The 71,422-nt window shown below is 47.6% G+C and overlaps 1 protein-coding gene across 1 annotated transcript; it reads right to left on the bottom strand.

Moving 5' to 3' along the window:
* Positions 1-33,307: 33,307 nt before the first annotated feature.
* On the bottom strand, positions 33,308-59,463 carry TTLL6 (tubulin tyrosine ligase like 6). Its single transcript, XM_027094586.1, has 12 exons — positions 59,345-59,463; positions 59,077-59,207; positions 57,423-57,579; positions 56,505-56,648; positions 55,819-55,904; positions 50,910-51,135; positions 49,419-49,594; positions 47,932-48,120; positions 47,078-47,254; positions 45,847-46,129; positions 34,053-34,422; positions 33,308-33,576 (listed from the first exon to the last, which is right to left on the bottom strand). The coding sequence occupies exons 1-12, from the start codon at positions 59,363-59,365 to the stop codon at positions 33,308-33,310; spliced, it is 2,229 nt and encodes a 742-aa protein (XP_026950387.1). The 5' UTR covers positions 59,366-59,463.
* Between the last annotated feature and the right edge of the window lie 11,959 nt (positions 59,464-71,422).

Genomic DNA, 71,422 nt, shown 5'->3' with positions numbered 1-71,422 from the left:
CCGGATTCGGAGAGGGGTGGGAGGGAGAGGGAGTGGGACACGTGCTCCAAAGAAGGAGACTTGAGAACTGAAGACGCTAAATTTTCAGACCTAAAGTGGAAATGGAGCTTCTGGACCTGTCTGTAAAAGGGGGTCTGGATTTCCATTTCCCCTATCTGCTTCCTCCAGGCTTTACATTTTCTTAGAAGGAAAAGGAGATGGGAGAGGGAGCCCCAACCACTGGAGGACTTGCCTGAGGCCTCTCTGTTGGGGCCTATTGTGCAGTGCAAGGCAGAAGACCCAAACCGATTTGTTTCACAGATCTGTCTTCAGAGGTTTTCTGTTTCCACCACTACCCCTCCCAAATCAAATCCTTCTGGGTTCACTTTTTCTAGAACTCACAGGTTTTCTGGAGAAGACGGGAACTTTTGCATTCTACACCAGGGTCAAGGCAATTATATAGAACAGACCACCCTGCCCTCTAGGTGGGCTCAGCCGTGCCCCCTCACCTGAGTTCAACCTGAGTCTGAACTTGAGCCATTTTTTTGGGAAAGGGCGCATGCAAACTGGAGTTGCCCCAAGTTGTAGGGCTGTAGTGAAGACGATAGATCACCCTCAATGAACACTGCTAATAAATGAGGACACCAAGCATGAAATCCTCAATGGATTTTGTCGTATTTGAAAACAACATGAGAGAAAAGGGAGGAGATATCTCTTTGATGCTTTCCAGTTTCTTATTACAACCTCTTGTTTGTCTGATTATGAAAGGCAGAAATACCAGGATTTTTACCTAAAGACTAAGAATTTTTTTTACTAGTTTTTGCTTGGTAGATGACAGCACGGGCATGAATAGATCCCTAAATTTAAAAAATAGACCAATCAATTCCATTTCTGGGAATATACCCAACAGAAATGAATGTTTATGTCCATCAATAGGCATGTACTGAAGTGTCCAAAACAGCTTTATTTATTATAGCTCAAAAATAGAAACAACCCAATGTCCATCAATAGTAGAACGGGCAAGTAAATTGTACTATAATTAAAGAATGGAGCACTAAACATCAATTTAAAAAACAAGACTGCTACACACAACATAAATCGCACAGATAGGTGGGTGAAAGAAGCCAGACAGAAAAGAGTAACTTTTGTATGATTCTATTTCTATGCAGTTCAAGGATAGCCAAAATCCATCTATGGTGATAGAGGTCAGAAGAGATCACCCTGGGGAAGGGAGCTCCTGACAGGGAGGTGATGTAAGGAAGCCTTTTTGGGGGCTGGAAATGTTCTCAATCTCAGTCTACATGACACTTACAGGGGTGCGTTCACTGTGAAAAAATTCAAGACGTACACTGGCTATTTCTTCACTTGACATCAGCCTATCTATTTTTTAGAAGGAAAAATAATTGAATACAAAAATTTAAAGATTCATAGCAACACTGCCTGCAACTGTGCTTTTTGGATATTAGTGTTCTTATCTGTGTCCATGGAAATAAGCAGCTAAATGCATGTAACTCAGCATCATCGTGGAATGCAGAGGTGACCAACTCAAGCCTTGCCCTGGAGAAGCTCACCAGCTGTGCTGGAGACCACTATGTAAACAGAGACATTTCAATACAAGTAAATACTATGGGGGTGTTGTTTTTGTTTCACTCTACAATTTATTTATTTTTTTAAATATCTTTGAGGCACTTTTAAAAATAAATTTATTTGTTTATTTTTGGCCGCGTTGGGTCTCCGTTGTTGCTGCGTACGGGCTTTCCTCTAGTTGCAGTGAGCGAGGGGCTACTCTTCATTGCGGTGCGCAGTATTATCGCGGTGGCTTCTCTTGTTGGGGAGCACCGGCTCTAGGCACGCGGGCTCAGTAGTTGTGGCGCGGGCTCTAGAGCGCAGGCTCAGTAGTTGTGGCGCTCAGGCTTAGTTGTTCTTCGGCATGTGGGATCTTCCCAGACCAGGGTTTGAACCTGTGACCCCTGCATTGGCAGGCGGATTCTTAACCACTGTGCCACCGGGGAAGCCCTCCTCCCCAATTTATTTAGCAACTAGTAGATACCAGGGAACAGTTCTGGATATCATATTATTAACATATGAGCATGTGCTCCCATTTTCTGTACATGTTTATGTATTTGCAACAATCTGTGATCTATCATAGACCTCAACTGGAGCCAGATAAGGGAAGATTGCCTCCTTATATGTAAAAATTATCCGTCTCCTCAAAGGTATAATAATTTCTACATCACGGGAAAGCTGTGAAGATTAAATGAGATTTTGCACATGAAAACATTTTCTAAACTGAATAAATGAGCTCTGTTTCTGTTTCTGTATGTGTATCTGTTTCTAATGAACTACAAGGCACCTGTTTTTATTTGAAAAGAAAAGGGCACTTTCTCTAAAGAGTATTGGTCACTTCTCACTTGCCTCTTTCAGCCTCGAGTAAAGCCTGCGGTTCCCACATAGAGAACCTGAGGCTCAGTGCCTCCGTATCCTCCCTGGTCTCTACAAGAGTTCAGGGCTGAAGTTTAGGACAACCCAGGCGTCCTGACCTCCCCGCCGGCCTGGGCTGCGCCAGCCCTTCCCCCAGCCCCACAGACTCCTTTGTGTCCTGCTGGGAGCCTCCAGGCAGACCCTCAGGACCCCTGAGCCTCCCCCGAATCCCAACCCCCTTTACTGACCCAGCCAAACGCGTTGAAAGCCTCAGCTGCTCCTTTACATACCGGCCAGACACCTCCAGGAAGGTCAAGGCCAAGTTGAAAGTTAAGAGTCTGTTTACCTCCGGGAGCCCATTCAGCGCAGCCCCACAGACCGCCTGTGACCTTTACAGCCAGGCCTTTGAGCGCGGCCGCCTCGCCCCCGGGGGTTCCGGCCACGGGGACTTGGCACCTCCTTGTCAGCTCCCGCCCCTCCCGGGCTCGGGACCGCCGACGAGGGGGAGGGGGCGAGAGAAGCCCACCAGCCCCGCTTGGGGCATTTGTTAAATTATGGTTTATTTTTCGTAAAGCAAAGCGAGCGCCCGGTGCCGTCGTCCTCCCACCTGGAAGAACGTACGTGGTCGCGACGACCGCGGCCTTCAGGGAGGTCGTGATGAAAAATGAGAATTTATTTGCAGCGGCAACGCTTCTTTTTCTGGAAAGGTTGGGGCTCCGCTGGCCTGCCAGAGTGCGCAGGCCTGGCCGAACTGCTTGAGGAGGTCGCTTACTTCTCTCGGTTTCAGGAAAATGGCCTGATGCGGTGCTCTCCTTTCTTTGGGCTTTTCTTCCGTTCCTTTTCTTTCTGGCTGTATGTTCTCTCATCTGTCTTTTGTCTTTTGGAATCTTTCTTTTCTTTTTATATTTTTCTTTCTGCCTTTCTTTCCTTTAATTTTGATTATCTTGCCTTTGGGGCCGTCTTGTTTTCTTTCTTTCTTCTCGTCTTTACTGCTTATTTTCTCCCCACCCCCCTCCACCCCCGTTTACCTTTATTTTCCCCTTGGTTCCTTTCTCCCTCTCTGTCACTTACACTGTTTTCCTTTTATTTGCTTCTTCCTCCTCTCACTTTTCTTTCTTTCGTTTTCTCCTTTTTCCTTCCCTCCTCCTTTTCTGTCTTTTCCTCTCGTCTAGTTCTTTTTTTTTTTTCCTGTTTTTTCTCTCTTATTTCCCTTCTTACTTTTCTCTACCCCCTTTCCCGGCCCTCTCAATTTTCCATTGTTCTTCTCTGCACGGGGCCTGCCCACAGCTCCCCGCGGCCGGAGCCTGCCCTTGGCGGGGCGGCCTCGCCGGGCGCTCCTGGAGCGGCGTCGCCAGCCCGAGCCCGCCAGCAGCGAGAACGGCCAGGCCTGACTGGGGATGACAGGCGACCCGGGCCCTTCTCCCTGAAAAGAAGTCAGGCGGGACCTGGACGGGCCTCAGAGGAAAACCTTTTGGACAAAATGACAGCGGAGTCTGGGAGCTACAAGAACCAGAGAGTGGAGGCCTGACTGGTCAGGAGGAGGCCACTCTCACCTCCGCGTCCCTCTTGCCCGGGCAGCCCTGCGACATCCTTGGGCTTAGGACCCTCTCAGGACGAACCTAAGTGCTTCGGAGGCGGAGGCTGAGGGATCCAGCTATTAGTCCATAAATTAGAGCCGATCGTGGCCTCCGCCACCCAGCAAGTGGATCTGAGGGGCGATCGAAGAGGGTCTGCTAAGGGGAGAAGCTAGTGCCAGCCACATGGCCGCCGCCACCGTCCTGATGGCGCCGAGAAACCGGAGAAGCGGTGAGCCGGGGAACGTGAGCGGGGGGGGGGGGGGGCCACACCGAGGGGGGGGGGCGGGGAGTGCGAAGGGATGGGAGTAAAGCTGCTAGGCGCTGAACAGCCGGCTGCTCCTGGCCTGCCACGTGTGCCCATGCCGGGTTGGAAGGCCCGCTGGCCCAGAGACCCCAGCCCCCCTTCGGACTGTGCGCTTTACTGGGAGGGCGACCTCGATCACGCGCCCGCAGCCCCAATCCAGAGAAGCCCAGGCGCATCCGGCCCCAGCCGTTAGGAATGTTGGGCCTAGAGGGCCGCCCTGAGGGGCGCAAGGTTCAGGCAAGGTTTTGTTCTAGCTCGGAGTGGTGGGCAAAAGTCATCTCCCCTCTCTGTGCCTCCGTTTTCCTATCTGCCGTGTGTAAGAAGGGAAGCGTTGGACCAGCTGCTCTTTAAGTCCGCATCAGTGTTCACTTTGGGCACAAGAGTGGCGCAGGGCAGGCGGGAGGAGGGAAGGGAGCGCTCCTGGAGGTTGAAGGCCTCAGTGTGGAGGAAAACCGTGGCGAGAGCCAGCAAGAGGCCTCTAGGCTCGCCGCTGATTATTCCGCGCAGGTCTAGAGGGCGGGGCGCAGGTTTTAGGTCCTTGAGGGAACGCAGCCCCTCGACCTGGCCTCTGAGAGGCAACTGTTATGGGACGATCAGCCCTAGGGTGTAAACTCCGCAGTAGCCCATTAAATGGGACAAAACTGGTGCAGGAGATCACCTCCTCCACCCTCACCCTGTAGGTCCCCGAGCCCTCCAGCCTTCTCACCCCCTACACACACTCGGGAGCGGATCCTCAAATCCCACTCATAAAGGTGGGATCCTCAAGTGAGAGCCCACGGCCAACGTCTTTGGGGTTTGCAGCAGCTTCCAGGGTCCTGGGAGACTCAGCTTCCTTTGTTCCAGCTCCTGGGATCCTGCATGGGGCTCAGGAATGGGGAATATATCAACAAACGTACCTGCAAATTCAAGAAAGCGATCTGAGTCACAACCTGCCCCCCCACCCCCTCCTCCACCTTGTTTTTTCCCTCAGGGAATGTGGATGTAGGTGATAATTATCAGGATAAATTCTGGCTACTCACGTGTAGACTCTGCTAAGTTTTCACTCCTGAAATCAAGAGGAATGTCAGCAACGAGGCCCTGGCCCCTCCAGTCCCAAACCTGCTTATTTGGCCTGAACTGGAGCTGTAGTTTTGAGGTTTAGGGGAAAGTACAGTTTGAGAGATTTGATTTCTTGCTCTGATTCCCTCATTCCCCTTGCTGAGAGATCTGAGACCCTTCCAATGGCCCAGGACTAGACCATCCTGTGGCCCTCTTCCCTCCACCACCACCATAGCAAAAGCTTTTCCCTGTTCCCCTCACTGAGCTATCTGTTTCAAGGAACAAAGTTGGGAGAAGAGAAAGGCAAGCATTTCACACACACGCACACACAATGGAGCAGAGGAAAATGGCCCATAATCCATGCCTTCTAAGACATGTCCTGTCCATGGTGCTCATGAGTTCCTGTCTTTGAAGGAGCATAACCAAGATGGGAGGGAAAGATGCCACAAAACACTACCTTCTGAGAATTCAAGAAAGCCTTGAAAATAACCGTTCTGCCTCCAAGAGTGTCTGGCTGTACACACACACACACACACACACATACACACACATATGCCATCTGCCTTTCTGAATCCCAGCCTCAGCCTGAGATGAACATTGAGTAGCTCCTTGTTACCATCTGAGGACTCTGACCTGGAGGAAAGCCCATCTCATTCATGCCCCCAAGGTTCTGGACTGGCCACTTATCCCAGAACCTGACACCTATGGGGCTGGAGGAATCTGTCCAACTGTCTACACTGTTACCCTAAACGTCCAGAGGTGATATCGGGCCACACATAAGGAACTCCACCAAAGTGAGATTTGGGATTGGTGCAGAGCTCTGGGCTCATAATCTGCTCAGCTCTAGGTCACTTGGGCTTAAACTAGTGCTTCTTCCCCTCTAGCCTCCTTCAGAGGTTTTCTAAGAGTTCTGAGAGGGTAGACGAAGTGTCTTTTACTTTAAATGGGAAAATCACCCACTAAAAAAAAATTTTTTTTAAATATTTGGCCTTGGGCTTCGCTGGTGGCGCAGTGGTTAAGAATCCGCCTGCCCATGCAGGGGACACAGGTTCGAGCCCTGGTATGGGAAGATCCCACATGACGCAGCAACTAAGCCCATCGGCCACAATTACTGAGCCTGCGCTCTAGAGCCCACGAGCCACAAGTACTGAAGCCCGTGCACCTAGAGCCCGAGCTGCACATCAAAGAATAGCCCCTGCTTGACGCAACTAGAGAAAGCCGTGCAGCAACAAAGACCCAATGCAGCCAAAAATAAATAAATTTATTTTAAAAAATATTTGGCCTCCATAGAGTCCACAGCTTTATCCATGATTGGAAGGGATTGTGGCTGTTATTGTCCCCAGATGCCAGAAATTTTTCCCCAGAGACATGAAAATCTTTGCTCTCCCCTCACATTGCTTATATGGCCACAGTAGGGCTTGAGAGGAGATTCCAATCTTAGAAGCTCCAGGTGTAGAAGGTAAATCAGGAGTTAAGGATCTAGAAGTTTAGAATAAGGATCTAGAAGTTTAGGAAGCCTCAAATCCCCTAGTTCCCCAAACTAGTCAGCTGGCATTTGGAATTGGAGGATCCTTAGAGATCATTCAGCTCTAGCCAGCTATGTGCTCAAGTAGTGGCAGAAGCTAAGGAAAAGAAGGAAGGAAAAGAAGCTGTCTTGCCTAAGTCAGAATGACTTGACCTCAGGAAACTGATAGCCAGTTCCGTGGGTCCAGGCAACTCTGCGCTGCCACAGTGGGGGCAGGAGGAGGGATGAGCACTGAAGTTAGACGGCTATGGCAGCTGGATGTGATGTTGGAACGTCCAGTGATGCCCTGAGTACCCCTCTCCTCCAGGCAGACAGGGGACTTTTGGGTACGTAGAAGCTTCGCAAGTTCAGGGTGGTTTTCAAGTCTCAGCTCCCTGTCTAGCAGGTCCTACGGGGCCAAAGCTTGGTCACAAGGGCAACCCGTCCCAGGTTGAGGGACTGCTGGTCTGGCTGTTCCAGCTCCTCTAGGCAAGACCAGGGCTCCAGTTTCTTATTCCTGAGGTCAGTCTGGAAACTTTCCAGAGCAACAGGGCTCAGCCTCAGAGGCCCAGATGGGGGCCTGAGGAAAAGCCATGGGAAGCAGACCATATCTTTCCATCCCCTCCAGTCCCTCCATATCCCCCAGGATCCAGCACAGGCCCAACCCAGATGTGCAGCTGCCTGTGTGTATGGAGGTGATGCAGACGGGGATTGGGGGTGCTCTCCGTCCTTGGATTGGAATCCCCCCCACTAGCCTACCTTTGGTTTCTGCCGCATTTATCCCCTGCTCGCCCGCCCCATCTGCATGGTTTTTCTAGCTCAGGAATCACCTGTCCCAGGGATGCAGGCCAAGCCTTGGACCAGGGTAGGTGCAGATGGACCGTGGACCTCGTCCCCGGGGGGCCCTTCGTGGCCTGAGACCCGTGCGTGTTAGGCGGGCTAGGCGGCTCCCAAGGGAAGCCAACAGCTCTCCACCAAGACGAGGGGCAGCCTAAGGACTTTCCCGCTTTTGTCCAAGAGCCTTAATTCCCTTCCGTGCCGTGTGTAAACACTTGGTCCGGCAGATTTTTCAGTAACGCGGCGGACCCAGCTGAGGTTTGTCTACTCGCCCGCGCCTGGCAAAACGGCCCCGTTGGCGGCTGAGGTCTCTAACCTCAAAGGCACAGCTGGAGAGCATGGGAGCCAGACCTCCCTTCCACCCAGAGACTTAGGTGCACCTTGCCCTCCAGGGATCCCTCACCCTCAGGCAGAGGTTCTACCTCAAGATGGAAGCTCTCGCTTGACCAAAACCCGCTTAGAGCGTCGGGGAGACACGCGCGGCCGCCTGCCCGACCCGGGTTTGCGACGCAGCCTCCCTGGACGCCGCTTTGGCCAGGACCTCGCGCCCCTACCTCCCTGCGCGTTGTCCCTCCTGGGGGCAACGTTGCTTCTTGGGGAGTCTCCTTTAGAATCCTCATCATCGTCGTCACTCATGTGCGGGCGTGCCAGGGAGTGTAAGCACTCTGTATGTCCTTTTCATTTAATCCCCACAGCAATAGAACTGGGTGGAGGGCAATTGTTATTCTCGTTTTTGTAGATAAGAAAACTGAGGTTTAGGAGATTAATTTGTCCAACTTCAAGAGGCTAATAAATAATGAAGCCTGGACTCCAACATGGGTGTTTTGGGCACCAAATCCAGGCTTTGACCATTTCACTTTCTCTTCCCTATTCAAACACCAAGTCGTTTCCAATTTTTAAAATGGAAATAAATCCCATTTAAAAGTACAAACTGATACAAACAGACTTGAGGTATTTGGGAAGTTATAAAAGGAAAAAGGAGGAAATAAAGGGATTGGGGACAAATAAAATACTGACTCCAAAATAAAGGAATCCTTTAACACACACGCATTTTTTTAAATTGAGGCATAGTTGATGTACAATATTATACAAATTTCAGGAACACGCAGTCATTTTTCTATGTATTCCCCGTGACTTCTAAAACTACAAAGTTAGGGACTGAGCTCAGCCTGCTTATGCCTACCCCTCTCCCACCACCCTGTCTCACTTCAGAGCCTAGTCCATAAGACCAAGGAGGGAGCTATGCCTGGAATATTCACCTATAGCTGAATCGCCTGAGACTCAAACTCCTCAGTGTTCGTTGGCCCCATTGCCCACACCCATAGCACTGCAGAGAAAAACGATGGGATCAGTCTGGTGCTAAAACACTTTCCAATCCTGCTCTCTCCCTGGGGAAAAATGGGTGTTTGGTGAGCCTGAAGATTCTGAACTTGATTCCGTGAGGTTCTCAAAGGCTCACCCCTTGACATTGAGGGTGAAAGTTGGTGTGTGTGTTTGTGTGTGTGCGTGTGTGGTTTTTCTGGGATGTGGATCGACAGCCTTATTGATTTGTTTTCTAGTGGCAAATTTCACATATACAGAAGAGTAAACTGTAAAAATAAAAAATAAATTTCACACATACAGAAGAGTATAATAACCCCTTAAACTCATCATTCAGTGTCAACAATTAACAACTCAAAACGAATCTTATTTCAGTTTTTTTCTGGAGTATTTTAAAGCATGTCCCAGACATCATTTCATCCAAAAATTCTTTGGTATGAATCCTTAACAGACAAGGACTTCTTTCTTTCTTTTTATTTTCTTTCTTTTTTCAATAGAACCTTCATGTGATTATCACACATAACAAAATTAACAATAACCTCTTAATACTATCCATGTTTCAGTTTCCTCAGTTGTCTCAAAATTTGTCTTTTTACAATTAGTTTACTCAAATCATAATCTAAATAAAGTCACACATTACATTCGGTTGATATGTCTCAGAATTCTTATGGCAGTCTACTTGTCTCCTTGTCTCCTTTTTTTCATACCATTTGTTTATTTGAAAACCTAGGTCAGGGACTTCCCTGGTCGTGCAGTGGTTAAGAATCCGCCTGCCAATGCAGGGGACACGGGTTCAAGTCCTGGTCCGGGAAGATCCCACGTGCCGCAGAGCAACTAAGACCGTGCGCCACAACTACTGAGCTTGTGCTCTAGAGCCCACGAGCCACAACTACTGAGCCCGAGTACTACAACTACTGAAGCCCAAGTGCCTAGAGCCCGTGCTGTGAAACAAGAGAAGCTACCACAATGAGAAGCCCGCGCACCGCAATGAAGAGTAGCCCCTGCTCGCCGCAACTAGAGAAAACCAGAGCTCAGCAACGAAGATGCAATGCAGGCAAAAATAAATAAATTAAAATAAATAGATTAAAAAAAAAAACCTGGGTCAACCATATTCCCAAAGGTATTGGTCATCTTCAAAAAAGATTACTGTTCTATGTTAGACCAAACAACTTATTCTTACAGGTTTCTGCTCCACTGTCTAGGGCAACTGGCTGTGGACAGGAGAGCTGCACAGTTTCCTGTACCCACTCCCAAAGAAAATGGAGCTGGGCCAGGCAATGCCCCTCTCCCCACAGGCCATATTCTGCCCCCCTTTGGTTCCCTTATTGCCCTTGGAATGGGGTACCTCCCTCCCTCTCCCATTCCCAGGCAGCCAAGAATGGAATCCTCTGATGAGTCTTTGGATTATCCAAGTTTTGAGGAGTGTCAGAGACTGATACACAGCTTCATATCTAGAGGCAAGATTACTGCCACTGTGGCAGGACTGTCCAGTCCCTTCCTTGGGGGTGCCCCCAGAGGCCTCCATGCTTCCCAAGGGAACCAAAGAGCATGGTCTGTTTCCAAGGTGCAGTGGCCAGACTAGCTTTGCCATATGTTACTCTTTCCTGCCTCTAGGGCATTATTGACATGGGGAGCTTGAACGTCTCTCCGTGCTCTGGCACATGTTGCCAGCTGTGTGTCCTTGGGCTGGCCATCTCTCTCCAACCCTCAGTCTCCTCATCTGTAAAGTGGGAGTGATTGTCTCTGCCCAGCCTTCCACACAGGGCTTCTTGGAGACAATAAAGATGAGGGAAGTGGAGATTCTGTATAAGATTACAACATACATATAACCAATAGGTTGTTTCTCTCATAGTTGGTGGTGTCCGAGGAGAATGTGAGGATTTCTACTGGGGGAAGAGGAACCAGCCTACAAGCTTGTTCTGGTCCCACGTCTATGGAGAAGCACCTCCATACACATACAGCAATGCCCCCCCCCCGACCTCCAAACTAAGAAGAGATCTGGGCTTGGTGGTGCCCAACCGGAGAAGCTGTGACCTCCTGGCATGGAGAAGTGTACCATGATGCTGACTTTTCTCTCCCAGGAACTGCCAAGGAGCCTGGAGCTAGGATTTTGTTTCATCCCTGAACCCTTTCCCCACTGCCCACACCACTTCCCTCTTTCCAGGGCTCCCAGCTTTGGTGCCTCAGCCACCCCAAAGCCCCAACTCATCTCCAAGAGGAAGTCCAGGAAACACTGGCCGGGCCCTGGTTACAGGAGCTGAAGAGGGTCCAACTCAGCTGCAATAAATGGGCTCTAGCCTTCCAAGCTGAAGTCCCCCACCCCCCCGACTTTGCTCTCTGGGATCTGGTGAAAGGGAATCTCCATGAGCCAGTGCAGAATGCAGTGCAAACATCATTGAAGAGCCCTCACATTTTTCATTTCCAAACTACACTTAGCTCATAAAAAGCTGGTGAATGTAATAAATTATCCCCTGCAGAACATGGTTTTAATTAATTATTGGGTTATTCAAGGTGACTCATGTGTGAAATGCAATTTGCCCTTGTAAACTGAATCTCACATAATCCATTCAGAGTAACAGGCTGTTTGTGGTCCTCTCCAGAGACTTACACCAAACTCATATTTATCCTTAGAAGGTCTTGGGGTGAAATTAAAGTGTGACTTTAGCTTAAAGAGCTAAAGTCGGACAGCGGTACTAAGAGATTGAGTCTTGTTTTTCCAACTGCTGATTTGACAGAGTTTCTTTCTTAGAAAATCTGGTGTTTTGTGTACACGTGCACACATGCACATTTATGTATATTAGTCACTTGTTTTGCAATGTCTGCAAAGGACACGGGAAGCCATCTCATTGCAGAATAGAAACGTAAGCTGAATTTTGCTTCAGCTAACCTGGCATCTGCTGGTCCTCCTACTGCTGGGGCCTCTGAAATTCAGTGTTTATCATCTGAGACTCATGTTTGCCGCCTATCATGAGGTCTCTGCTGTGCAAGCACAGAATTGCTCTTGTCTAGGATTTACACTCCTTTCTGTTTAACTTAAAAGCCCTTTACCCCAGGCCCCACACCTACAAAACAGGCTCCTTCCCAGAACGAGTGTGGGATCCCCATAGAGCCGTTAGCACTGCAGGGCTGGTCCATAGCATCAGGGAGGCTACATTTTTTAGACTTTTTTGAGTAGGGTTGGGGAGCTGAACGTGTTCATTTAAAGAGAGTCTGGAGGTATAGTGGGTGGGGGGAGCAGTCTGGCTGCTCTGAGCAGTGATACGTGTTTGCTAAGCTCCTTCCCCAGATCAAGGCAGTGCTAGTGGGAGGCAGGGAGGGGAGTAGAGGGACGGGGGTCCAAGGTCGATTTAAAGCCCCCCCACCCAGAATTCAACCAAGAAGAGGTGGGGGATTCTGGCACTGTGTCTGGGTTCCTGCCCTAGGGAAGAGTGGGGGTCTTTAGCGGGGAAGAAAGGAGGGGGAGATTTAAAAAGAAGAGCAGGGTGATGTGTTTTCTCTTAGTCTTAGTCTGGCCCCTGAGTTGAGCTTGGAGGCTCTGCCAGGGGACCTGTACTGAGCCAGATGGGAACCAAGAGAGGCCTCCCCCAGCTTGTTTTCTTTTCCCTTTTGCCTCCTTTAATTTCCTTCCTTGATTTGGGTGCCAGAATTTATTTTTTTTTTTAGGAAAAGGGAGGCTGGATTTCAAACACCCCTCAGCTCCCTCCGGACCCCAGAAATCTGTCCTGGCTGATCCCTGAAGTGGGGTCTTTCCAAATGGAGAGGAAAGTCTGTCTCAGCTGGAATCTCAGCCTGGAATTTTTTTTCCAGACATAGCCAAGACAAGGAGACTCCAAACTGAAACGAAATAAAATTGCCTTCCCTCTCTGGCTCACTCATATTTTCAGTTTCAGGAGGAAAGAAATTTTGATATCATTTCAAAGTATGTGGGAATTTAATAAGCATAGGTAGGTGGGTCACCCTCCCCACGAAGACAACTTGTCCAGTCCATAATACATCCAAAACAGTACCCACAAGCTCCGCCTGTGAACAGACTGACAGAACCAGTCTGACAGAACCACAGACAGCAGTTGCATCATCACACAGATGCTCTGATGGAACATGTGAGCCGATTAACCAGTGACCTGTTAATTTTTTCACCAAGAGTGAACGAATTCAGCGGAAGCCCCCTAGAAAAATGGATGCAGTCTATGACAGAGAGACGGATAGAGAGCCGGATGGGAGCATATATAGAGAAAAGAATAGGGATCGAAATTGGAGCAAAGAAATTAGGAAATTTCAGTGCATGCAGAACAGAGGGGAAGTCCTAGTGAGCTGGACAGGAAAGCAGCGGGGGCTGGGATCTTCCATAACCTGTGTTGACACAGGTAGTTATCCTAGTTCAGCACCCGCTAGGTTGGCCTTCTAAGATGCCAAAATGCCCAGGCAGCTCAGCCAGTTCCAGGAGAAATCAGCCAGAGCCATTGTTTGTCTTTTCTTCAACCAAACAGCTTTCCCTGAGCTGTTAACCCCTGAAAGGAGGTAGTCAGGCCCCTTCTGCTCCAATCTAGGATTGGACTCCCTCCCACAACTCCCATGGGGGAAAATCTCTCACCTTTACTCATTCAATATTGGAGAGGAAGTGCTTTGGTTTGTTGCATATAAACAAAACAACCTTGAATGATCTCGAAGTTTTATCAACTTCAATTTTATTTCCTTGATCAGGTTATAGGCCAGAAGCAGGACCAGAGGCCCAACCATAATTTTCAAGTCCCAAAAAGCCAATGAGTTTTTATTTTATTTTTATTATTAGTCTTATTCTTGGTCATCTCCTCTTGCCTGGTGTGACAGAGCCACAGCCATATTTACATAAAGAAGGCTGGAGCATTTAGGCAAATACTCAGATTCCAAGCCACCACCCCCCCCATTTTAGCCATGCCAGTCAGATGGGGGAGAATGTGACAGAGGAGCAAGATTCCAAGGGCCCTGCTGCGCCGACGCCGATCTTTCCTTCATTTAGAAGTTTCCTTGGAGAGGGCTGAAAATGGGTAGCAGAATCCCCAGGAAGGGAGGAAATGAAGGAAATTCATGGTTTGGGGGTAAATCCAGTCAGTTTATAATTCCCATGACGTTTGGACCATTTCAGCCTCTGAGCAGCTGCTCTTTGAGGAGACACGGGGTGTGGGGGGTTGCCTTGCTGTCTTTTAAATCAAAATCTCCCTCCCCAGGGCTCTTCGTGAGGGGCTCCGGGAGTGTGGGATCTCAATGTCCTCCAGCAACCCCTCTCCTGACCCCCAACTCGGACCTCCCTTACTTGTCTGTTCCGCCTCACACAATTCATCCTCTGGGTTTGCCAGATATCCTGCTGGCCAAGAAACCGTCCCCAAGATCTCCTTCTTGACCCAATTCCAGCAAATGTCTTGAATCTTCCTGTGCCTCAGTTTCCCTATGTTTTTATTGAGGGAGGCTGGGAAGAGAGCTGAGGCACTGGTCTAGACAGGGGAGGATTTGGGCCACAGACTCATGTTTCTCCTGCATGGATTGGAGTCGGTCGCTGGTCGCTCCAGTGACACGGAGAGCAAGTGCCAAAAGCCACCTCAACCGAAGCGGGAGGTGGGAGCAGCGGACCCACAGGCGCCCCAGAAGCCACCTGGCTCTCGCCCCATGTCCCCCAACTCACCCCCGGCCCCCAGCTCAATGCAGGGATCGGGAGAACTTCAGGCCCGCTGGCTTTCTCACCGTATCCTAGGATACCTGGCCTAAAGGGCCGACTTTCTTTAGAACGACGCGCGGTAGCCGGCCCAACCCGCTGAGATTGCCCGAAGCGGTCCGGCCGTCAAGGTGGGTTGGGAAGCCAGGGACTGGGGAGGCCGCGAGGGGCGCAGAGGGAGGCATTTCCCTCCAGGAGCATTTACTCCCATCAGGGGAGGTGCCTCTACCTCTGCTCGGTCTCCATCCCCAGATGCCCCAGGGCAGCCCCAGCTCAAGTCGCCTGCCGACTCCCCGCCAAGTGGCCGCCGAAACAGCATCTCCAAGAGCGCCTCGGCCGGTCCCTGGGCGAAATGGACGGAAGATCTACAGAGCCGAGCCGACAGGGAGAAGGCGGGAAGTCCCGCAACAGTACATATGTTTCAACTTGAAAATGAACGGCTACAGTTTGGCTTAATTTTTGCTCTGAGCGGTGCAAACAATGTCCCCTTTTCACTCTTCGGTTGGAGATCGCAGATGTATAGACCTGGTCTGGGAGCTAAAAGTTAATTCCTACTGCCCCCGCCCCCACCCCGCCAAATAAATCTTTTTACTCGGACTACCAGCTAAGTGCCTGCTGTAGCATCGTTCTCATCGAGTTAAACTCCGAAAACTTGTTTCAAAAAAAAAAAAAAAAAGACAAAAACAACCAAAAAAAAAAAAAACCCTTAGTTTTTATTTTTTAAAACGAATAAGTCAACAGCCTGATTTTTATTCTAATTCTGAGAGAAGTCTACATTTTAGTTGTTACAAAGACTGTGTGGATCAGACCTCATAAGCAGAAATGTAATTCGTTTTTAATTTTTCTGTTTTCAATTTTTCCATAATAAATTTTATTATCTATAAAATTAAAAATGAATACTACTAACATAATAAATACCAGATTTTAATCTATCTTTTTAAAAATTAGGTAATGTATGCTAAAAGTAGAATTCCAAGGTTACAAAAGGACATAGATTGAAAAGTAGTTCTCTGTCTCTTCTGACCTCCGTTCCTCCCAGAAGCAACCACTGCTCTCAGAGTCCTCCGTATCCTTACAAATACCTTTAACACAAAAGGCAGCATACCATACACAGAGCTTTGCATTTTGTCTTTTTTTAAGTGTTAATGATGTTTTTACGTCTTTACTAATGTCTTTTTAATGGTTCCATTTTATTGTATGAATGTGCCACAATTTATTTAACCAGGCTACTACTGATAGATATAGATTGTTCCCAATTTTCTCTTCCTTTTTTCTTTTTTTCTGCTATTGCACCAAAATACACCACTCTGTGTATATATGCAAGTGTATCGGTATGAGATATTCTTAGAAATGGGAGGTATTTGATATCTTTGAGGCTTTGTGAATTTTTAATATTCATAGAGGTTGAACATTGCTTCACAGTGTTAAAGCAATTTGTATGTCCTTTTTCAGAGAACTGTCTTTTCTTGTCCTCCCATTTTTCTATTGTTTTTTGTTAATCTAGTTTCCTACTAATTTGTTTTTTACGATATTTTACTAAAATGTGAGGTTGTGGTTTTTGTCGCTATGATTACACTTGTGACTGAGGATTTGGAGTTTATATGTATTAGAGTTTTCCTGACTTTTTTTTTTTCTGGAGGGAATAGAGTGTAGATTTCAGACTAGTGCCCATTTGGATTTTCTCTTGCAGAATTCCATTTTTATTGGAAAGTGGGGATAGAATTGTTTTTTCTTAATCATTTCCTCATCTCCTCTGACTCTCCTTAAGATTAGAAGACAAAGAAAAGTCCCAGGTTGGACTCTGATGGAAACGGCTTCAGCGCTACAGAACTAAGACCTCAGGCCTGGCTCCCCCTCTGTCTCCTTCCCTCGAAGCCTCAGCCCAGGGCAAACCCCTCAACAGGTCACAGACTCTCACCCAAGAACTTAGAAATCACTAGAAAATTGGGGTGGGGTCTACGATACGGTTCCTCCAGACACCTGGCAGATGGACCTTTGGATATTTGGTCCTTCCACTCTGGACGGCGGGGGTTGGGGGGGGCCGTCTGTCGACTTGGCCTCTGGTTCTCTGGAAACTGAGAAAAAGCTGCTCCGTCTCGGAACTTGGTGATCACCACGCGCTTAGTTTTCCCCAGAGGACATCTGGGACGGCCAGGACTGCCTGGGGTCGGGAGGGTCGGCGGGGATGAAGTTGGGGAACGAGGGAGGCAAGCGAGGAGTCGGAGGGATCGGAGGTGCTGCAAAGGCCGCGTCTCGCTCTCCGCAGAGGCGCCCATCAACCGCGGGATCCCGGCAACGAGCCGACCTCCCCGCATCCTGCCTCCCAAAACTCCAGGCGTGGCTCCGCGATCTCAGGTCGCAAACAGAGCCTCTTTCTACCGCACCGGATGTTCCGCTGGTGGACCAACGAGCCTTTGCCAGCGCTTTGCTGGGCGGGGTGAGGGGACCTTCAGCCGCGCATTCCCACCACTTTCAGGAACTCTTTGGAAGGCAGAATGGTTTGCGTCTTTATCCTACCTGGGCAGTGGAAAGAACCTGGGCAAAAAACGTTAGGCAGCTCTGTAGAGAAAAGGTCAAGAGAGAATTCGGGCCCTGCAGAGTTCCTTCGTCAGGAGCCGGATCTACCCAAGGAGGAGAGGACGCGCGCTGACACTGAGCGCTTTGTGACCCAGACTAACAACCTGGAATTGGGGGGAATTTCAAGGTAGTCAAATGCCTCGGGGCAGTGTTTCAGATTTGAAAACAAGATATGCCTTCCCCAAGATTTTGTTATAAAGTTTTATCCCGTCAGAATTGTCAGAATTGAGGTATGGATTTGGTAAATCGAATTTTAAAGGTTTTTTTTAAAAAAATTAGATAATGACATTATCTATTTATTTTTCAGTCAAAAGACCTCTTTCCCAGGAGAGGCGTGAGGGGGCTTTCTTACCTGATTTCTGATCAAAGGACGTTTAACTTCTTGGTCCCCTTATTGCATTATTTCGGGTGAGGAAATGATCCAATTATCCAAATATTTGCTTGAATTTGTGTAAGCTACATACTTGGGTTTAAGTGCTCAGCTCCAGGAAGAAGAGTTCCCCATCCCCACCCTCGGGACCCTTCTGCCCCTCCCTGTGGGTGCCACTTCCCCACAACCCCACACTTCCTCTTTGGCCAGAGCCTGTCTTCCTGGGGACTTTTTCCAGTAGCCATCTCTTCCTCTGGAGGAGTGAAGAGAAGAGATCTAGGGAAGGATTTGAGGGCAGAACCGGTGTCGCTGGTGGCAGTCGGGGTGCTTGAAGCACGCAGCTGCGGCGAGAAGACCCAGCTTTGTAACGGTGGCTCCCTCCACCCTGGACAGAGGGTCTGCGAACCTGGGGCCATGACCTACATGGGCTTTGTCCACGCTCCTGTGATACCAGGGGGAAACCACCAGCATCTTGATGTTTCCCAGCAACTGGTTGTTTTGATGCAGACGGTCTCCTATTAGCGTAATTCCCTTTTCGTGTGTGTGTGAGCAAAATTTCAAAAAGCAAAGGAAACTGAGAAAGCAAGAACATTATTTGGTGGTTATGTAGTCCCAGTGGACAGTCCAATCCTTTTCACTCTCCCCCCCAAGTTCAAGGTGGAGCTGAGAGGGGTTTTAAGCTTCCGTTTCTGAAATCATTATTGACACTCTGACATCAATTTCTCCTTTCTTTGTCTTAATTTTTACTGTTCCCTGGAGCTCTTCTGAGACAGAATCTAACAGACAAGGGGACTTGTGGCGAGACAGAGGGTGAAGGAACCCTATTTTAGACCAACCGTGTTTCACAGAAAGCTGGCTCCGGGTCCTGAAGCATCAGGATGGGGGAGGGGATGTGGGGGGAAAGGCCAAAAGCGTGGTGCACCGGAGTCCAGCCCCTGGGGGAAGTGCAGACTCACCAGCTGAGCCCTCAGCCGGGCTCGTGGAAAGGACAGGCAGAGAAGTCTAGAAAGGCAAAGAAGTTAACGATGTTTGGGCGTCTGGGGACTTATCAGTGGGTCGGGGTCAGGCGGGGGCCGAGGCGACATGCTCGGGCAGACAGGGCCCGGGGTGGAGCTGCACAGGTGAGGACGCTGACCCCACTCGGGACGTGGCGGCTGGCTGGGCTAGGGGACAGTCCATCCCGGAGCCTCCAGGTGGGAGGAACGGGGTAGCTGGTGAAATATCAACCCCTTCTGGGTTCTGAAGCGGGAAGCCATTCCTCGGAGGTCATGGACTAGAAGAGCTGGGAGGCTGCTACCCCTTCCTCCCCGCATCCTGAGATTCACTTCCAAACCCTTTGAATCCCCAACCCCTGGCCTTTGGGACGGTGCAAGTTCGTGAGTTTACCCCGCCTCCTGGCTCCTTCTCTCCAAGGGCAAAGAAGAGTCGCTTAGCTAGGTTGGGGGGTGGGGGAGGTGGGGGGAGGTGAGCAGAAATCTCTAGCCATTGGACAGGGATGCACCAGACAAGCCAGGAAAGTCTTAAAGTAAACTGGGGGTGAGGTGGGGTGGATTATGAGAACGTCCTCTCTAGAGCCCTCAATTCTGACAGCGACTGGGGCTGGGAGCGCCCCTCGGAGTCCTCCCACGCTTGAGCGAGCATCCGGGCTTAGCAGGCGGGCTTGGGAGGAAGGGCCGGGTCGCTAGAGGGATGCCTGGGAGGCTGGGGAGTCACAGACGCAAGTCATTGGCAGGGCTGTGTGGGGTTTCCAAGGCTGGATTTCCTCACCCTCTGCCGAGCCCGGGGCCGTTGGCTGGGGGCCGGGCTCGTGTGCCTCCCTGCGGTGAATCAGGCTTCTGACCTCAGCGCCATCCCGGCCACACTCCAGAGGGTAAACATCCTCTCCACTTTGAAAACTGGTGGGACAAGAAAGCGAGGGGGTGGCTGGGAGAGGGAGGGAGGAAAGAGAGAGACTGAGACGAGGGAAGTTTCTGAGGTCCTCTCTCTCTTTCTCCTGCCAAGAATTCAGTGGCGGCCTTTCTTGAGGGTAGCCTGGCTGCCTGCTCATGCCTGCTCGAGGCCGAAGAAGGAGCATCCCATGGGGGCATTGTTTCTCTGCAGCTAGATAAAGAATTGGCATGGACATATATACACCAACAAACGTAAGGTAGATAGCTAATGGGAAGCAGCCGCATGGCACAGGGATATCGGCTCGGTGCTTTGTGACTGCCTGGAGGGGTGGGATAGGGAGGGTGGGAGGGAGGGAGATGCAAGAGGGAAGAGATATGGAAACATACGTATATGTATAACTGATCCACTTTGTTATAAAGCAAAAACTAACACACCATTGTAAAGCAATTATACCCCAATAAAGATGTTTAAAAAAAAAGTGAGGGTCCACTAATAAATTAACATGATCAGAAAAAAAAGAATTGGTTCTCTAGGGCCTCAGAAGTGGACTTTGAAAATGGTTCCAGCCTTGGGGGATGGGGGGAGCAGGAAAGAGCTGGCAGGTACCAGCTGGATTCCCATCCCTCAAAGGACATCCTTTCGAAGGGACACTGGGCATCTGTGAAAGGTTAAGGGCACATACCCAACAAGAGGAAATCCTCACTGTTTGGGGAGGGACTTGGTCACTAAACTTTAAGAACATAGTTACTATGACTATCATTTTTAATGTTGAAGATGATGTGGAGGGAGTCTGTTTTGACTCTCAATTCAAAGTCATTCTTGGGCCATGGGCGGAGTAGGGAGAAGCTGTGAGGTCAAACAGAGCCAGCACAGACCCGGATCCCTCTCCCCACCAGCTTCAGCAAGAGTCTTCATCTCCCTGAGCATAACCTTCTCGTCTGTAAAAGAGGGATGATACTAACAGCTACGGTGTTGATGCTGGAATCATATCAACACGGTATAGCCGAGGACTTTGTGTCAGCAAAAATATCCCACCAGCCTCAGCTTCCTCTCAGACCTTGCTAAGGCCCCAATTACATGAGTCCCAGAAAACCCTGAGCCACTCGCCCTCTGTCTAGTCCCAGCCGAGTGACTAGAATGACTGAGAAGTGAATTAAAGGAAAAGTAACATCCAACTCCACTCTTCTCCACAGCCCCCAGAGAGGAAGGAAGGAAGGAAAGGAGGGAGGGAGGGAAAGGGAGAGAGCTCAGTTCCCTTTCTTCTGGAGTCCAGGCTGTAGCCCACCACACCAAGAGAACCAATGGCTCTGGGAAGAGACAGATGCTAGTAAATCACAGCTACCATGGGCAGAGACACCCCTAACAGTCTGTGTTTTACTCCGAGGCTGAAAATAAGTCAGGAGAACAGCCGGGCTGAAAGCTCTTCTTGGGTTTAGGACATCAGAAGACCTTCCTTGAAACTTCTCTAGAGTATAACTTGCATGTAACTAAGCCCAGTTCTGAGGTTGAGGTTGCCCATTCCCACCCTGTGTTCATGGGAGTCCTTATGGGAGCAGCAACGGAACGGAGGTGACCACGCTGGAATGTCCAAGCTCTGTTCCCTGCGTGGGAGCACGAGATCTAAACACTAGAAACTAATTCCAAGCCTGAAGTGTAAGTTCAAGCAGTGGTGGTCCAGGAGTCCAAGGTCTCCTCTGGCTTTGGAGACATGGACTGTTCAATCTTGAATCTGACACGTATTGGTTTACTCTGCTTCTCAGGCTCAGTTTTCTCATCTGTAAATGAGGATAGTAGCCCCCTTATCAGGTGGTTTGGGGAATAATAAAGCTCGTTATGTGCTTTGCCCCAGGGTCCGGAACATCATATTTGTTAAATAAACAGCAGCGATGCGTACTGATTCGGATTCTCAAGTCCGTACCGGAGGAAGCCAATTTCACGCCTCTGGGGAGTCGACTTTACTTCTCCGGCTTTGTGGGGCGAAGCCGGGAGAGGAGCGAAAGGGAAGCGCCTGGTAACCGGCTTTCCGGCCCTGCCATGAGCGTTTTCAGCGGGAGCTCAGGCACAGTTCCCCCAACCTCTGTCCTGCTTCCGGCCCCGACAGATCCTCCTCCGACCCCGCTGGGGCGAAGGCCTGGCTTCTCTGCGGGGAGCCCTTTTGCCCGCCCGGTCCGGCGCCGGAGCCCTGATGCGCTCGGCCGGACAGCGCGCGTGAGGCTCGGTGTCGGGGAAGCAGGCTGGGAGTAATGGTCCACCCGCGATTTTTCCCCGCTGGGGAGTGCGGGGCTCAGCGCCCCAAATCAGTCGTACTGCTTGGGTTGCTTGCAACCGCGCTTCAGGTCTGGGTGGTGGGGAGCGAGGTTTTTACCCCGCGTGTCCTAATCTCCAGTTACCGGCAAATTCGCCCTGATGCGCCTTTCCGGGGCCGCACCTTCTCCAACAGAAGCTCCAAACCAGCTCCGCACAGACCTCGCTCTCTCCTGGGTACCCCCAGCCCCACTCTGCCTTCTAAGTCTTCTCTCCAGAGAAGGGGATGGAGGACTTGCTCCAATCACGCCCTCCACCTCCACTTTCCCGGACCCCTTCTGACAGTGGCTTTTCCCTGCAGGGTTCCCAGAAGAAGAGCAAATGAAAATGTTAGGGGGAAAAGGACTGGTTACAGGGTCCGAGTCCAATGAACGATTTCTCTTTCTTCCTCCTGTCCCTCCTTCCCCTCAAACAGTCATGTTGGAAAAATAATCAGGAAATTTCAAATAACCAGGGAATCTGCTGAGGAATGGGGACCCAGAAGGAAACAGCCATCCCAACAGCTGGCTTTTCTTTTCTCAATAGGAGCCCAGTGCCTCCATTAGATATGAATATAGCTACTGTGCAACTCTCCGTGAAATGTAAATTTCCCAACCAGGTGGCAAGGGATATGAATTTTCACTGGGCCCTAGAGACACCAAGAGGCTGCAAGTCAGAAGAGGGTCTATTCAGACGATGTCCAAACACAACCAAATTTTAACATGAAAACCAGAGATCTTGATTCAGATCTTTCCTGTTTAAATAAGGGGTGGGGGTCAGAAACACTATTGAAATATCCAAATAACTGAAAATATCTGTAAACAAATTCATCTCACTGGGCCTCCGTTTGTGTTGGTGGGTGTGGCAGACAGAATCTTTCCTGGTATAAAAACAAAAAGAACCCCCTCTCCCTCCTTTGAGCGGCTGCTCACTTTCTCAGAAATGGAAAGAAAGAACTCAAGTCCTGCTTAGAGTGTGGGAGCTCTGCCAGTGATGGGACTGGGAACTGACATGGGAGAGTTTGGGGTGGAAAGGCAGAGGGGATGAGAAGTGCAGCAGACACTGAGTCAGAGGCCCTGAGACAAAGTCCAGGCTCTTTGTCTTTGATGTCGCCTAGCCTCAGTTTTCTCATCTGCAAGATGGGGATAATACTGATCTACAAGACTGCTGTGAAGAACAAAGTAATACATGTGAACATGCTTGATCATTATCAGACTTTCCTTGGCCTGTGCCAAATTCAAAGGGGATCATGGCAAGGAGAGCAAGGGTCCAGCTTGTGCCCCATCCTGGGGATGGATATGAGTGTCCCCATGGCTACTTGATGCCCTGACACCTGGGTTTGGCTGCCTCAGTCTCACCCTCTACCAGATCCAAGGGGAAGTGAGAGTCTATCGCAGCGGGCTGCCTCAGCTCCTGTTTGCCTTGGCCACGCTGTGATGACCCTGCTTGGTTTGCTACAGGATTTGGGTGTTTGCTCTCCCGCCTGGCATGACTGAGGAGGCAGCAGGCATTCTGCTCCCAGTTATCATGCTGACCAATGTTGCTCATAGCAAGGGAACCTCAGTGCCTGCTTGGACTTCCTGCTGCTTCCGCCCCTTTCTCAGATGGGCAGGGTCCCTTTTTATTATCATTACTAAGACTCCTAGGCTTGGGGAAGCAGGGTGTTAGAGAGACACCATAGTCTTTCCCTTTAAAATGGCTGATGAATGGATAAAGGAGATGTGGTACATGTATACAATGGAATATTACTCAGCCATAAAAAGGAATGAAATTGGGTCATTTGTAGAGACGTGGATGGATCTAGAGACTGTCATACAGAGTGAAGTAAGTCAGAAAGAGAAAAACAAATATTGTATATTAACGCATATATGTGGAACCTAGAAAAATGGTACAGATGAACCGGTTTGCAGGGCAGAAATATAAACACAGATGTAGAGAACAAACGTATGGATACCAAGGGAGGAAAGTGGCGGGGGGTGGCGGTGGTGGGATGAACTGGGAGGTTAGGATTGACATGTATCCACTAATATGTATAAAATGGATAACTAATAAGAACCTACTGTATAAAAGAATAAAATAAAATTCAAAAAATAAAATAAAATGGCTGCCCAAGTAGTACATACTCAAGAATTAAGAGGAGCCTGGAAATAAGTCAGCAAAAGAAGTCAGACAGAGAGCTGAAGACACCAAGCACCAAATCTAGATTTTTAAAATTAAATCCTAGATTTTGCTTTCTTTCCTCATGCTTTTTGGGGACAGTAGATATTCAGGAATAAAGAGGAAGAGGGGGCTTGATGAAGACCACCCCAGACCAGTCAGGGCCCATGGTTCGGGAGAGTCATGGCGGAAGCAGGATTAGTAGGTGCCTGGTGGGAGAAACACATGCTCAGAACAATCCCCTCCCACCTCAAGGCAGCTCCCGGAGCTTCTCACCACCTCTCCAGCACACAGCGTGTTCTCAGGAGACGTGAAATACCCTCCACAGGACACATGGCCTGATCCGCCTTCCCAGGCTGCTGGTTAATAACAAGAGTCATGGCTGGAGAATGCAAAATAATTGAAAGCAATGCTTAGTAAATTGCAGTTTCAAGGTCTTCATTGCCTTCCTAACAATTTGCAAAACCCGTTTTATTGCCTTTTTAGATTCCTCGAGTTGAAATGCCACTGTGTGCTGTAATTAAGCTAAGTGATATGCCAGCTGTGAAGACAAGGGTTGTGAATGATTACATTGGGCTCATGTAATCAGTCAGTATGGGTGGGGGAGGACGCTGGAACAGCTGCCAGTCTGCCTGCCTCACACTCCCTGCCAGGGTGGAGGGAAAACTGGAATCTGAAATGGCTCTTTTAAGGCTAGGGAGAGCTACCCAGGCTGTTTGAGGTGGGCTGGGGCCGTCCAGTGGGATGAGCCAGGTAAGCGGTTCCCAAACTTGCCTGTGCCTCTGGACCCTCTGAGGGAGCTTTCTAAATCCAGGTCAACAGCCTCCCTCACCCCAGCCAGACTGACCACTTTCGTGTGATGGGTGGGGGCACAAAGATCTTTTAAGCTGCCGGGAGAACCTACCCAGTCCAACATGGCTACATTTAACAATTTTGTCTTTATGAAATCACTTTTGTATTTGGAAACGTTTCCTTCAGTGCTGCTCTTTTAAATCCATCTGGAGACAGAAACTCATCCACCTGCTTTATGAAACAATGACCCTGATCTCCCTCCCCCAAAGCTCCTTCTCCCAAAATTCCTATTTTCTTTCGAGGGACTCGGTTCGTTTGAAGCCATCTTTCTTGTTCTCTTTTCCTTTTCCCCTCCATTCATTCAGCTGCCATGTCCAAGCTCGACAATGTTTTTCTCACCTGTCTCCCTTTCTTTCCCACAGTCAGCCATCCTGATAGGGGCTGCAAGGGCTCGAAATCTGGGTCATTGTAATGAGCCTCCTAATCTCTCTCCCACCTTCGTTCTCTTCCCTTGCCAATCCTCCATTCTACCACCTACTATGAGATTCACCTTTCTAACACTTAATAAAGTCTCTCTTCCATTCAAAAACCTTCAGTGATTTCCCACTGCCCACTGAATTAGGTCAACACCTCCCAGGATAACATTTTAGACTCTTCACGATATCAATTCATTCAGCAAGTATTTACCGAATCCAATTATGTCCTAAGCACCAGGCTGAAAGCAGGGGATACAAAGAAGTAAAGACATGGTACCGTGCAGTGGAGAGACAGCCACACAAACAGGTCCACCATCACGAAGGGTACAATAACGACAACATAAACAAAGAGCACCTGGGTCTCCAATGTCTTCTTTTAAACTATCTTTCTATCGTCATCTCCCAATTTTTCCTTTCTGATCCAGCCAAATTGGACTAGACCTTACTTCTTAATCATTTTCAGGGTTGTTTTTATTTTCTTCCAGGACTTTATACCTCAGTCCCACACCTCATATACCCTTTAAAAAAATCCTATTTATACGGAGAAGATATGTGTAGATGATATATCCGGTAAGGGGTTAATATCCAAAATATATAAAGAAATAGCACACAACTCAATAGGAATTTTTTTAAAAGCCAAACAATCCAATTTAAAACAATGAGCAGAGGACCTGAGTAGCCATTTTTCCAAAAAAGACATACAGATGGCCGACAAATGAAAAGATGCTCAGCATCACTAATCATCGGGGAAATGCAAAGAAAAACCACAATGAGAGATCACCTCACACCTGTCGGGATCCCTACTATCAAAAAGATGACAAACAGCAAGTGTTGGTGAGGATGTGGAGAAAAGGGAATCCTCGTGCACTGTTGATGGGAACATAAATTGGTGCAGCCACCATGGAGAACAGTGCAGAGGTCACTGAAAAAATTAAAAGTAGGGCTTCCCTGATGGCGCAGTGGTTGAGAGTCCGCCTGCCGATGCAGGGGACGCGGGTTCGTTCCCCGGTCCGGGAGGATCCCACATGCCGCGGAGCGGCTGGGCCCGTGAGCCATGGCCGCTGAGCCTGCGCATCCGGAGCCTGTGCTCCGCAACGGGAGAGGCCACAACAGTGAGAGGCCCGCGTACCGCAAAAAAAAAAAAAGAAATTAAAAGTAAAACTACCATATGATCCAGAAATTCCACTTCTGGGTATTTATACAAAGAAAATGAAAGCACTAATTAGAAAAGATATATGCACCCCTATGTTCATTGCAGCATTATTTACAATAGGACAGTTATGGAAGCAACCTACGTGTCCATCGATAGATAAATGGATGAAGAAGATGTGGTATACATACACAATGGAATATTACCTAGCCATAAAAAGGAACGAAATCTCGCCGTTTGTGACAGCATGGATAGTTCTAGAGAGTATTATTATTATTTTTACATCTTTATTGGAGTATAATTGCTTTACAACCGTGTGTTAGTTTCTGGTTTATAACAAAGTGAATCAGTTATACATATGTTCCCGTATCTCTTCCCTCTTGTGTCTCCCTCCCTCCCACCCTCCCTATTCTAGAGAGTATTATGCTAAGTGAAATAAGTCAAAGACAAATACCAATTTTTTTCGCTTATATGTAGACTAAAACACAAAACAAATGAACAAACAAAATAAAACAGAAACAGACTCATGCTGGTGTTCACCAGAGGGGAGGAAGTTGGGCTAAATAGGTGAAGGGTATTAAGAGAAACAAACTTCCAGCTATAAAATAAATAAATCACAGGGATGTAATGCACAGCATAGGGTGTGTAGTTAATAATATTGTAATAACTTTGTTTGGTGACAGATGGTTACTACATTTATGGTGGTGGTCAATTCATAATGTGTGTAAACACTGAACCACTATGTTGTACACCTGAAACTGATATAATATTGTATGTCAACTATATACATCAATTTTTTAAAAATGTTCTGCTTTGTTTTTTGCCACACATGCGCGGCATGCAGAACTCCCCCAACCAGGGGTTGAACCCACGCCCCCTAAGTCCTAAAAAAAAAATTTGTAGGAGAAAGGGATTTGAACCTAAATTTTTTTGAACTTAAATTTTTATACAAAACTTCATGCAAAGGCAAATAAATCATCGCTGAAATGGAAAACTTTCTTACACTAAAAATCTTTTTAATAAAAAACAGTCCATTTATCTTTTTCTGTCACCTCAAGTATCACCTCTTCTATTGAAGCAGACTTGACCCTCGCAGCTGGGTGTGAGAGCGTTTCCTTCTCATCCACCGATGCTCTTTTTCAGCGGCACTTAACTCAGGCTAGTTCTCCGTGGACCTGTCTTACCCGACTGTGCACTCCATGGAGGCAAGGACCACCACAAGCGTCTTTTGTCCCCCATGAGCATTCAGCAGACAGCTGCTCTGCATAGCCCCAGGCAGGAGGCGGGTGGGGCTAGACAGGCAGACTACTGTTTTGCCTTCTCATTGGACAACTCAGAGCCGTTACAGTCTCTATAGGCAGGACCAGCTACCTAATTTGGTGGACCCAGTGCCAAATGAAAATACAGGACTCCTCACTGAAAACTTATTCAGCATTTCAAGATGGTAACAGCAGAGCATTAAACCAAACGCAAGGCCCTTCCTAGTGTGGAGCCCTGGGTGACTGCACAGACTGCATGCCCAGGAAGCCGACCCTGTCTCTAGGATCAAAATTGTCCCTTAGAAAGACAAATAATTCTGACTTCACCTTATTAAGAGATTTCCTTTTTATCAGCTCAGGAACCTTGAGTGGCTGGGGCTGGTGACTAGGGAGAAAAGGGGAAAGATACAGAGCTTCCAGGAAGCCCCATTTCAGCAAGTCTTACATCTTTTGTCTGGGCCAGACTATGACCTATGGCAATCTGATAGTGACAGTGGCATCAGGAAAGGGCTGGTGAAAGGGGGTGAGGTGACAGTTAAGCTTTTACTAGCCTGCCCAGTGGTAACCAGGGCTTCCTTCTTCTGGTATTCAGGTGGGCCTTGAATTACTACTAAAAAGAACCCTCTACCAGGAGTCCTTGATAATCAGGCCTAGGTCGGGATAAAGGTGGTGTGTCTTTGTATGTGTTTCACAGCTGGACACAAATGGCTAGAGCCTAACTTCTCCATTCAATATCTTGGATAATTAAAGTCTTTTGCCTGAAGGGTAATCGCAGAATCCCCTGACATCCTTGAGGCCAGAAATTCATCCCATTGGGAATCCATCAAGCAAAGCGAGTCAACATTGCAAAGCAGATGCTTGACTTCAGACCTCACCCTTCTCCCTCCTCTTCTGCTCCATACTCCTCCTCTAAAGCTCATCCCAGAGATCTAACTCAGGAAGAGCAAGTGAGGCGAAACTCCTGGCTCACATTCCTGGAGAGGGTAGAGAATGAACTGGCGGACAAACTGAGATGTTACGCCTCGAGTCTAGCCAGGCCCTATGCTAGCCAGAGACATGGCAGCCATGGTGCCCCCAAAAGGGCCACCTCAGGCTGCGGGCTCCCAGCAAGGAGGACATGGCTTATTGAAGACCACTCATCCAAAAGAATTCTTCAGAGCCTCCTGACACATTTGGGGCTCTCTTAATGAGAGGCGCTCAGAACTCTCTCCCACCCGCCCCTTCCCATTCTCGCTCTGGTTCAGGCGGCTCATCCTGGCATGGAGCATGGCAGTTTATTTGATTAACACACACTCGAGGGGAAGATGTATCATTTCTGCAGGTCAGGGGGAGAAACACCTGCAGACAGGGTACTCTCACCTCACCTCTGTCTTCATCAGCAATTTGAGTTAGGCTGGTAAGGGAGATAGGCAGAAGATGTTTGCACACTGAGGTGCTGGCATAGGAGGAGGTCTGGGCTTTACCTGATGAAGTTACAACCGCCTCAACTCCCTTACTCAGGGCTCAGAGTTCTCCATCAAGCTTAGCCTTCTGTCTTTTCTCTCTGGAGTTGAAGACAAACTGACACTGGCCTGTTGGTGCCCTGAGGGCTTTGGGCTCCTGGAAATTGTGAGTCCTTCTCTGCAGCTCTCCTCCCTTCGTGTTGCTCTGTCCTTGGGAGTGTTCTGGATGACAGTGCTCTATGCGGGACCCACAGGAATGTCACTAGTGGGGCAACTGGGGTGTGTCCTGGGCAGCACCAGTAACTCCCAGAAGTCATGGTCCTCCAGCACTGTAAGCTAACGGGGGGGTGGGGGGGTGGGGGGGCACAAAAGTCAAGGCTATTAGCCTCAGGGTGCTAATGGGTGGTAGTCATAAGACCAGGATGTCTAGATGAGGAAATAAAACTCAGTTGCTTCTATGGGCATTGTAGACACTGTAGGAAGAAACAAATCATTTCCTGGGAGTAAGAGGAGGAAAGGGACACAGTGGCAGAGATCCAGTCTGATTCTGGAAAGAGAAAAGAAAAAAAGATTTTTCTTATATTTTCCTTTAAAATGGCTTCTAGAATATTCCAGCCAATTAACTCATCGTCATCATTCCTATCTAATGGGTCAGGAGGCACTCAGGTGATTCACATCCACAGTAACCAGAAACTTTATTTTTTTTTAACATCTTTGTTGGAGTATAATCGCTTTACAATGTTGTGTTAGTTTCCGATGTATAACAAAGTGTATCAGCTATACGTATACGTATATCCCCATATCGCCTCCCTCTTGCGTCTCCCTCCCACCCTCCCTATCCCACCCCTCTAGGTGGTCACAAAGCACCGAGCTGATCTCCTATACAACATTCATCTTCCTGTGTCCTTACAGCCCCAAACATTTGATATGGATCATTTAAAAGCTGGCCACAGACAACAAGTGGTAGCAGTTCAGAGTACAAACTTAGCTCTTGGTATCTATGTGCCCTTGGGCACGTTACTTAACTTCTCTAAACCTTGGTCTCCTCATTTGAAAAAAGAGAATAACAACAGTACTTACCACAAAGGGCTGCTTTGAGGATTGAGATACTGTATGCAAAGCTTTTAGTACACCAAAAGCAAGTGTCCAGAGTGCTGGGCTCAACACCATGAGCACAGTATCATCATCACCATCAACATCATCATCATCATCATTGCAGCTACTTATTCAGTAGGGTGCCCGGCACCCTGCTTTAGCAAGCTTTAAATCATCCTTAAAATCCTACAAAATGGCCTATTTATCCCCTAAATAAGTGGCCCACTCACTATGAAAGTGGATCCCAAGAAAGGATGATGAGATCATAGAGATTTAAGCAGAAAAATGGAGGAAATTGTCAGGGGTCCATTCCTCAGGATGGGTCAGGATGCAATCTAAGTTCATGGCAGAGTGGTAAAGGGGAAGAAATATCAGGCTATGTTGTCCAGAGCCCACCACTCATGTGAGTTTGGGCAAATCATTTAATGTCCCTGAACCTTGATTCTCTTCATCTGCAATTTAAGGATAAAGGAATAATGTCTGCCTTGCCAAACTCACAGCACTGACCTGAGGATTATAGGAGATACGGTACATAAACTTGATGTGGGAGATTTTATTATTACACCTACCAAGAAAGCCCATGATCCATAATTTGGACTTCTGTTCTGCTCTTTCCCTCTTTCATTCAACCATTATTTATTATGCAGAAGCCCTATTCTCACACCACATCCTGCTCCATTTGTAAATCAGTGTGTTGACAGGCATTCTGCTGTACATAATCAGACTTGTATGTGTCAGTCCTTTGCAATCCGGCTAGTTGGGAATTTTTAGAAGCCATTATTTGATCCAAAAGCAGAGGACCAGCTCTGAGATCTGGTGACACCACATGGTATTCTAGGAAGCCCTGCTTGGCCTTGGCCATCACTACTTCCTACAGAAATGCCTTCACGAAAGAGCCATTTATTATTCCCTCAGCTCTAACTGAAGCCTAATATTAAAAATGCCATTTGAAAGAACAATAGTGTAGCTTTAAGAGCTCGAGGGCTGGGAATCGGCAACGTCTGACTCAAATCCTTCCTCCACCACCGTGGAATCTCCTGAATGTTAAGCCTTATGCTCTTTGAGCCCCAGTTTTTTCTTTTCTAAAGTGTACAGTTATGATTAGAATTAAATTAGATAATATATATATATTTAGAGGAGTGCTGGAGCCTAGAGAGTACGCTACCAAAAAAAGGGTAAATTTTACCATCATTAATATTTATTAGAAAACATGTCAATACCTTCAGCCATTATCCACCATGGATGGTAGTAAGTCTATAATAGCAAACGACCACATGACAAACTGCTCTTAGAAATTAGAGGCAGGGAAGGAAGTCTCCCCTAAAGAATCACCTATTTACTAGATGAGTAAACTTATCTTTACTCATATTTTCGATATGAAAATATCGAAACCTTCTCTGCCTACAAAATCCCAGAGCTTCTCAAGGAGTCTGAACCCAAGCTGACTTTGCTAAAGAACGGCATGAAGAAGCAGCATCCTGTGTCAGAGCTGTTCGCCAAGGTTCCACTGAGGGGGAAGCTGTCCTTGTTCCCAGCTCACTACAACCCAAAGCTGGTGCTGAGTGACCGGTCATGTGAGTGCCAGTGTGTACAGGGATGTCCAAGAGCTCAGTGTGGGGTGGGGGTGGGAGGATGAAGCCCCTGCCTTCAGAGAGACCCCAGTGCGATGGTGGAGGCATAGTCCATGTCCTTAAGGAGTCTCTATTCTGACTGGGGAGACCACAAAGTCCAAAACAGAATGCTATGTTTGGCTTTTTCTGTCTAGAGCCAAATTCAATGGTCATTACGGGAAGCACTTTATCACATCCTTTCAATATAATTATCTCTTCCCTGTCCCTGTGTGGCTTCTGATCATTGTAACTTCATTTTAACAGTCATATTAAATACAAGTTTTTATTGTAATCTGCTACATGATCCCCCTTTTTAAAAGTAGGAGCATAAATAACTTAAAATTCTGGAAAATTACGAACCGAAGACAGTGGGGGTAGGTTTGAGCCCCATCAGGACTGGGGAGTTTTGTTCCTATCACAGGCCCACAGGTCAGGCCTGGCCGTCACAGGTTCCTCTGCCCAGACCTGGGTCTAAACACAGGACAGTGTTCACTACCACACCTGAGATACTTCCTTGACAGGCAGATTCTCAGTGGCCTGTTCCAAATCTCTTGTGTCAGGATTTCCGGAGGTGTGGCCTTGGAAACGACAGGCTTAACAAGGAGCCCCATATGATTCATGTCATCTGGGAAGTTTGGGAAACACCAGGCCCAGTTTTTCTCTGATGGTGGTAAGAGGACCAACAGAATCACCTAGAGGAGCTTCTTAAAATGCAGGTTCCTGGGCCCCCAGTAGGACCTGCTGAGTAAGAATTTCCAGGAGCAGGCCTTGGAATATGCATTTTTATGAGCACCCAAAGTGATCCCTATGGGCTGATGTTCACTCGCCAGCCCTTCTGCAGTGTGAGCTCCAGGTCACGAGGGGGTCAGGGCAGACTGTCTGGTCACAGTCTGCTGTAGGTGGCTGGCAGGAGTGAGGGAGGTGATTAAAATGTATCTCCTTCCATAATCCGCCGAGCAGCACAGATCCCTCCACCACAGGCAATACTACGTTGTAGAGTTCTCCTAAGTTTTTACATATCCCCTTCCTTTAGAAGCACTAACTTTCTGACAGAGGGCTCCCTTGCTATCTCTTTGGTCCTTTTACACAGTGGAATCAAAGCTTAAGGGTCTTTGTTTCCAGATCTTCTCAGACGCCACCATCCTGGTGTTCCGTGCCCTCAGTACACTCCATCACAGGGCCAGCTCTCAGGGCAAGTGACCTGGACCTAGGCCAGGCTGGCAGAGCACGAAAGGTGTGGAAATCAACCCCTCACGGTTGGCCTGGTTCTACTTACGGGACCGACATCAGCGACTGTCTCAATTTCACCCATGAGTGGAAGACAAGGCTAAGTGTACCTAAAGCAGCGGGGCCGGATCAGTCATAGCAGAAATATACATTGCAAGGGGGTCACATTTTGACTGAGGTTAAGTCTTAATTGTCTACTTACCTGTATGTATTTATGGATCTATCAGTCCACCTACCTACCCAACGTTCTAGAAGTATATGTACAGTGCCTGCCAGTGCACCAGACACATGAAGGGAATATGGGTGGGCCTACCTAGTTCCTCTCACATCCTCTTCGGCCAGAGGTCAGGCAGTGGCTGTACGCTTCCTGATCCTGTGTACACCGGTCTCGCACAGCACCTGTATGGCTTCTGCCAGGCCTCGGATCCAGTCGGGCTGCAGTGGCAACCACCAGCAGGTCCTTCAGGGAAACAGCATGGCTGTGAGAATGCTGCAAGAGGAGGAGGGAGGGCACATCCAGCTGCTGCTTCTCGCCAGAGCTTCGGCCGCAGAAGCAGCACTCCCGGGGCAGGGAGGGGTTTTCTGGAAAGGCAAAGGCATTGGCATCATCCGTCTGTGCTGCTGGACTCAGCACAAATTCCTGGCGAAGGCCACCTCCCACTAGGGTCTCCCACTGAAAATTGGCGGAAGCTGCTGCATCAGAATCAGCCACTGTGCCTTTCCTCCAAACAGTTTCTCTTCCCTGTTGTTGTTTTTTTTTTTCAAACTTAACACGCCCAACTTGTACAGGCTCAGTTGAGTGGGCCTCATCTGAATGAGAACAGGAAAGATTGAAGAGGGTACTTAGACATAGCTCTACTTTTATCATTTTTTTGCTTTCCCAATAAGACTAGAGACTCCCTAAGAACAAAAACTATGTCTCCACCATCAGACTGGGGTCTCCCTGAAGGCAGGGAATACAGCCCCCCTCAGATGGGGCACTCCCCAAGATTAGGACAGGTTCTGTTGGTTTCTCCATCCCCTAAGCTCTTCGCACATCCCTGTACACTGGCACTCACGTGACTTGTCACTCAGCACCAGCTTTGGGCTGTAGTGACCTGGGAACAAGGACAGCTTCTTCCTCAGTGGAACCCTGGCGAACAGCTCTGACACGGGATGCTGCTTCTTCATGCCATTCTTTAGCAAAGTCCAGCTTGGGTTCAGACTCCTTGAGAAGCTCTGGGATTTCGTAGGCAGAGAATTGTTTGATAATTTTTCCTGGATGAGGTGCCAAGGCATCTGCTGCTGCTTGCATTTGAAGGAGGCCCCCCTGTCCATCTCTGAGCTACTGCACTCAGAGCTGGTTTCCATGGTCACCCCTAGCAGAGACTGGGGGGTGTCTGAGACCTGGGTGGTGAATTCTGGGAAGGTTTCTACTGAGGTTAGAGGCTGAAAAAGAAAATGGTCCAAAATGAGATTGTGGAAAGCAAAGGGCTCCCTCCTATGCCATTTTTAATTAAAACAAACAGACGAAGAGCTGAGTTCATGAGCAGCAAGAAAGATTTTGGTTAGAACAGTTTCTTAACCATGAACTGGTTAAACACTAGGGCAGAAGATGGTGGGGAGTATCCACAGAGCTTCCTCTGAAGGTCTTTAAACATGAGATCAATTTTATTTATTATTATTATTTTTAACATCTTTATTGGAGCATAATTGCTTTACAATGGTGTGTTAGTTTCTGCTTTATAACAAAGTGAATCAGTTACACATATACATATGTTCCCATATCTCTTCCCTCTTGCGTCTCCCTCCCTCCCACCCTCCCTATCTCACCCCTCTAGGTGGTCACAAACCACCGAGCTGATCTCCCTGTGCTATGCGGCTGCTTCCCACTAGCTATCTATTTTACGTTTGGTAGTGTATATATGTCCATGCCACTCTCTCACTTTGTCCCAGCTTACCCTTCCCCCTCCCCATATCCTCAAGTCCATTCTCTAGTAGGTCTGTGTCTTTATTCCCATCTTACCCCTAGGTTCTTCATGACCTTTTTTTTTTTTTTCTTAGATTCCATATACATGTGTTAGCATACAGTATTTTTTTCTCTTTCTGACTTACTTCACTCTGTATGACAGACTCTAGGTCCATCCACCTCACTACAAATAACTCAATTTCGTTTCTCTTTATGGCTGAGTAATATTCCATTGTAAATATGTGCCACATCTTCTTTATCCATTCATCTGTTGATGGACACTTAGGTTTCTTCCATGTCCTGGCTATTGTAAATAGTGCTGCAATGAACATTTTGGCACATGACTCTTTTTGAATTATGGTTTTCTAAACATGAGATAGATTTTAAACCCTGGAGACTGGTAATCAGAGAAATAGGTATTACTTCACAGCTATTAGACTGGCAAAAATTAGAAAGCTGGATATCAGTGTTGGTGGGAAGGGCGGGGGTGTCTCATGAACTGCTGTTGAGAATGTAGGCTGGTCCAGCCATTCTGGTGAACCATCTAGAAATACTTGGTTAGATAAGATTGCAAATATCCTGTGACCCAGCAATTCTGCTCCTAGCTATATATGCTAAATAAGTTATTAGATTGCTCCTTTTAAACAAGTACACCAAGGTTCCCAGCAACATTATTCACAATAGCCAAAAGTGGACACAACCCAAATGTCCACCAACAAATGAATGGATAAAAAAAATGTGGTGTATGGGCTTCCCTGGTGGCGCAGTGGTTGAGAGTCCGCCTGCCGATGCAGGGGACATGGGTTCGTGCCCCCATCCGGGAAGATCCCACATGATGCGGAGCGGCTGGGCCCGTGAGCCATGGCCGCTGAGCCTGCACGTCCGGAGCCTGTGCTCCGCGACGGGAGAGGCCACAGTGGTGAGAGGCCCGCATACCGCAAAAAAAAAAAAAAATGTGGTGTATACACACAATGGAATATTATTTAGCCTCAAAAAGGAAGGAAATTCTGATACACGCTACAACATAAATGAACTTTGAACACATTATTCTAAGTGAAATAAACCAGACACAGAAGTACAAATATTGTATGATTCTATTTATATGAGCTACCTAGAGTCCTGATAGAGACAGAAAATACAACAGAGAGGAACAAAATAAGGCAGGAAAGATATATGAAGACATAATGGAGAGAAACTTCTCAAATTTGGTGGAAGACATCAATATACAAAACCAACAAGCTCAAGAATCCTAAATAGGATAAATACAAATAAAACTACATCATATTGCATTTCAAATTGCTGAAATTCAGAGGTAAAGAGAGCAGCCAGAGAAAAATGACACATTACATACATGGGACAATGATATGAATACAGTTAATTTCTCATTAAAAAAGAAAAAGAAGAAGATCAGAAGAACTGGAACAGCATTTTGAAAGTGCTTCAAGAATAATGTTAACCCAGAATTCTAGGTCCAACAAAAATCTCCTTCAAAATGAAGGCTTTTAAATAAAGACATTTTCAGATAAACAAAAACAGAAAATTCATCACCAGTATACAGATGTGCACTACAGTAAATACTAGTAGTGTATGTTAGTACAAAAGAGAGAATAATTTTGCCATATTTAAAATTAAGTACAACGTTACCTCTAAGTAGATTCTGACAAGCTGAAGATGAATATTGCAATCCATAGAATAACACCCCCCACAAAAAGGCAAAAACTTATAACTAAAAAGATGACGGAGAAATTAAAACTAACAAATACTCACTTTTTGATTGATCCAAAAGAAAGCAGAAAAGGAGGAACATGGGGAAAAAGCAGAAACAGAAAATATGTATAGAAAACAAACAGAATTTCAGCCCTAAATTGTATTAATAACTACATTAAATGAAAATGGAGTACTCCAATTATAAGGCAGATGTTGTCACACTGGATAAGAAAGTAAGACCCACTTATGTCTGTATATAAGAGAAATCCTTTAAATATAATGAGAAAAGTGAGTTGAAATTAAAAGAATTTTTTAAAAAAAGATATACCATGCAAACACTAACCATAACCAGCTGGAGTGGTTATATTAATATCAAACAAAATAAATTCTAGGACAGGGAGTATTACCTGGGATAAAGAAGATTTTATCATTTCATGATGATAAAAGGGTCACTACATCAAAAAGACAAAATAATTATAAATGTGTACCTAATAAAAGAGCTTCAAAACACATGAAACAAAAACTGACAGAACAAAAGGTAGAAATACACAAATCCACAATTGGGGTTGAGATTTTAACATCCATCTCTCAGCAACTGATATAAAAAGTAGAAACTAAATCAGTCTAGATATGGAAAATCTGAGTGACGCTGTCAACCAGAGTGATCTAATTGATTCACAGAATACTATACTCAACAACTGTAGAACACACATCCTTTCCAAGTGCACATGAAACATTCATCAAGATAAATCATTTGCTGGGCCGTAAAATAAGTCTTGATAAATTTTAACAAAGCATTTCTACTAATCGCAAAGGAATTAAATCAGAAATTAATAACCATAAGATATCTAGAAAATCCCTAAATATTAAAAAATTAAACAATATACTTCTAGATCACCCATGGAACAAAAATGAAATCACAAGGAAATTAGGAAATATTTCAAACAATGATAATAAAAATGCAACATATGCAGATAAACTAGTGTTTACAGGGAAATTTATAGTGCTAAACACATATTAGAAAGGAAGAAAGGCTTACAATAAATAATCTAACTTTCTACTTTAAAAGGCTGGAAAATGGTGACCGAATTAAACTAAAAACTAGTAGAATAAAAAGGAAATAATAAAGATAATACTGGAAAGCAATGAAATAGAAAATAAACCATAGAGAAAATTAACAAAGCTTAAAGCTGGTTCTTTACTTAATAAAATGGATAAGCCCATAGTAAGATCAAGATTAAAAAAAGAGGAAACAGAAATTGCTTTTATCATCCATGAAAGAGGGGATATCACTACGGATCATGCAGACATCAAAGGGATAAGGAAATTTAAAACAATGAGAAGGGACAGTAGTCTTGGTTCTAGCTGAGATGGATTAAGCATACTGCATCTGTCTCTCCCACTGACTGTTCCTATAAAACCTGCACAGAATGCATGCATAGAGTAGCTATCCGACAATTCTGAAAAGTAAACAGTAGCAGGCAGATTGAGGAAGATGAGAATTTAAAGTACCAGCAAGAGAGCAGTGAGTCTACGGTTTTTCCTCCAGTATCCTCTGACCGGAACTCAAGGCAACTCAAAACTCAAAAGTGGCTACTGGGGAGTAGACAGAGAAAGCTCTACAAGAAGCCCTATAGCTGTGGCTCAAAGACCTTTTTTTCGTCTTTTCTTTTCTCCGCTCTCTGTACCCCCATGTCCATGATGAAATCCTGAGGTGGGTTTCGGTAATTAATAGAACTCAGTGATTAACAGAACTAAGTGTACAGAAAATTAATAAGAATATAGAAGGACTGAACGACATCAGCAACCAAACAGATCTAATCGACTCACTACGCAACAGCAGCAAAATAGACATTCTTCTGAAGTGCACGTGAAACATTCTCCAAAAGAGACCATATTCTGAGTCATAACATAAACTCTAACAAATTTAAAAGAACTGAAATCATATAAAGTATGTTCTCTGACGATATGGAATTAAAGTAGAAAGCAGTAACAGAAAAACACCAGGAAAATCTCCCAACAACTGAAAATTAAACAACACATTTCTCAATTGCCAAGATATGGAAGCAACATAAGTATCCATCAACAGACGAATGGATAAAGAAGATGTGGTCTATATTTACAATGGAATATTACTTAGCTATAAAAAAAGAAATTTTGCCATTTGCATTAACATGGATGGACTTAGAGGACATTCGGCTAAGTGAAATAAGTCAGACAGAGAAAGACAAATACTGTACGATATCACTCATATGTAGACTCTAAAAAATACAACCCACTAGTGGATATAAAAAAAAAAGAAGCAGATTCACAGATATAGTGAATAAACTAGTGGCTACCAGTGGGGAGAGGGAAGGGGTGAGGGGCAATATAGGGGTAGGGGATTAAGAAGTACAAACTATTAGGTACAAAATAAGCTACAAGGATATATTGCACAACATGGAGAATAAAGCCAATATTTTACATAAAATAAATGGAGTATAACCTTTAAAAACTGTGAATCACTATATTGTATACCTGTAATTTATATAATATTGTACAGCAACTATACTTCAATAAAAATAAAATTTTTTAAATTAAAAAAACCCTACATTTCTAAATAACCCATGGGTCATAAAGAAAATCTCAAGTGAAATTATAAAATATTTTGGACTAAATGAAAATGAAAACATATCAAAATTTGTGGTATCTAGCTAAAGTTGTTCTTAGGAATTTATAGCATTAAATGTTTATATTAGGGAAGAAGGTCTTAATCAACATTCTAAGCTTCCCCCATAAGAAATCAGAAAAAAGAAAAGAAAAATAATCCAAAGCAAGCAGAACATAAGTATTAATAAGGGCAGAAATCAGTGAAATAAAAAATTGGAAAATAATAGAAAAAAAAAAAGAAACAAAAACCCAGTTTTTCGAAAAGAATTAACTGATAAACTCCTAGCAACACTTACCAAGAAAAAAAAGAGAGTGAAAGAACAAACAAATTACCCATATCAGGAATGAAAGAGAGGGTATCACTACAAACTCTGCAGACATTACAAGGATAATAGGGACGTACTATAAACAACTCTTCACATATAAATCCAACAACTTAGATAAATTGGACCGATACCTCAAAAACCACAAACCACCAAAACTCACTCAAAATAAAATACATAACATTAAAGAAACTGAATTGTAGTTTAAAATATTCCAGAAAAGAAATCTCCAGGCCAAGATAATTTTACTGGAGAACTCTAACTGAATATTTAAATAAGAAATAATGACAATTCTACACTATCTCTTCCAGAAAACAGAAGAGGAGGGAACACTTCCCAATTTATTTTATGGAGCTAACAGACCAAAAAAAAAAAAAAAAGAAAAGAAAAGAAAAAAAAGTAAAAGAAGAAAAAAAACCTTATAAACTAACATCTCTTATGAACACAGACATAAAAATCCTCAACAGGGCTTCCCTGGTGGCACAGTGGTTGAGAGTCCACCTGCCGATGCAGGGGACATGGGTTCGTGCCCCGGTCCGGGAAGATCCCACATGCCGTGGAGCGGCAAGGCCCGTGAGACATGGCCGCTGAGCCTGCGCGTCCAGAGCCTGTGCTCCGCAACGGGAGAGGCCACAACAGTGAGAGGCCCGCATACCGCAAAAAAAAAAAAGAAATCCTCAACAAAACATTATTAAGTTGAATCCAGCAATGCATAAAAAGAACAATACATCATGGTTAAGTGGGGTTTATTCCAGGAATGTAAGACTGGCTAAAGATAAAAAATTAATCAATGATGGGACTTCCCTGGCAGTCCTCTGTGCTTTCACTGCAGGGTGCATCGGTTTGATCCCCGATCCACGAACTAAGATCCTGCACGTCACGAGGTGTGGCCAAAAAAAAAAATAATAATAATCAATGTAATCCACCATATTAACAGTCTAAAGTAGAAAAACTATATGATACTATCAACTGATACCGAAAAAGCACTTGACAAAATTCATCATCCATTCATGATTAAAAACAACTCTCCGCAAACTAGGAATAGAAGCGAACATCTTCAACCTAGTAAAGAATATCTACAAAAACCCTACAGCTAACACCATACTTAATGATAAAAGACTGGAATGTTTCCCCTTTAAGACTGGAAACAGGGCAAGGATATCTGTTCTCTCCACTCCTGTTCAACACTGTACTAGAAATCTCAGCCAGGCAATAAGGTAAGAAAAAGAAATAAAAGGCATAAAGATTGGAAAGAAGGAAGTAAAACCCATCTTTATTTGAAGATGACATACTTGTTTGTTGAAAATCCTACAGAATCAACAACAAAAATCCTTACTAGAATTTATAAGGCACCCAAGCAATTCAATGAGAAAGGAAAGTCTTTCAATAAATAGTGTAGTAACTAGATGTGCATATGGGGAAAAAATCCTAGTGCCCATCACCTAGCACACTCAAAAGTTAATTTGAAACAGATCATGGAACTATACACAAAGCTAAAGCTATAAAGCTTTTAGAAAAAACCTAGGAGAATATCTTTGTGACCTGAGAGTGCATGAAAATTTCTTATATAGGACACAGAAAGCAAAAACCATAAAAGAAAAATTGATAAGCTTCGTCAAAATTAAGTTTTTTCACTAATCAAAAAACACTATCAAGAAAAAGAATAGGTAAGTTTCCAGACTATATAAAGCATTCCTACAACACAACAGTAAAAACATAAATAATCCCATTTCTTAAAAGGGAGGAAGGCAAAAACTTGAAGACTCTCCATAAAGAAACATACAAGAATGACCAATAAGCATTTGACAAAGTGCTTGACATGCTTAATCATCAGAGAAATGCAAATTAAAACCGCAATAAGAAATCACAGCATAGTCATTAGAGTGGCTAAAATTTAAAAGACAGATAGCACCAAATGTTGACAAATGTGGAGCAATTGGTACTTTCATTCATTGTTGGCTGAAATGTACAAAAGATACAATCACTTTAAATAAAGACTTTGGAGTTTCTTATAAAGTTATACATAGATCTACCCTTTGACCTAGTAATCCTTCTTCTAGGTAATTATCCAAGAGAAATGAAAACTATGTCCACAAAAAGACTTGTACAGGAACGTTCATAAGAGCTTTAATTACAATGGCAATAAAAGAATAAAAACCGGGAAAACCCAAATGTCCATCAACAGGAGAATGATAAAAAAAAAACCTGCAGTGTATTTGTACAATGGAACACAATTCAGCAATAAAGAAGAACAAACAACTGATACACCCAACAACATGAATGGATCTCACAGATATAATACTGAACTAAAGAAGTCAGACTCAAAAGAATATATACTATATTATTCCATTTGCACAAAATTCTAGAATAGGCAAAACTACTCTAAGATGGAAAAAGTCAGAGTCAGGATAGTGGATGCCTTGAGGAGGGATGCAGGGAGCAGGAGGGCAATTGCCTAGGAATGGGCAGGAGGGAACTTTGGGGAAATATCAGAAAGTTCTATATTGTGATAGGGATATGGATTACACAGGTGTATTTATTTGTCAGAATTGTACAGTTAAGATTTTAGAAAAAAAAGTGGGGCTCAATAAGAAAAAAAATAGGACATAGAATGAGATAAATAACCCAATCACATTTAAACAGATTTTAAATGCATGTATTTAAAAAAATCCCTTCTTGGGACTTCCCTGGTGGTCCAGTGGTTAAGACTCCGTGCTTCCACTGCAGGGGGCGCGGGTTAGATTCCCTGCTCGGGAAACTAAGATCCTGCATGCCACACAGCGTGACCCAAAATTTTTTTTAAATAAAAATTACAAAATAAAGATTATAAAAAAAGTTAGAAATCCCTTCTTTACAAGGAAACAAACTAACAAAAGATGGTGGATAGATGAATGGGAGGTGAGCATAGGGATAAAGGGACAAGTAAATAAACAAACCAGTCAAAGGCTTTGAATGAACCAAGTATGATACAACATCCTGAACCAATGATTTTGATTAAATCAACGTGAAATCCAAAAAAGAAAAAAAAGAATGAATTGTTGTTAGCTGCCTTATTTTTTTAATCTCTTTAGTGTTCAATAGTACTGCTTTAAGCCTTAAGTTAATGCAAAAAGAACAAGGGCAGTCTTAAGAAGTAGTTATATTAAAATAATAGCTAATGAGTACTGACTCCTGTGTGATAAACACCACTCGTGGATCCACTTTCTTGGCTCCTTTCGTTTACTCCTCATGATGATCCGCTGGTAGGTACTATTATGAAAACACCATTTTTCAGATGGGGAAACTGAGGCTTAAGCAGATTAGAGTGACTAGATGGGAGTCATATATATAATAAAAGGAGACCCCAGGATCTAAACAGTGGCAGCCAGATTCCCCAAAGTATACTCTTTACTCATTATTATTATTTTAAAATTTTATTTATTTTTGGCTGCGTTGGGTCTTCGTTGCCGCACGCGGGCTTTCCCTAGTTGTGGTGTGTGGGCTTCTCCTGGCGGTGGCTTCTCTTGTTGCAGAGCACAGGCTCTAGGCACGCAGGCTTCAGTAGCTGTGGCTCACATAAACCCACATAATGTAAAACTTACCATCATAACCATTTTTAAGTGTACAGTATAGTAGTGTTAACTCTATGCACACTGTTGTGCAACACATCTCTAGAACCTTTTTAACTTGCAAAACTGAAACTTATACCCATTAAACATCCTTTTGTTTCTGCCTCTCCACAGCCCCTGGCAACCACCCTTCTACCTTTTGTTTCTAAGAGTTTGACTACTCTAGATGCTTCATATAGGTGGAATCATGCAGTATCTGTCTTTTTGTGACCGGCTGATTTCACTTTGGAGAAATGTCTATTTAAGCCTCTACCCATTTTTTTTTTTTTCCAGTACGCGGGCCTCTCACTGTTGTGGCCTCTCCCGTTGCGAAGCACAGGCTCTGGACGCGCAGGCTCAGCGGCCATGGCTCACGGGCCCAGCCGCTCCGCGGCATGTGGGATCTTCCCGGACGGGGGCACGAACCCGTGTCCCCTGCATCGGCAGGCAGACTCTCAACCACTGCGCCACCAGGGAAGCCCGCCTCTACCCATTTTTTAATCGGGTTGTTTTGTTGTTGTCATTGTGAGTTGTAAGAGTTCTTTATATATTCTGGATATTAACCCCTTATCAGATATACGGTTTGCAAATGTTTTCTCCCATTCCACAGGTTGCCTTTTCATTTTGTTGACTGTTTAAGTCTGATGTAGTCCCACTTATCTACTTTTGCTTCTGTTGCCTGTGGGGTTGGTGTCATATCCAAGAAATCATTGCCAAATCCAATGTGATGAAGCTCCAAAGCATACTCTTGTAACGGTGTTTATCAAACCACGGTTGCAAACCTACCAGTAGGTCAGGAAATTAACTTAGTGGACTGTAATGGGTATTTTTTTTTAAATAATTCTACAGCATTTCTATTGATTGATTGATTGGCTGTGTTGGGTCTTTGTTTCTGTGCGAGGGCTTTCTCTAGTTGCGGCGAGCGGGGGCCACTCTTCATCGCGGTGCGCGGGCCTCTCACTGTCGCGGCCTCTCTTGTTGCGGAGCACAGGCTCCAGACGCGCAGGCTCAGCAGTTGTGGCTCACGGGCCCAGTTGCTCCGCGGCATGTGGGATCTTTTCAGACCAGGGCTAGAACCCGTGTCCCCTGGACCGACAGGCAGACTCTCAACCACTGTGCCACCAGGGAAGCCCATGTAACGGGTATTTTTAAAAGAATAGAATGAGGGTTTCCCTGGTGGCGCAGTGGTTGAGAGTCTGCCTGCCGATGCAGCGGACACGGGTTCGTGCCCCGGTCCGGGAAGATCCCACATGCCGCGGAGCGGCTGGGCCCGTGGGCCATGGCCGCTGAGCCTGCGCGTCCGGAGCCTGTGCTCTGCAACGGGAGAGGCCGCAGCAGTGAGAGGCCCGCGTACGGCAAAAAAAAAAAAAAAAAAAAAAAGAATGAGTCACTATATGCAGTGTGGATAAGCACTGTTTTAGAAAATTTTCTCCAGTTGTATGTGTGTGTATGTGATGGACTATGAAATAAAATGAATTTCTACTATGAGCTATGGTTAGAAATTTGAAAACCATTGCACTACTCTGCACTGCATTTGGACCAAGCAAAGACCCAACAACGCGGAAGATTTTCCAGTAGTTATAGTAGAGTCATCACATAGCTCTTGGTGGGCCTAGGTATGATGAACACAAAAGAACCTGTGTTAGCATTGTTGGTACTACATTCAGGTGGCAACTTAGTTTCCAGAAAAATAGAAAATCAACTGTCATATTAAATTAATATCTTATGCAAATTTTATTGGTGCCACTTGTTTTGTTTTGCAGTTGCATAAGAGCTATATACGTGTAAAGACTTTATATCTGGTTTTATGTTTGCATATATTTATACAAATAATTTAAGTTTACAATTGGAATCTAAAAGAGCTTTCTTTCCTTCAAAAGGTGTCCGTACAACAATGGAGTTTGAAAAACACTGTTTAGGTCGTGGACTGGGTTCAACAATATCCCCCCGAAAATTCATGGACACCCACAGCCTCAGAAGGTGACCTTATTTGGAAATAGGATCTTTGCAGATCTCAAGTTAAAATAAGCTCATATTGGATTAGGGTGAGCCCTACATCCAATGACTGGTGTCCTTATAAAGCCACGTGAAGAAACACAGAGGAGAAGCACAGGAAGAAGTCTGTGTGATGACAGGGGCAGAGATTGGAATTATGCTGCCACAAGCCAAGGAATGCCAGGGATTGCCAGCAACCACCAGAATCTAGCAAGAAGCAAGGAAGGATCCTCCCTAGAGAGCCCTCACATGGAGCGTGGCCCTGCCAGCACCTTGTTTTCAGATCTCTAGCCTCCAGAACGGTGAGAGAATAGATTCGTGCTTCAAGCCACCAACTTTATGGTAATTTGTTACAGCGGCCCTACAGAAACTAACACAACAGGCGGTACCCTGCCCAAAAGAGGGGATGCATAAGACGGCCTTTCTAAAAGCCCTAAAGGTATAGGTCTAGACTCCTAACAGTATGCCATTCCACAACTTGGGCTTCACAAGTGGGGAAATTGAGGCCCAGAGAGGGTAAGTGGCTTACTCAAAGGGCCATAGTACGTGCAGAGAAGGGACCAGAAAGCCAGACTCCTACCTCACCCCCCACCCCACACCACCACCAGTTCAGCCCTCAGGGAAGGCAGACTGCTCTACTTACCACAGTGCTGGTGACTGTGTTCACTGCAGAGGTGGACTTGGCTTCCTTGATTCCGGAGACGGGTTTACTGAGCTCTGGCCTGGAGCAGCTGAGGAGGCTTGAATTCCTCAAGTCAGTAGTAGAGCTGTAAGGCCTCGCAGATGTAGGCTTATGGGGAGCAGGGCCAGCCTCCTCCCTGGGGGCCTCCTGCTCGAGGCTGCTGTCTGTCTCATTTTTCTTTGTGTCTCTGATGCTCGACAGCAAGTCGGGTGTGCAGGACTCTAATGTCAATGGCTGGAGGTACCGGGAAGGAGGAAACCAAACGTATAGCCCATGGGAACCCAGCTCTGTCCACTTCCAGATCATCTGCACCCGAGGGTAGGTGCAAAGGAGATGAGGAGGAGAGGAAAGCAATCAGAATCAAAGTCTCTCTAATCGGGAGCTCTTAACCTGGGGTTCAAGGACCCCTAAAGGGCTCACGGATGGTTTCACGGGGCCTTTGAGCCACTTGAAACTGCAGTTTTAAAATTGTATCTTTGTATACGTTATGGCAAGAGATTCCATAGCTTTTATCAGATTCTCGAAGGGTCTATGACCCTAACAAACTTATTTTTTTAAAAAATAAAAACCTGCTCTAATCCTGTCCCTTCAGGTAAGTCTTTGAGAAGGAGATAGACTGAAAAGTCAATGAATCTTTCCAGGGAGCCAGAAGAGAGAGCTAGGCAGAGAAGCGGGGGATCCAGAGATTCAGATGATAGGACAACTGGATAGCTGGCCCCAGCCTAGAGGCTGGTCCACACTTTGAGCAGAGAGCAGGCTGGAAGCACCAGCTGTGTTCAGTCACCCCATGTAGTGTTCTGAGGTCCTGCCTCCCAGAAGCTTTCCCCTGTGGCCTCCTCTCTCAGCTGTGCCCCTGGCCTGCTGGAGGGGAGCATTCCAACCCAAACTAGAGTTGGGGACCATGACCACAGGTAGTCTTAGAGCCTACTCCCTACATGGGGATGGTGCTCAGCCTCCCAGCTGCTTTTACTCCAGCTGAAGGAAGGGCAGACCAGTGAGAGTCCTCTCTGCCTGGATGGAGAGATCCTCTGAAGGCCTCCGGGCTCCCCTCCCGGGGCCCAGCTCTCCATGCGGCCCCATTCCTTCAGTGTGCCTGAGATCTCAGTAGCGGTCTCCTCATATCCCCCCCTGGACTGGCCCCAGCCAGGGAAGGGCGCTGGGCATGCGCGCTCCCCTCCCATCCAGGTTTACTTGTTTGGAGGCCGGGCTGGTGGCGGTCTTGGACTCCTGCCTTTGTTTCTGTCGCCAGTGCTGCGTGCTCTTGCCTCTCGCTCGCTCGCCTGCTGATTCCCCCTGCATTTCCACCCTCTTATCTTTCGTTTGGAAGGATATTTTCTCCTGTTTCAGTCTCAGCTCCTGGATCAGCTGCCTGCCCAGTGAGGAACAGTCATGTAGGTTAGGGATGGGCTGGGAATGTGGACACTCTCCTTGAGGGCAATGAGACACCCTGCCCTGCCCACCTCATAGAGTGGAGTGGCGGGCTGCACCCCACTCACCACACCCCACCTCTCTCCTCACTTCCCAGTAGGCCAGATCCCACAGCTGGCAGGTGCTGGGAAGAAGGTCTCGGTAGGACGCTAAAGTTAGGGGCTCCCACGTTGGACCCCTTCATACGCTGGGCCTCTCTGGCCAATGATGTGACGGAAATAACTCAGTCACATGACTCAGGAGACAGGGGTTCTAGAGCCTCTTCTGTTGTTATCTGCTGTACGATCCTTTTTCTGCTCCATGAAATGAGGTGGAGGGCGGGGAATGGACCGAATGGGATGAGTCCCTTCCGGTCCTTAGATTTGACACCTGCATGAATCCAGGAGGCAGCCCTGAGGGGCTGGGCATGCTGGAGTGGGGTGGGGGTGCCTGTCTCATGGGTGAGTTTCTAGAAACAGCCCCATATCCACTTAACAACATCCCACACCAAAGAATCTTACGATTCCTGGTCCTTGCGAGACCAAAGCAACTTCAAGGCTGCCCCAAGGTTACCCCTCAGGTCAGGCAAACCCCTCTTCCCCCAACACCCTGCTCCCCTAGCCCCAGGAGCCTTCCTACCGGGCATACATCTCCCGAGCCCTGGAGGCAACTGTATTCTGGAAGAGGGAGTTGTTGTCCTGGAAAAACTTCTCATACTTCTCCGAATTCACACTGGGATAAATCAGGCGGAAGCCTCCGCAGTTTTCCTTTTCATACTTCTCAGTTTTCTCTAGAAGCACGGCCTGAAAGCCCTTGACTTCCTCCTTCCTGTTGGGAAGCAGAACACAGGGCTGCAGTTAGGGTTTCCTGGGACCGAGCTTGGAGAGGACATGGCCTTTCCAAGGACACGGATGTCATCTAGGGCCAGACGGAGGCCTCGCACGCAACAGTGGTCAGTCAGTATTTCCTAAATAAATGAACGCATGAAAAGTTTCCCTGAAAGGAGATTCTAGCCCTTCCGGGACAGCAAGTGTCACAGTGTACTGAGAGCTGGTTGGAAGGGTCTTCCTGACAGCTCACCAAATTCTCTCCCGTTACAAGTAGAGCCTATTTCCCCCTTGGCTTTGTTCTGATGAGGCAGACTGTCGCCATCTTCCCAATCACAGCCCCTGCTACCCTTCTCTGGCGAACTGACAGCTTGTGTTTTGCTAAATTTGAGGGCTTCGTGGATAAGGCTGATGAGCTTTTATGAGCTGTGATGATCTCATTCTTCCTCACAGCCCCCCGGGGAGGTGGAGGTCAGGGAGCGAGGAACGATAAGCCCCTTTTACAGCAGGGAAACCAGGAGCCCCTGAGCCACCCAGGGGCAAGTCATGACGAGGAGACTGATCCAGAGAAGGGCCCTGGCCGCCCCTTAGCTGACGCTGCCTCCTTCTCCAGGAGTTTAATGGAAGGCAGCCCACCCAGCGGGCTCGGTGTCCAGACCTGCCACTTACCAGCGAGGTGACCTGTACAAGGCAGTTCCCCTTCCAGAGTCTTGGTCTTCTTAGCTCCAAAATTAGGACCATACAACACCCCATGCTACCACCTACCCATCCCCCTTCCAGGGAAGACAGTGCACGTGAACACGCTCTGAGAAACACAGTGCCATCCAAACCGAGATGCCATGCCCCGGTTCCAGAAGCTCAGTCCCGAAGGATCAGGCTGGCTCTGCTCATGCGGGGGGCAGCGGGCCACTGTGGGATCTGAAAAGCAACAAAGCCACTCCTTGGCCAGGCTCCTGTCTTTCTCACTCTACAGAGGAAGGCCTCTGTTAAAAGGTTAATGCTACCCAGCAGGGAGCAGGGCGACAGAGGCTCCTGCCAACACAGTGGCAAGGGGAGGATGGACAAATCTTCCTTTTTGTATAGATAAATGGTTTTACTTTTCAACTGGTAATCCCTGGATCTTCATATGATATTAATAAACTCATATCCATCACAGGTATTTATGTCTATAACTTAATCTCCTATTTTTAGGAACAAAGGAATAGCCACAGTAAAACTGTTCAAACTGCCACATCCTGCCAATATATATTAATTTTCCAAACAGGATTATCATTTGTTAGAATTGACCCATTACTGTACCTGGTCTCCCGAGAACGACACTGCTGCAGGAACTGCGCCCGTTGTCTCTCCTCCTCCAAGACTTTCTTTTTGTCACAGCTTCTCAGGTTGATCAGGACCAAAGTGTCATACAGCAGACTGTCCTTTACCTCTTTATCCAACCAGGAGTCAGTGGAGAAGCTCGGAGAGTGGTTGACCTGTGAGGGCAGGACGGCAGCTGGGGAGGCTGGGCAGGGTGCAGGCAGGGCGTGAGGCGGGACGGCCCCTCCAGGGAACCACCCGAGCCCACCTCGGTCGGGGCCCTGGCTACGAAGATAAGTGGAAAGGAGAGGGAGAGAGGGTCTAGACTGGAGCCACAGTGAAGAAAGGAGGAAGCAGAACCCCCTCCAGTTTAACTAGCTTTCATTTTAGTCCTGTCTTCCTGAGAAGCACGGCAGGGGGCGGGGGGGGCTGTCTTTGGCTTCCCCTCCACCTGGTGTGCGTGTGCCCCGTCCCGTGCACTGTGCATCCCAGAGAGTAGATGGAAGGGGCCAGGCTGGGAGGTGGGGAGGGAGTGATGCATTCGGGATCCTGACCGGGGTTGACAGGGAGACTGGTGGGAGGACAGAGAGGACTCATTTCTGCCCACAGAAGAGTCTACGTTGTTCAGAGGCACTGTGTGACATTTGAAGGTTTCCAGCAGTTTCTGAAGGCCTGCTCCTGGTGGCTTATTCTGCTCTTCGGGTGAGAGCTCCAAACGGCCATATTCTCCTTCCCAGCCACACTTGGGAATAAGGGCTGGGAATGGAGGAAAGGCAAGGCCCCAGGAATCTGATCTGTAAATCTGGGTCTTGCGCTCTGAGGGCTGACGCTGTGTCACTGGCAGCTGTCACCAGCACCTCTGATTTGTACCGCAGCCCCACTCCCACCCCCACTCCCGGCGTGCACCCTGAATGGCCACGGGAGAGGGCTGCTTGCACAGGTCCAATCGAGAAGAGAGGAGGCCACCCAGGAGCTTCTCTTCCTCCTCTTCCCACCACCCCATGGGTCTGGGGGAGGCAAGAAACTCACTGAGTGGCTCCCCACCCATTCCCGTGCCCACAGACACCGGGCCGCTCTCCGTTGGTGCTTGGGACTGAGTGGTCCAGGCCCCTGAGAACCAAGCCTGGTGGCTCCTGTCTGATCTTGAACATCCTCCACCCAGCTTTGGTGAAGAACCACCCCTTTCTGGGAGATGACTCTGTTATGAAAGGTAGAGCTGTCTTCAGAATCACTCCGGGCCTGAGATCAGAGCTTCTAAGTCTGGGTGGACCTCGAGAAGGCACAAGGAATTCTCTAATTCCCGGCCGTCTACCTCCCTCTGGTGGCCACTTTTCAGCAAAGGGAGAAGCCCCAGGCAGCAAGTGCCTCTGGGGGGCAGTGGCTTGGGAAGTGGATTACAACATCCTGGCTGAGCGGGAGGGCGGAAGGATGGGCCCGGCCGGCTTACCCTGGTAACAGGCGTCAGTTTCACCCCTCGCCCCAAGCCCGCACCTCCAGCAGCCAGGGCTTGAGTTTGTGATCCAGCAAAATGTCGAAGCCCAGGATTTCAAAGCAGGCGCTGTTGAGTGTGTGATTGCGGAAGCAGGCGTGGTAGTTATGCTTGATCATGGGGTGAGCCGAGATGAGCGTCTTGATGATGATGTCCTCGATCTCTCTCCAGATCTGCCCCACGTTGTAGCCGTGGCTCTCCATGTACACGTTGAAGGTGGAGAGCTTCCTGGAAGGGACCCACAGGCCATGAGGCAGGGCAGCCCACCTCTGGTCATCTAAGGCCATGGCATGCTGGAAACCAGAAACTTCTGGAGAAGATAAGGCCCCAAAGCCAGTGGGGAGGGACACCCAGGAGCCAGGGTCATACCAGGGCTGTGTCGGCTCAGGAGGACCTTGCAGGAGCCGCAGGGCCGTACTCCTCAAGCCTCCACCGTCCTGGAGTGGGCAGAGATATACTGACATGTAAGCCCTGGCCTGGGCACTTTCACTGTAACATAGAAAGCACCTGTGGGCTGGGGCAGGCATTCGGTATCCCAGGTGAAAGCTGAATGGATGAATAAAAAATTTTTTAAAAACACACCCTACGGGCTTCCGTGGTGGCACAGTGGTTGAGAGTCCGCCTGCTGATGCAGGGGACACGGGTTCGTGCCCCAGTCTGGGAAGATCCCACGTGCCGCGGAGCAGCTAGGACCGTGAGCCGTGGCCGCTGAGCCTGCGCGTCCAGAGCCTGTGCTCTGCAACGGGAGAGGCCACAGCAGTGAGAGGCCCGCGTACCGCAAAAAAAAACACCCTACATCATGGTTTTGCTTTGGAGGCAATGGTTTCTCAGCCTGTGGTGTTCATTAGAAGCACTTAGGGAGGCTTTGAAGGCCACCGATACCTGGGTTCCACCTCAGCTATCTGAGGGGATTCTGGGGACGCTAAAGACACAGAAATTTTGTTCATTGTTTACCCCCTAAAGGGCTGACCAGAGGGGAAAGGAAACCCCAGGGCATCTCAACAGATAGGGTTACCAACTGTCCCAGGGCAAACCAGACAGTCTGATTTTAGAGCTGAAAGTCCCACATCCCAGGAAACCCCTCAGTCACAGGCAAACCTAGATGGCTGGTCACCCTATCACAGAAATCAGAGGATATCTACCCCATGAGGAGAGGTTTGTGAGGAAACATCTGAGGAAATGCTCCGGTCAGCTCTGAGCTGGGCAGTACAGAGACAGGGCGAATCTGACAGGTCCCAATGGCGGGGACAGACACCCCCTCACACACACACAGGTGTGCACAGAGAGTCAAAGTGGGAAGTGGAAATATTGGAGGAGGAAATACGGGCGATGCGGGGGAATGAAGAACAAAGAGAAGGATGAGAAGACAGGAAACACAGCTCACCCGGGCCATCCAAAGAGCTAGATGGACTCCCGTCAATGGAGCCAATGCACATTTGCTAAGGACCTGCTGTGTGTGCAAAACCCATGCAATGAGGGGATCCCAAGAAACCAGCACTTCTCTTCTGGGAAGCCTAAGGACCATCTGAGGAGTCAGCACACACATGAGACAACCAAAGAGGCATTTATATCACGACAGATGAACAGAGGCCACTCAATATAGAGGCACACCTTTCCTACCTGCCATTGTCAAGGATGGAGTGTTGCACGTACATGAATTTTCCAGATCGCTTGAAAGCAACCCTTTCAAGTGCAAAAAAAAAAAAAAAGTGTTTAATTTGCCTAACTGGAAAATAAATATTCCCAGAGTAGATTATACACACCTCTACCTTCTTATAACAGATGTTATGAATCATAACATAACCTCTTCTTGATGACTCAGGCACATCACAATGAATACACATAATTGTGCAATTTCATAACGGCCAGTGGCTAGTCCATTCAATTGAACACACCAGCTATGTGCCAGGCACCCTGAAAGACGAAGAGGACCCGGTCTCTGCCCCAGAGGCCTGCCAGGTTTCCAGTTTCTCTTCTTCTTCATTGCTCCTACTGAGTTTGCAGCCTGGCAGGGGTTTACTGCTGGTACAGCTGGCCTCAGGCTAGGGAGGGGGGAATTTGAGGTAGGGGATGGACTAGTAGGAGAAGCAGATTGTCTCAAAAGATGGGGAAGAGGAAGATGAGGAAAGGTGAAAGCAAACAGGAGGGAGAAAAGGAAAGGACTCTGCCCTGCAACATGGGAGGCACCTAGAAGGCCAGGGCACCATTCTAACCATCAAGGAACTTAAGTACCATTGGGGACACAAGGAAAACATGTGCCCCAAGCACAGAGAAGTTACGGGCTACAGCTGATGCTGACCGTGAGGGTGGTGGGAGTCCAGAGACAGAGAGGTTACTGGGGGTGGTTAGACTCGGATTCCATAGGCTTGTCCTTAGAGATGGAAGCCAGTCCTCTCATCTGACAGGTGAGGTATCAGAGGCCCACAGAGAAGATGGGTTTCACCCACACTGCAGTGGTTATATGGCTGAACCAGCACCTAGAACCAGGTCAGAGAAGGCAACACGGAAGCTTAGTTTGACAAAAGGGCCTTCAAGGATGTTCTCCCATGTTTTCAGTTGGAGCTGAGCAAAGGCAGAGAGGTGGGAATGAGCAAGGCCTGTGTATCAAAAATGAGCAAAAGAGTGTCCTGGGAGAACACCACGGAGCGGGTGGCACCGGCAGTACCGCTAGTGGTTAAGGGCACAGACTCCAGGGTTAATTCCAGCTCTGCCACTTCCTAGCTGTGCGAACTTGGGCAAGTTTCTTAACCTTTTTACACCTGTTCCCCAATATGCAAAATCGGGGTGATCATATCACGCCAACTTTATAGTGTTGTTATGAGGATTAAATAGGTTGAGGAATGTAAATTTCTTAGAGCAGTGCCTGGCAGACAGGAAGCGCTCAACAAATAAAATGGCAACTATTAATGTAGTAATAATAATAGTGGGAAATGGGGTCTGGTCAAAGCATACAGCAAGCAGAGGAGTTTGAATTGGATGCTCTAGGCACCTGGGAGCCACACTGGTTACCTGAGAGCAGAAGTAATGAGTATACGGAATGTGTGATAATAACAGCACCCACTTGCATAGGGGGTATTGCTTTTGAGGCCTATTCGTACACATCATCTCAATAGGTCCTTACGGCATATTTGTGAGGCTGGCCAGCCGGGATTCATGTTTATTGTGTCATTTTATTTATTTATTTATTTTTGGGCCACGCCCTGCAGCTTGCGGGATCTCAGCTCCCCAACCAGGGATCAAACCCGGGCCCCCTGCAGTGGAATTGCAGAGTCCTAACCACTGGACTGCCTGGGAATTCCTTATTGCGTCATTTTAGAGAGGAGAAACTGGAGGTACAGAAAGGTTAAGCAGAGGTGGCTGGGGCTAAGAAGAGTGAGGAGGCCGTGCGGCTGTCGAGGATGAGGCTGAGGCTACGTCTGGTGGAAAGGAAGGGATGGAGGGACATTTGAAGGAGGAAACTTCAGAATTCAACGACATGCTGGAAAAGGAAACATCTAAGATGACACCAAACTCTCCAGTCCTGCGGGTTAGAAGTTAGAGAGGGGGAAGCTTGGACTGCTGAGGTAGAAGTGATGTGAGAGAACACGTGACATTGGGAAATGCTGAGCTGGAAGCAACGGGGAGACATCCAGGTGCAGCTGAGGAGAGATGGGCCTGGAGCACCGCAGGGGGACAGGTGGGGGGTAATGCAGGGGCAGGGGAAGGGGGGGCAGCCAACAGCTCCAGCAGGAGGGAGGATGGAGAAGAGGGATGAGGCCAGGCCCCGTGAGTGAGGCGAGGAGAAGGAAGGGGAAGGGGGGAGGGGGAATTAGGGTAGCAGAACAATACTCCACACCCTCACCTTAGCCCTGGCGCCACATAACACGCCCCCCCATCACAGCCTGAGGGCCCAAGGCCTGTTAGTGGGGTGTCCATTCTCGTAAGAGGAGGGAGATGAGGGCCCTTTGATGACATGCCTTTAGACGAAGGAGAAATCACAGTAACTACAAGCAATATCTGTGCTCTGTCACAGGTCACTTGAGTCTCAGAGTGACCCTACGAGGTGGGCAAGGCAGGGCGTCTCACTGCCCTATTCTACAGACCAAGAAATGGAAGCTCAGAGAGGTGAAGGGACTTGCTCCAGCTGACTCAGCTGGCGTGGGTCAGAGCGGGGACTGGAAGCCAGGCCTCACCGAGCCCCGATGTTCAACATGCAACCGCGCAGGCGGCCAGAGGGTGCCCACAGACCAGGTGGGCAAAGAGGAAGTGTGGGAGCTGTGGGCAAAGTCGGGTGGCCAGCGCCCTCCGACAAGGGGGAGATCGCCTCCTGCCAGCCCAACACGTCCCCTTCCAGCAGGCTTAACCTAGTGATTTTCCATTTGCTTTTTGGAACTCTGCTACCAAGGGAGTCATGAAATTTCCTGTGCTTCTCTGATGCTCTGAAGCCAAACAGACTGCCTGTTTATCAGTTCTTTAAGTCTGATGCAAGAGAAAGAGCAGGGGCATCGTGACACATCACTTGAGAATCTCTGTTGGAGCAACACCCCAGGGAACCACAGGCCTGGCAGGTCCTTCTCTGGTGTCAGACCAGCAATCAATAAATATCTGTTGGTCTAGAAATGTCAGAAGGGCCAACTGTAATAAGAGTATGTTTCGGTGTATGTGTGTGTATCCTGCTGAGGAAACAGTTCGTGTTTATCTCTCCTCCTCCCAACCTCCTAGGGTTTATGATGTGGCCTTCTTTTAATGATTAACAGCCAGAGGACAGAGACTAAGGAGTCTGTTCTGGGTTTAGAGGCAAAGAAATATTTTCTGACACCACGTGACCCAAGATGGAAACACTGATGGGGACTGACAGGGTTTGGATAGAATCTCAGAGAGCAGCTCGGAGCCCAGCAGGGAAAGAAAAGAGAAGGGAAGCCGCTTCCTTACCTCTTGCTGCCAGAGTGAGCATCTCGAAGGAAATTGGAACTGTGCTTATTAATGGAATAATTAGTCAGGTGCATGCAGATATCGTCCTGGGGAAAGAGACACAAGTCTGTGGTGTCAGGAGGAAGGGCAGCCTTCCACTTCCTCTCTGTGCCCTTCCATGGCCCCTGGGGCTTAAGGAGATGGAAAAGAAAGGGGGCGTCTTAGGGCTTACTTACACTGGCAAAACAGGGGAAGTAAGAAGGCGTATCCTACAGCCTGGAGCATAAGAAACTCCCACTCCTGAGGTTGGGTGGCGCTCTGCTGAGGGGGGACTTCAGGAGCCCTGAGGGCCTGGGGATGTTGTGGGAGGGCTGGGGCCTTGCCCACATCCTTCTTTCCTTGAGCACCACAGAATTGTGGGCTTGCAGTCAGGCCACGAGTCCCCACCTCATCTCTTCCTAGCTCTGTGACCTCGGACAAGTCCCTTATAACTGGATTTTAATTTCCTTATCTGTAAACTGGAGATGATAATCCCTATCTCTGAGGGCTTTGGGGAGGGCTAAACGAAAGAACAGATACACCCTGGCACATAGTAAACCACAGTTCAGCAAGTGACAACCACATCCACCATGCCTTGAGAATGTAGGGGCAACTAGGAATTTTTACCAGCTAAGAGAGGAGGGGAGGCGGCGTGTCCCCGAGCTCACCAGGTTGTCTGGGCAGGGGCGGGAGTAGGAGGTGGTGGCGAAGCGCGCCAGTCCTTCATTGTACACAAAAATCCTGAGAGGGTCACAGGATGTCATGAGCACGTAAATCCGCAGGTCAAACTTGAACCCGTCGATGATAAAGGGCTGGGAGGAGAGAACAGAAGACACACGGCGTCAGAGGAGAAACCCCGACTTGAAGCCCATTAGCGCCCTGTCTTGTTTTCATGGCTTCAGCTCCAGTGTTACCTGCGTTACAGAGGCCAGGCTGGGCTGGGGTTGGGGAGGGGGACAAGGGGATTTAGGCTATGTGACCTTGTGCAAGCCACTAACCACACCAGGCCTCAGTTTCCTCATCTGTCAAATGGCATGAGTAACCGCCTCCAAGAGCTTTCCTGGCAACAAGACAAAATAACATGAAAAAGGCCTGTGATGAAGGCCACGTTGTCACCACACAGGGCTTGCTACCGTCGCACTTCTGCCAGAGGTCTCCCTGCAGTTGCAGTATTGATTGCAGTGCCAGCCACGTCTCCTATGCAGCTTCTAGAAGGCTCCCTCCCTGTAAAGGGCTATACCTCCAGTCATGGACAGCTGGTTACCATGCTCTCTCCAGGGCTACTTCCCTCTCCCAAAGGAGGTGGGGCCTCCACAGACCCAAGGGGCTCTCCCAGCTGCCGTCTGTTAGAGGCAAGGGGCCAGCATGGCAGCGCCAGACCAATTGACAAGAGTGCAAGGGCAAGGGCGCTCTGGCCCAGGCACATGTCACGTCTCTGGTCAGAAGGCTTGGTCCGACCAAGTCCAAGGCAGGACTTGGCTCCACCCCCACCCCACCCTCCCTTCCCTCTTTTCACAACCAGTCCAGCGGAGCTACAGCCTGAGGTTGCCGTGGATGATAAATAAATAATCACGAGGAGGAAGTACCTTTGAGATATAGAGTTGACAGATCATATCCTCCCCTGGTTTGATTTCTTTCACTGTCCGGGTGATGAATATACCTCTGCCCTGGCAGCCCGAATCCGGCTTACAGATGTACACCTTATTTTTTCTTGACCTGCTGTAGTTCTGCAAATCTCCCCAGCTACCAGAGCAGGAAGAGAATGAGAGACACCTTTAGCTGGGGGATCAATGAAAATGAAGGCTAGCTCTTTATTTAAAAAAAAAAAGAAAAAAGTGACAAAAGCCCTGGAGTTGACAGACAGACGCCCAGAGATCTGGTTATAGGAGAGGCCGTCGAGCACACACAGCGGAGAGAAGATGGGCTCCGGAGGGAATTCCGACCTGGATTTCAGCCCCGGCAACAGCACTCACCAGCGGTGTAGCCCTTTACCAGGACTTGACCTCTCTAAGCCTCAATTCCATCATCTACACCATGAAGACAATGACAGCTATCTCACACATGACACGATGCGGGCACGGTGCCGGTCCACGCCGCACACCCCACAAAGGTAACTGTGATCCGAGCGCTTCGGCTCTCTGAGTTTGCAGACAAGAGGTGTGAAGTTCTGAATCTGACTCAGGCCCTGACAAATGATGTGACTTTGGATCCATCCGTCTCTTCCCCTGCTCTGGGCTTCAGCCTTTCCTCTGTAACACCTCCACTCCAGCTAGAGCGTGACAGGGCAAGTACTATGTTTGAATGTCATTTGAAGAAAGTATATTCAGAAGAAAGAAACCAACTTAAAGGATTATAAATCTCAGGCTTGCTATACTTCTTGTTTTGCATTTTAACTCAAAGGAGCATTGTCACCCCTGGAGAAGTCACATGACTGCAATGTCCCTCAGTGGCCATGAAATCTGGAGGCGCCTGTCAACCCGATGGCAAACACATTTTCTCTGAAGTTGCTGCTAAGCTCTGCAAATTGTTCCAGACAAGTTAGGAAAGGCTGAGAACCCTGGGGCGCTTGGTTTGGGAAAGCACTGGGGGGAGACGGGAGAGTGGGATTCCTGGGGGGCCTTTGTGAGTAAGTATAATTCTGATGGCAATGCTTCTCTACTCCCCCACCTCGTCCCAAACACCAGACTGTACCCAGGTCATGCTCACGTCATCTCACATTCCTCCTGCTTCTCGTGATGCGGTCCAGAGTATCTTAGGTACCAGGAATGGATGTCCATTTTCCAGATGGATATAGTGAGACCAGAGATGGGAAAAGGCTGAATGCCATCCACGGCACTGCCATGGGTCAGAGGTTAGGTGTCCCTCCCTGCTCCTAACCTGGGTGCTAACGATTACCTCACTCCCTCCAGAAATGCTCGAGGGCCTTAAAAATTCCGAAAGTGCACAGTGAAAAGGCTGGAACAAGTTCAAAATCAACAGCTTTCAAGGTCAGAACAAATTCTCATCCCAACTGCAGGCACAGGCTCCAAGGCACCCAGCCCCTAAATGTCATCTAATTGTATAGGCAGAGCCTTGTGTTTTCTCAACCTTGGACACACCCTTTATTCCTTCTCTTCCTGAAGAGGAGAGAGAGATGGGAGACCCTATGGGAAGGGAAAGTAGCAACCAGGGACTCGGGGGCAAGTGGAAAATGTAAACTGGCGGTGGGGAGTGGAGAAAGGGGCGCAGGTGGGCACTCACTCAGCAGGAAGACACCAGGTCCTAGGGAAAAAGTGGAAATCTTTTGGGAATATCTTTAACATGCGGCTCATATTCCTGGCCAGCAAGTCCTTGCGGCAGATTTCAGTCATCCCTGGGAAGTGATTGATTTTCTGCAAAGGAAGCCGGAAGTCGTGAACAAGGGGGCCCATGGGAGTACCCATGAGCTCCCCCTGGGGACAGTCATAAGACTGGGGCTCCACGGGGTAGATGCCACGCTTACACAGAGGACCGGCTCTGACCCAGATACCTGGTAACTTTTGATTTCCATCACCCGCCCCAGCGACACCGAGTAGTCAGTCCAGTAGAGAGTCCAGTCGTCGTTTTCCCCTCCCTCTCGAAGGCCATACTGTTGGGCAGCCCTACGCACTGCCGTGGCAGGTGGAGAAAGAAAGGCCCATCAGCCGGGAAGTGGGGGAGGAGCACGTGGTGGGGAGGTTATGTTTCTAGGTGCTCCCAGACCGTACACTGAAGCCAGACAACTGGGCTCCTTGGGACTGGAAGCCATCTTGCCCCATCTGGACACACCGTTGCCGAGAAAGGAACAGGGAGAGTGGAAAGCTCCTGGAGAACACAGCCTGTGCCCAGTGACCTCCACAGAAGGTTTTCTGGGGTGAATGTTTCACCCACCCTTGCCAGGAAGTAGGCCTTTGGGTTTCCTCCAAGCACTAGCACTGAATGTTCAGGGGATATAAACTAATCCTTAACGTCGACCAGAGCCAAGCTTAATTAGCAAGGTAAATTGACAGAAAAAACTATGCAGTGTATTTCAAAACCATATACATGCTATCACGTCCTTCTTCCCCGGTCCCCATTAATCTTAATAACTAGGAGCTGACTCCAACACAAACTCAAATGCCTTCAAGAGCCTGGAAAAAAAGAAGGGCCTGCAGTGACCAGGAGAGTCAGGACCAAACTAAAGCACCCAAATTCGAAATGAAAATAGCGGACTTCCCTGGTGGTGCAGTGGTTAAGAATCCGTCTACCAATGCAGGGGACACGGGTTCAAGCCCTCGTCCGGGAAGATCCCACATGCCGCGGGGCAACGAAGCCCATGTGGCACAACTACTGAGCCTGCGCTCTAGAACCCATGAGTGTAGAGCCCGTGCTCCACAACAAGAGAAGTCACCACAGTGAGAAGCCCGCGCACCGCAACAAAGAGTAGCCCCCGCTCTCGGCAACTAGAGAAAGCCTGGGCAGCAACAAAGACCCAACGCAGTCAGAAAATAAAAATAAAATAAATAATTTTTTTTAAAAAATCACCCTTCAAAAAAAAAAAGAAAGAAGAATATATGAGTGAGCCTTCCCAAATCTTTGGGGGAATCCAGTGGGTCCCCATGGTGGGTGCCTTGAATGCAGGTGCTCACCACTCTCATATCGGCAGCTGGATAGATTGATCACCAATCATCTGGAAAAGAGAAAGGGGAAAACACCAAGACAGAGACAGACACACATGCCAGAACAAGGGGCTGCACGTAGAAACATCGTGTCCCACGTGGGGCTGCCTGATACCTAAGTGGTCCCGCTAAGCCCGGTTTGACCATCCCTGTTACTGAGGACACAAATCCCCAGGGTTGCAGAGTGACAGAAAACATGGGTTCAGAGTACTGTTACTCTGCCCACGAGCTAGAAATTCTGTATTGTGATTATAGCTGATTTTGCTTGAAGCTTCATATTAACATCATCGCCTCCTCAATCCTTTTACTCCAGTGGCCCATCGGGAACAGGAAGTGAATATCTTTTTGGCCAAAATACTTCATGGTCTCCCTCCTCTTGCCCCCCCACTAAGGGAAGCTGTGAGTTAGAAAGCAGACAAGCTTTCAGACATCAATCAGTCTGAGGAGGAATTCACTCCCCCTCCAGAATGGAGCAAAAGGCATGGCAAAATATTAAAGAAGAACTAGAATGTGGAAGCTGCGGTCAGATCCTAAGAAGTCGGCGTGATTCTGTTACAAGTACTTTAAGTACTTTCTTAAAACAAGGAAATCCATCGTCTCTCCCCACACAATTTTTTAAAGGGATTCTAAACACAAATAGAATGAAGATTAGGACGGGCACGGTTTTATATTACACATCATTATTTGATTCTATAAAACAGATGATCAAAAGTGGGTTCTTTTTATATGAACCAAAAGTGGTGTGATTTTTACTCCGCACAGTTTCTCCTTTACCCACTCCTTAGCAGCCGAGGCCCGCCCCGCTCCAGGTCCCTCCTGCTCTTACCAACATGGATCCCCACTCCTCATCTTTCAGTCCTAACCTCTTTTTCTTCCTCTTCTTCTTGCCTTGCTGCTGGGCATGCTGAAGCCCATTTTGAGCCCCAGTGTTCTCTCTCACAAAAGCCAGGGTGACGATTTCTTTTGAATCTTCTATGGAACTGTCCTCTCTCTCTTCCGAGTCTGTCCCTTCCTCTCCTTCCAAAAGCAGGCACTGGAGCATCTCCCCTGCCTGGGGGAAGCTCTGGGGAAACACGGGTCCTCCCCTGGAGAGAGGGTAAATGGAGTGGCAGTTACTCGGATCCACCTGCAGGGGGACCCCCCTCCCTTGCTCTTGTGGGCGGTGGACCAGCGCTCAGAGACCAGACAACAGGTTGCAGTTTATAAAATGCCACGCCACCTCCACAGTTGGTGCAGGCTCCAGCAAGGAGCTGATTCCACCTTTTGCCATGACTATGACCTTGGGGACTCATTCAGCCAACACTGGCCTTGGTTTTTCCCTCCTGGGGTTTTCAGAAGCAAGCTGAGATGCTATGCATGGCACCATGCCATAAACAATCTTATTATTAAAGTGAGTGAGCGTCTGGAGACAGCCTCAGAACCAAGCCCTAAGCCTCCCTAGCTGAGGGAGTTAGTCCCCGTGGGTGCAGACGAGGTGCTTTGAGGAGGTCTGTTAACTATTTGGGCTCTGCACCAAACCTCCCACAATCTGCTGGCCTGAGAGTGAACACAACTGGCGCTCATGAGTGCAGGACTGATTCGTAGCTGGTTGAACAAGATTCAAGCCCGGGGCCAGATGCAGCCCTTCGGAGACCTCAACCACAGAAGAGGCTACAGTGTCTCCCTCACCATCCAATTCAAAATAAAAGCAAGACCAAATTGTAAAATACCTACAAGGAAGTCCAGCAAAGTTCCCATTCCACCCCCACCCCCGCCACCCCCATGATGACTTCTGTGATGTTTGCTTGAAATTTCAAATATCAAATTTTTTGACATGGTTTTTAATGCCCCTGCTTCACTAATCCTTAGGAATGTGCTTAGTCTGCCTTTGGGTACCCAGAACTGCCCAGGCCCAATAAACTGATTCATATCCTCTTCACATCTGAGGCTTCTATGACCATAAAGCCAAATTTCTGGTGCTTTCCCCTCCTCTCCTCACCTCCCCAAAGCCCGCCAACCTCCTCACTATTTCAGGCCCTCTCTCTTCTTGCTACTTACCCTGTTCTTTCCTCACAAACTTTTTGGCTTTGAAAAAAGATATTAATAATATCTTTATTATAATTTATTCTAATGTATTATTATCATTGAAATACTATAACATTAAAGGAAGCTCAGAAAAGGGCAGTGTGGGAAATCACCCGTAGCTAACATAGCAACTTTGGCCCTGCTGTGTATTCTAAATTTCTAAGCATAATTATTCTTATATGATTGTAACCATAATGGATAAACAATTCCGTATCTGCTTTTTGCCCACTTACTATCATAACATAACCATCCTTTTGGCTGTGGCAAAGTTTACATAGTTCTAATTTTTAATGGTTGTGTAATAATATCCCATTGAAGGAACGTGTCTGAATTTAACCAACCATTGCCCTATTACTGGCAATGTAAGTTGCTTTCAATATTGCTATTACATAAATAGCTCTAAAATGCACACTTTCATGTACAGAAGAGCTTGTATTTCTTCAGGATTATATTCTTAAGATATTTATCCAGAACTAGAATTAGTAAGTTAATGAATATGAAAATTATGTAGCCTCTGATATTTTATTTATTTATTTATATCACCATGTTATTTCCCAGAGGGATTCCAACAATTTCGACTACCACCAGCAACGTGCAATGATAGCAGGCTCACCAGGGTCACACAATCTCTTGGGAATCATCTCCCCTCTGTACCCAACCGTGCTAATTCTAGACAACTTTTATACCTTACGGCCAGGTTTTTTTTTTTAACATTAATACACCCTGCCACCTCTCTCTGCTTCTTTCTCAAACCAGAATGGGGAAGGGGGCTCTAACTCAGAGGCTACCTATGAATAATTTCATAATAAACCCTTACATGGGCATCATTCTTTAGGCTTTCCAAAGAATTGTCACATATACGATCTCACTGAATGCTCGTAGCCACTTCTCAGAGGGAGAGCAGAGTTTTTTAATGGCCAGGGATTGCCACTTGTTTCTCTCTCTTGCTGAAGAGGGCTGTCCCTTAACACCCAAGGCCTCTGTGGTGACACCGGAACAGGGGCAGAAAGGGTTGTGCTCAGCACAATTAACGATGAAACCTGGGTCTTGTGAGTCAGTTTCTCTTAGTGAACGGGCACATTCCTGGCAAAAGCTCAAGAGGACTATAGTACATGAGATCTTGACCTTGGGCTGCTCCCTTCCTGCCAGGTAAACGGCCATCTCCCCTCCCATGGCCTCCACAACAGCTCCTGTTTACCAAGCCCTCCAGGAGCACTGGCTCCGTTTACCTAAATGTTAATGTTAACTTGAGGAGAGAAAACTGACCCTGAATTTGGCCTCTGGAGTTGTGAGTTGTCTTTGCCCTTTTTCAAATCCTTGCCCAAGTGGTATAAACAAGCCGTGGCTGCTTATATGTGTCTGCCTCAAAGAGAAGAACAAAAAAGTCAAATTCTGTTTACTTTCGCACAAGAGGGCCTCAGGCACGTAAGCAAGGAAGGGATGGAGCCCATGTATTGATACTTCTGCAGGAGCTAGTTCATCACGGCAGCCTTGCCCACCTTCCCCTGTAAACTAGGCTACCTATGACACGAGAACCTCTTGGAAGGCACCCGAGACAGGTGCAAGACGGCAGACAACAGTCAGTGCCACGTGTAACTATATTTGCTTTCTCTTTGGGGGCTTTCTCTTCTCCCAGCCCTCTCCTTCCTGTTTCATCCCCAAGGCTAAATCTTCTGGCTTCTCTCCAACCCTCAAAAGAGAACGGCTCACTCAAAAGTTGCCTACCGGGCTTCCCTGGTGGCACAGTGGTTGGGAGTCCGCCTGCCGATGCAGGGGACATGGGTTCGTGCCCCGGTCCGGGAAGATCCCACGTGCCGCGGAGCGGCTGGGCCCGTGAGCCATGGCCACTGAGCCTGCGCGTCCGGAGCCTGTGCGCCACAGCGGGAGAGGCCACAACAGTGAAAGGCCCGCGTACCGCCAAAAAAGAAAAAGTTGCCTACCAGGGCTTGCGTCCTGAATCTAGCCTACAGAAATGTTTACTGGGCCACGGTGGTGGTGGTAGTTGTTATAGCTGTAAACTAGAACTAGCTGCCAATAACTAGGAAACGTAGATTTCTCATAAAAATCTAGATTTCCATTCCTCTTTGGAAAAGCAGGTCCCCATTGCTTCACGCCAGCAATCAACTAGGGCCGAGCAATGGCTCCCTCTTTAGCCATTTTCCAGCCTGTCCCAGTCCCTGTCTTTCCCTATTGTCTCCGTGATTCAGGAGCCAAGTGACAGCTGCCCCTGTGCTATTATCTTCCATATAGTAGCATTAAGAGAGAGGGAACATTTTCATATGCCTCAGATCACTTCTCTCTCATTTAGGCTACACGCCTGACCCCAGACATCTGAATTTACCCATCCTCCACCTGCGCATCTCTACTTCTCTTTCCCAGTCTCAACAACTGCTCCCTGCTAACCTGGGGGTTCCTCTCCTGCCTTAAAATTTGTTCAAAAGCAGTCTTGCAGCCTCGGGGAATCAAAAGAGGTGGGGCCACAGATTCAAAGGAGAAGGCTAAGGAGAATACAAAAGAGAGAAGGGGGCTGCTGCTGGCATCCTGAAATACTATATCTATTTCCCAGTTTAAGGGCCTCTGCAGTCAGGGATGTGGCTTTAAATCACTTGCTAAGAGGCAGCTGTAGTGACGTGGCTAAGAACTCAAGATTCTGGAGTCTATTTGCCTGGATTTAAATCCCTGCTCTGCCACTTCCTAGTTGTGTGACCTCAGGCAATTTACTTATCATAACAGCCCTCTGCCTTAGTTTCCCCATCTGTAAAATGGTCTGCCCCAGCCATGGGAATTAGATGAGGTAATTCATTTGAGTTAATACAATGTGCTTAGAACAGTGCCTGGCACATAGTAGGTGCTCACTAATTGCTACCTATCATTCTCAGCTGTGTGTTCCTGGACCATGAACTGCCTGATGGAAGAGGCTATGTCTAAATTCTCAGCTCCTACCACAGTGTCTGGCGCATGGCAGAGGTTCCTATGCTTCTTGAATGAATGGACTGGAAGGATGAATAAATGCATGAACTAGTTTCACCTAACTGAGGTTCTTTTTCCCCATTTATATAATAGAAATGTTGCTGTGAGCATTAAAAAATAAAAAACACTTTTTAAAGCATCGACCTTGCATCCTTTCATATAGCAGGCACTTAAAACACTTAGTTTCATTCACTTATAATAGTAAATACAATTTACAACCTACTTACCAAGTAACAGGTATTAACTATACTAAAGCACTTTATATACATACTGTCTCATCTCATCCTCATAATATCATATCACAGATACTCTCTTCCCTCTATTATAGATGAGAAGGCTGAAACATGGAGAGGTTAAGAGGCAGAGCTGGGATTAGAAGCCATGTCTGTCTGACCCCTCCAGCTGTCTCTCCTCTATACTCCATGCACTGCCTTTTCCTCTCTGTTGATCACCTATAAATGACTGTGACCATAAAGAGAAGCAACTGACTTCTTAGCTCCCAGAAACAGTCTCGGTGACTTTAGTCCCTCAAGAATCAGCTGGTCCCACATTGTTTTCCTTAAAGCCAAGTGCTTCTAAATTCCCACTTCCAACAAGGGGCCTAGGTCTCCTCAGGTTTGACATCATCTGGGACCAGCCCTATTGTTTCTACTTCGCATTTATTTTCACTCTGTTTCTTTCCCTTCTTTTCACCAGTATCCGTGCTGTACCAGGGCTCTTATTTGGAGTGTAATTAGAACATTTTCTAGTGGAAGTCCTGAATATTACAACTGGGAGGGACCTTGGAGAGTGTCTAGTTCAATCTGTTTGCTTTTTAAAGGTTTTGAAATCCCCCCTCCCAGCTACTGGAGGGGACACGCACAAAGCCGGAGAGAAGTCTGCAGAGCCAGGATCAAAGCCCCAGTTTCCTGCCCTTCTACATAGCTTTCCATTATGCCAGGTAGGTGGGCAGGCAATGAGGACCAAGGGATTTGGGGAGTTCAAAAAAGAACACTATGTTGTACAGATATATGTAGCAAACATAGAAAATACCATCTTCAGTTTTTCTTGATGACACAAGACACATTCAATTCACCTTCCCAAGTAGGAGAGTTAAGACAGTGAAAAAACCCTGATGTTTCCTTCCATTTTGGTATGGGATTTGATCTTGGGATCTTCCAAGTCAGAGGCTGCCAACTAAAGCCGGGTTACGCAGCATGAAAATGACCTTCATTGGCCACCAGGGGGAGGGGATGAGCACTGGGATGGCTCCACCGCAAACAAACACTTTGCAGGTTACTTGGAGGGACTCGTTTCCACTTCTGAAGGACTATTCATGTTGACTACTCTTCTTGGCTCTAAGGGTATTGCAGAAGGGTGGGAAATGTTTAGTGCTTTCCTTTGCAAGGCTGAATTAATATGGGTGTTCTGTAAATGGGAGGGAAAGAATCATTTGGTAGTTAAGTGTTTCAAGTTTTCGCCAAGTTTTTTCACCCTGACCTTCACAGCCTAGACTTTTCTTTCAGTCTGTAGGAATTCATACGGCACTGAAGAGTTTTTCCTACTGTGTCTGCCTGTGACTTTCCTTCTCTTCTCCCAAATAATAGGCTTTCCTGCACTCCCCTCCTCTTCTCATCTTTTGGTCCTCATTCCCCTTCTAGATGCATCCTCTGAAGGCTTTCAGTGGGTAGTCCTTGGAAAAGGTCGAAGTAGATAGGGGGGAAAAAAAAAGATGTGGAGGTAGGACCCCTGAATCTTGCTTTCAGCTTTGCCTCTTGGACACAGTATGTCATAAGAAGCCAGTACTTATCTCCTCCCTCATTCCCTGCCTTCTCCATCATTACAGAATCACCAGGAAGATAAAAGCTTCATATCCAGAAAAGTGCATTGAGCTTTGAAGCAGGGATAAAATAAGATGCCTTCTATGGTCTTTGGCTTTTCATTCTAGCCACCCTTTGAATTTCAGCACAGGGCCTGAAGGGATCCTTAGCAAAACGTGGACTAACAAGGGAGGGGAGGGGACACTCAAGTACTCAAGGGCTTTGCCAGTAAGTGCTGAGAATGACTGACCACATTCCCTGGGAACAATAAGAATCTTGCTGACTCAGATGCCACCTTTTATTCTGCTAGAAACTGAGGAATTCTGCAAGACTGGAAGATGCACTTTTCAGAGCAGGCTCATGCCCAGTCATTTTCTCCACAAAACGCAGTGCATAACTAACAAAGACAGATGGTTCTGGATCTAAATCCCGTCTCTACCACTTACTACAAGGGCGACTGTGGGTGAGTAACTGAGTTTCTTTGTACCTCAGTTCCCTCATAAGTAAAGTGAAGATAATAATATTCATCTCATGGGGTTGCTTTAAAGATTAAATGAGTTAATATTTCTAAAGCTCTTAAAGCAGTGTTTGGCTCAAAATAAGGGCTATATTGTCAAATGAAAATATAATGGTGGCATTGGTGTATACAATAAATAACTTATTTAAGTGCCTGGCACATACCAGTGCTTAGTAAACTGTTAGCTCCCTTCCTGCGTCATCCCCAAATGGAAGTTACATTTTTCCCTAGGGTTCATATCCCAAAGAACTTTTCTCAAGCTTAGAAGAGTTTTCCTTCAGGAGGGTGAGAAATAACATCTGGAAATGAAAGAAAAAGAGGCTGGAAAGGGGGTAAGTTATTTGCAGAGGGCTGTGCTGCCAAGAAAAACAGCAGTGTCTTTCTGTTAAGGATTCTCCAGGCAAAGGAAGAAAGGTTATCAAGAGAAGGATCCAAAGATGGGGAAGGGGGAGGTGGAGAGGGTTGTGCGATTCCCAGGGATCTCTTGTATCTAAGGGACTGCTCCCTGGGGGCACCGGGTTTGGGAAATCGAGGGAGGTCAGGAAGTGAGGGTGCACACAAAGGGCGACCCGGGTTCGGGAGAAAAGCTAGGACAGGAGGGGAGTAAGGAGCTGGGAAAAGAAGGGTCGGTGTGCGAGAAAGGTCCTGGGCATGGGGGTCTTGAGGATGAGAAAAGGGTGTGAGAATATTTTAGCAGTGAACTCAGTATGGGGCGTGGAAGAGGGTGAGCGATACCTAGACCTGCTGAGAAGCGGTGGGCTATGGAGCCGAGAGGAAGCGGGTGCGGTGCGGGTGGCTTTTGCCACCTGGTAGAACGCCACCAGGGAGGGCAGAGGGGGTAGCCCTGGGGCACTGGGCACCGTGGGGGCCAACGGGGACATGTAGAACCTGGTTTTCAGTGGGGAGGCACTAGGAAGCCGCGGCCTGGGGACAGCACCGAGCTTTGGGGCGCTCTTACCCGCGATTTTTACTCTCCTGTCTCGGCCCCGCTCTGCCACCTGTACCGCTCGCAACCACACTTGTGGGTCCACTGCTCCAAGGATTGAGACACGCTCCCATTGGCTGCCAGACAACCCGTAACCCCAACCCGCGCCCCTCCTAACTTGGGGTCTGCCCGGCCCTCCTATTTGCATATAGGGCTTTCCAGGCCTTCGACTGGCCCCTGCGGTAGGCTGACATGCGCGCCCATCCCGCTCCCCAATTAACCGCTCGGAGAAGGAAGCGCCCGAGGTCGCCCTGGGAGACGCCAAGGACGCGGGGACGCCGGGCCGCGCTCCCAGCGCGCGAGGCGCGACTACCGCTCACCCTACGCAGGTCCCCGCCCTCCCCGGTCCGCCCCGCCCCCGCGTCCGCGTTGGTCCGGGCCCGCGCCGTCGGGGCGTCGTGCGCAGGCGCGGCTGGAACGTCCTGGCTAACGCAGATCAGCAAGTCTACCTCCGGAGCTCCGGCGGCGCGGGTGGCGCCGAGCTAGGGGCACCTTGCCCTTCGGGCCTCTGCGGAGGATAAAAAGCCAAAACCGGGAGCAGGAGGCACCTTGCAGAGAGCACTGGATTGAGACCTAAGTCAAGATCTCAGGTTGCTTGTGTAACCTCAGGCAGCTGACGTGACCTGAGGCCTCGCTTCTTTAGCAGTAAAATGGGCATCACAAACCTGTGATGAACAGCTCAGGCTTATTGAATCATGCCATCTCCTCAGAGTGTGAGGGGTCCTGGCCCTTGCACTGAACTGGCCAATAAGAGAGGGCCGCCCAGGGCTCAGGGGTCTTGGCTTCTCGAAGCAACACCTTGACTGTCCTTAGGTGGAGAATCAGAGTAGTGACTGGATTTAAATAATTGTGGTTTCCTAATGTTTCCACCTGTCTAAGCTCAGAGTCCTGCCTGCAAAGGATTGGCAGCCAGTAGGGCTGTTTCTGCCTGGGTTGATTCAGGATTGGTGAAAGATTGAACAAAGGATAGATGTTAAGGTCTTGAACCATAGTGATTTGGAGAAACTCCCTTATGGGTTGAGCCGAGGAGTCTTGCTGCCTGTGTCCATCCCTCTTCATTCTTGAAATTTTTCCAGATGCTTAACTTGATGCCACTGAAATGTAACTGCTCCTGTAAAAAAAACCATTTAGTCCCAAGGAGTAAGATTTATGTAAGATTTGGATCATTACTCTCCACTGAGGGTAGAGCTCTTTTCCAGCAGTTGAGGGGAGACATGTAAAAAGGAGAAACAAGGCCATCTCAGAAAACCTGTAGTAGAAACAACTAAGGGAAGAGGCAAAATCCACGTCTCTGATGTGAAGCATGTTGGAGTTAGTCCAGGAGTGTTTCTTAGAGTATGTAAGCTTTTAGCAGATTCATTGGGAACATTCTGGTCAGTGACTATGCCCAGGACTTCATGCTATGCTGTGATAGGATATTGGAGAAACAGCAGGTGAAGGGACTAAAAAAAACCCTTCAGGATGGTTTTTACTTTAAGGTGGAAACATTTGAGCTACAGCAGATGCAGAAAGAAATCTTATCTGAACTTCCCTTATCTGAATAATGCAGAGGTTTACAAGAGCCAGCAGTTACAACCCAGCAACACCCCCACCCCTCCAGGGAGACCTCCAGTCAGGGAGGCACCATCCCGGGATACACGGATATTCCAAACAAACTGTCTAAATAAGTCTCATCAGAGCCTTCTATCCTTTGAAGCCTTGAACACCCCCGCACACACCCTTATTAAACTGATGTATAAACCTTAATTCCTAGCTATCGGGGGAGTTACTCACTCTAGACTGCTCTCGTATGCATATAAACTGTTACCTTTCAGACGTAAATTGGTAGAGGAAAAGATTTCCTGCCAACACAGGACACTGCCCCTTTACCTGCGGATCTGCCCAGGCAGGAGGATAGAGGCAAAGGCATAGCTTAACCCGAAGCAGACACTGAAATCCTGCTACATGGTACTTAAGTTCACACTGTAGGGCCCGAGGTGGAACCAGCAGCCCATCTGCTGCTCTTCCAGAAAACTCTCTGCCATCCTGTCCTCTTCCCTTTTCCCTCTTCCCTCTTCCCTCCAGGTGGCCCTAGGCCATCTTGCCCTTCCCCCTCTCCAGGGCCTCGAGGACCCAGGTGACCATCATCGACTTGTCACTCAGCAGATGCTTCCCTAAGACCAACTGTCCCAGCTTGGTTCCCCTCCCCCCATCCTGCCTCTTTCTTTCCCCGGTGTCCTACCAATCTGCTCTGGCAAGCTCACACTTTGGTCTCTGGTTCCTGTGGAGTGATATTGTGATGGAAATGAGGGAGAGGATGCAGGAGGGAGCTGCAGAGATTTACAGCTTCCAGAGGGCTTCCATTAAAATCCCTGACAACGGGTTATTTATGAGAGGGTTGGCTGCAGTGGGAGCTAATAGGCCAGAGCCTGGCACTGCTGTCCTTTCAGGGGTGATGACAAGAACAAACGCAGGGTGAATAGTAGAGCTGCCCCCACTGTAGAACAAAGCAGGCTTCGACCCCATTGGGCATCCTCTCCAGGGCCAGAGAGTGACAGCCAGGAGAACTGAGAGCATCAGCAATTTGTAGCAGACAAACCGGAAACAGAAAAATACA

This window comes from Aethalodelphis obliquidens, unplaced genomic scaffold, assembly GCF_003676395.1.
Source record: "Aethalodelphis obliquidens isolate GAN/ISIS:26980383/991018 unplaced genomic scaffold, ASM367639v1 scaffold89, whole genome shotgun sequence".
Classification (NCBI taxonomy): domain Eukaryota; kingdom Metazoa; phylum Chordata; class Mammalia; order Artiodactyla; family Delphinidae; genus Aethalodelphis; species Aethalodelphis obliquidens.
The sequence above is the reverse complement of the archived record's forward strand: the minus strand, read 5'-3'. Positions and strand labels throughout refer to the sequence as shown.

Excerpts from the sequence above, each read along its gene's own strand:
- TTLL6 (XM_027094586.1), bottom strand. The coding sequence starts at position 59,365 with ATGGAAATCAAAAGTTACCAG. Across the intron at positions 56,649-57,422 it reads GTCAACTCTATATCTCAAAG|CCCTTTATCATCGACGGGTT; the intron begins GTACTTCCTCCT and ends CTCTCCTCCCAG. Across the intron at positions 34,423-45,846 it reads ACACAGTCACCAGCACTGTG|CCTCTAACCTCAGTAGAAAC; the intron begins GTAAGTAGAGCA and ends TTTCTTTTTCAG.